At 32.6% G+C, this 59,385-nt stretch overlaps 2 protein-coding genes across 2 annotated transcripts; one reads left to right on the top strand and one right to left on the bottom strand.

Moving 5' to 3' along the window:
• Positions 1-919: 919 nt before the first annotated feature.
• LOC134693982 (uncharacterized) lies at positions 920-14,996 on the bottom strand. Its single transcript, XM_063554966.1, has 6 exons — positions 14,913-14,996; positions 6,703-7,171; positions 5,969-6,109; positions 4,358-4,536; positions 3,522-3,603; positions 920-1,275 (listed from the first exon to the last, which is right to left on the bottom strand). The coding sequence occupies exons 2-6, from the start codon at positions 7,136-7,138 to the stop codon at positions 1,085-1,087; spliced, it is 1,029 nt and encodes a 342-aa protein (XP_063411036.1). The 5' UTR covers positions 7,139-7,171; positions 14,913-14,996; the 3' UTR covers positions 920-1,084.
• Positions 14,997-18,596: 3,600 nt separating this feature from the next.
• LOC134694676 (transmembrane protein 41A-A-like) lies at positions 18,597-36,603 on the top strand. Its single transcript, XM_063555718.1, has 6 exons — positions 18,597-18,665; positions 22,243-22,360; positions 23,180-23,330; positions 24,254-24,415; positions 25,804-25,942; positions 36,387-36,603. The coding sequence occupies exons 2-6, from the start codon at positions 22,251-22,253 to the stop codon at positions 36,563-36,565; spliced, it is 741 nt and encodes a 246-aa protein (XP_063411788.1). The 5' UTR covers positions 18,597-18,665; positions 22,243-22,250; the 3' UTR covers positions 36,566-36,603.
• The last annotated feature ends 22,782 nt before the right edge of the window (positions 36,604-59,385 follow it).

Here is a 59,385-nt window from a genome sequence, read left to right as displayed (position 1 = left end):
TTGAAATTACTTCTGGTTTTCTTCCCTATGTTTCATGATAATTTTCATTTTAAATGATGATATTGACTTGAATATTTCAGGAAATTTTTTCAAGGATAATTTGTGAAATTATTTCCCATTATAATACATTTTTTTTTTTAACAATTTCGCTTTATTTCAAATATACTTATTATTTCATAGTATTTCTAAAGGATAAGTTTTTTCTTATAACTATTCAATAAGTTAACTACCCAGATAGAATTTCACGGCAAAGGAAAAAATATCCCAGGGAAATATTTTCCTCCAGATAAAAAAATAACAACAACTACTGTGACATTTTTTCCTCGGGATCAAATTTCACCCGGATATAATTTTGCTTTACAAAGGTACATGGCTAAAAAATCTCCATGGAAATGAGATGTGCCAATGCATACTAAATACCATTGACTTATCATACATGTAAGTGGTTCACTTTAATTAAGCATAAACACAAACTAATACATGTAAACTAAGCAAAATTTCAAATTAATAAAACATAACAAATAATCTCCATGGAAATGAGATGTGCCAATATTGCTCATGCAAATGCATACCAAATATCATTTACTTACACTAGTGGTTCCCCATAAACTGACCTAACCACAAACTTATACATGAAAACTAAGCAAAAGTTTCGAAAGTCAATAGACCATGACTGATGGAGAAGGGCCAAATAATCTCCATGTTAATGAGATGTGCCTCTACTAATACAACTGCATACAAAATATCTTTGACCAACCACTAGTGGTTCCCAATAAACTAGACATAATCACAAACTAATACAATGACGACGCTGCCGCCTGAAACAGCATACCTTTGTCTCGCTTTTTGACTCTGTCAAGCCAGACAAAAAATCGTGTTTACAAAATGCTTGATGTCAGATTAATGAATAAAATCAACAAAAAGGCTCAGTTTTTTCAAATTAATATTAAGATTTTCTCGAGGATATAAAATTTTGCAAATCCAAGTCTGTTTGGTAGATTAACATGATAAGTAAGTTTTCTGTCTGGTGTTAATTCTACATCTGAGTCCAGTTGCTTGAGCCAATCAAGGTCTGTATGTTGTATTAAGATGTTTTTCTGTCATGTGTCATTTCTACGTCCAGTTGCTTGAGCCAATCAAGGTCAGTTTGTTGTAGACCAAATTCATCTTCTATCTCCTGACATTTGTCATCATATTTCTCTCCCACCGTCCATAAACTCTCTAAATCATACAATTCTCGTGTCTCAGGGGTAAACAGATGCAGAATTATGTTACCTGTAAAACAATCATATTTGTTATTAAACTCATCATAGATACAATGACACAAATTTTGTATACAACACATGTGTGTTATTTACAAAAGACTTATCTGTGACACATCAGTTGCGGATCCAGAGGGGGGAGTTCAGAGGTTGGACCCCCCTTTTTTTATCAATGCATTTAAATGGGGACATATAAATGGAACTCACTATTCATCCTGGGTGTGGAACCCCCCTTTTAAAAATGGCTTGAATGGCTGCATATGAAAAAAAATATAGAAAAGGCTAAATAAAGTATGAAGATGAAGAACATTGAGGGTCAAAATTCTGAAATATTTTTCCAAATACAGCTAACTAGGTATTCTATTCCTGAATAAGTAAACACTAAAAGTCAATTCATAAAAGTTATCACTGAATATGAATACAATAAGATTAACAGTTTGCCTTTACAGAATATAAAAGCAGTCTGCACCAAAAACTTTTTCAACTACTAGTCTGAAGAGCAATATTCTGACATTTTTCTTATTGATCCAAACACAGTTTTGCAAAAACTTACTAGTCCGAATGAAATTTTACTAGTCTGGGGCAGCGGACTAGTGGCTAACCGTGCAGACTGTAAAAGACCATAAGTAATTTTACAGTTTGTACACCAAAGTGAAAACAATCTCATGTCATTGTTTGAATTTCTAAATGAAAGCAAGTTGTAAGCCAGCCTCCATATTTTTTAGTATCCTTGTAAAATTTTACCCAGAATGCATCTAATTCTGACGGCAAATTGAATGGGAACAGCGATCATTTTTATTTCAATACCACTTAATGATAATGTTTACATTAAAAAGCCTTAACTCTTGCAAGGCAAATACATGAAGTACAAAAAAAATATTGAAAGGGAGAATGCATAAAGGGAGATAATTCAAAAACAAATTCACTAACTGAAAAAAGTTGGAAAAAAACTTTTCCAAGAATACTTGAAATAGTATTCAACATGTGTCACTAATGCCTGAAAACATGTATATGAATATCTTAAGTATGTACTTAGATGACGTTTAAGAATTTGTTTTATATGTTTAGAATCCTTGGTTTTTTTTCCCTATGATACAGGGTTAAATAATTTTATCCAATAACACCCATTTGTCTTTTCATATAAGACTTCAATAGCTCATTTAAGGTCATTTACCAAAATTAAGCTTATTGTTGATTTCTTATCTTTCAATTTTAATAAGTCCCAAATAATATGAATGCAAATATAAGGTAAAAATCAGAGCATTAAAATTGAGAATGGAAATGGGGAATGTGTCAAAGAGACAACAACCCGACCGTAGAAAAAAACAACAGCAGAAGGTCACAAACAGGTCTTCAATGTAGCGCGAGATATTCCCACAACCAGAGGCGTCCTTCAGCTGGCCCCTAAACAAATATATACTAGTTCAGTGATAATGAACGCCATACTAATTTCCAAGTTGTACACAAGAAACTTTTCCCACCATTTTTCAAAACTCAAATATATTTAAAAGGAACTCCATAACCTATCAATATTTTTTGCATAATTTCCAATTTAAAATAAAAGTATTCATTTTAAAGTCTTATTTTTTTTGTTTATTTCACCAAAGTGCATCTTTAAGGCATATAAATATTGGGTCAAATATGACTGTTTTAAAAATGACCCATAACTCTAGATCTGTAACAACAGAAGTGAGTCTTCATTGATCCACCAATCATAATAAATGTGTAAATTTTGTAATAAATAGATCCAATAGATATAGGAAGATGTGGTGTGAGTGCCAATGAGACAACTCTCCATCCAAATAACAATTTAAAAATTAAACCGCATACTTAAGCCTTGTGGCGGGTATTACCATAATTTTTTAAGTTTTATACATGTGCATATAATGTATATGATGCTGAGTTCACACATAACTCAAATTCCATTCGCATTAACTAATTCCAAATAAGTTTAATTCTCATTCGAAACGTTTTACATCATAAGGTCATTTCTAATTCGAATTACGATGCGCGTCAAATTCGCTTTACTGTACAAACGACCTTAACTTTCAATTCGTATTCCCAAAAGGGTGTTTCTATTGCAATTGACATTTTATTTGAATTAAAAAAGAAGAGTGTGTGACGCAATTAGCAAATTCGATTCACATTCCATTGGAATTCAATTAGAATTAAATGTCCGTGTGAACGAGGCATAAGAACATTAAACTGACATGTACAGACAAGAAAATGGAATATCAACATTAACAGTCAAATACATACCTAAATCAAAAGCCAACCAGTTTTCGGAATCAAGACCTTCAACTTTCAAAATAGAATCTTTATTAGATTTTTTCCTCTTGTGCTAAAAAAAAGAAAAACAAAGGATAAAGTTAAATGTATTTGAAAAAGTGCAAATATCAGACAAGTATCAGTAATTTATTATTTGGAGTTCTGTGAATTCAGATATTATTGCATGCATTTATTATTGCCATTTTATTTCAGACTTATCCAACAAACTTCAAATAAAGTCCTTTTATCCATAATAATACATATGGAAACAAGAATGTTTTCTTAGTAAATGAATGCCCCATCCGCATTAATGATTATCAATTTCTATGTTCAGTGGACCGTGAAAATGGGGGAAAATCTCTAATTTGGCTTTAAAATTAGCACGGTCATATCAGAGGGAACATATATAGATATATAGGAAGATGTGGTGTGAGTGCCAATGAGACAACTCTGTCTATTAAGTGTCAAGTTGATTGGATTTCAACTTCATCAAGAACTACCTCGAACAAAAACTTTAATCAGTTACCTGAAGCAGGACAAACGGATGGACAAACAGATGAACGGATGAAGGAACAGATGAATGAACGAAACAGACCCACGCACAGATCAGTAAACATCATTCTCATAAATTGGGCATAAAAACAATTTCAAGATCTCAATAGCTGCCTTTTTTTTTTATCATCATAAAATAGCTTAAAAGCTTCTGTCCAAGAAACATTACCTATTCTATCTAACTGATATTTCTGTGGCTACAATTTATAATAAATTGGATATCTTTTGTCATTGATCGACAATGTCTAAATGATATTCCTATGGCTACAACTTACAATGAATTGTATATCTTTAGTCATTGACCGACAATGTCTAAATGATATTCCTGTGGCTATCACCATATAATCTGATAATTGTAGGGTGTCGGGCATCTTAATCACACAAATGTCTCGTGCATTCCCTGCCCTCAGCACTGTTACAATCTCCTCTAAATCAAACACACCCTGTCTTCCTCCTACAATGAAGAAAACATGATCTGTAAATTAATTTCATTTAAATGTTTTGAAATTTAGTATGGCGTCCATTATCACTGAACTTGTACTCGTTTGAATTGTTTTACATTGTCTTATCAGGGCCTTTTATAGCTGACTATGCGGTTAGGTATGGACTTTGCTCATTGTTGAAGGCCGTACGGTAACCTAAAGTTCTTAATGTCTGTGTCATTTTGGTCTTTTGTGGATAGTTGTCTCATTGGCAATCATACCACATCTTCTCTTTTATATTGTACACATTTTTTAGGGGCTAGCTGAAGCACACTTTTGGGTGAGGGATTTTCTCGCTCTGTTGAAGACCAATTGGTGGACTACAGCTGCTTTTTACCCTTTGGTCGCGTTGTTGTGTCTTCAACACATTCCACATCTCCATTCTTAATTTAATGTACATGTATTCATTGTATTTTGTTTGAGTGCAAATGTTTGATATGAAAAGTACAATCATGACAATTGTGGCTTTTTTTGTAAACTTCAAGACAAAAATAAATTTTGCAAAAAGTTAAACAGATGCTCAATTGTTACAAACTATAACCTTTTGTTATCTAGTCTAACCTTTTTAAATAGATTAAAATCAGGATAAGAAAAAAATATCCAGCTGGCTCCAGTATTTTTTGAAGCCCTATTCCCTTTACCAAACAAAAATAAAATTAAGAAAAATTCCCTTCATGTCCATGCTCTATTTTCATTTTAACATGGGTCAGCATTAAATTTGTCCATATTTTACACTGAGCATTAGCACATATAAGAATTAAGAAATAATTATTGGCAGAAGTAGATTTGATTTCTTTAACCATGAGTATAAACATGTTGGTTGTAACATGAAACAGCCGTTTTTGTGTATTACTGCGTTTGCGCTAAAGGTAGATATATTGTAATTATACTGGTTGACGATAATAGGTTGTCATATTAGAATCTAGATTAAAATAAAGGAATGGACTAATTAACACCTTCAACTAAGCCCTGATATAATAATTTTACAAGATTCCAGGCATGCAAGGTACATTCCTTTTTATCTTTAAAAATGTCCTGTACCAAGTCAGGAAAATGGCCATTTTTATATCATACTTCATTTCTGTGAGTGTAACATTTTAACGTTGTGTCGTTTGTTTTCTCTAATATTTGAGTGTGAATTCACATTACTATAAAACATGTCACGGTACTTATCTATCCCAAATTCAGGTATTTGGTTTTGATGTTATATTTGTTATTCTCATCGAATTTTGTCTAATGCTTGGTCCGTTTCTGTGTGTGTTATATTTTTATGTTGTGTCGTTGTTCTCCTCTTAAATTTAATTTGTTTCCCTCAGAGTCAGTTTGTTACCCCAATTTTGTTTTTTGTCCATAGATTTACGAGTTTTGAACAGCGGTATACTACTGTTGCCTTTTTTTACTTACTTTTCAATTCAACAGGAGGAACCCACTCTGGCTGGACATCGTCCACTTCCTCTAGAGATAAATCTTCCACTTCTACAGCCGCTATACTGGTCTGATTAAAAGACTTGGTCAATTCTTCTATCCTCTCGTCTGTCAGAGTTACTAGAAAATAAAAAATATATTTTACATGTTGTATAGCTTCTTTCAACATGTTCAATAGTACAACCATGTCAACTTGAGACAAAAATATAAGTCCAAGAGCTCTGCTTGAGTGACTTGAATGTATATTAGCTGTTTATGTGGTATGGTCTTTGCTCATTGTTGTGGAAATTTGTCTCATTGACAATATTATATCCTGGTATATATTAAATTTAATCCTGGTATCTATGATGAGTTTATATACCACATCTTTTAATGTTTATAATGAATCAGTTGATGGTTGATTATGCAATGTGTCTTATTGAAAATGAAATAAATGATGTTATAAAATATATTGTTTGGTGTCTGGAGGAGAGTTGTCTTGTGGGAAAGCATACTACATTTCCTTATTTATATATACAGTGAAACCTGGCTGAACCGAATCCTGCTTAAACCGAACACCTGTATAAACCAAAATTTTTTCTAAAGCACCGTCATATCAAATTATATACGTTGTGAACCTTATAAAACCAAACATCAGCCAAAACCGAACATAATATTAAGTCCCGAAGAGGTTTGGTTTAAACAGGTTTCACTGTATATGATTTGTTGTTCACCTGAAATACTGTAATCTTTTTCTTGTGACTCCTTCTCAGTTTTAGAATCAATAGTTGACAACTCATTTTTCATTTCAACATATAAAGTCCCAAGACCAGGATCAGAGTTAATGTTCCAATTCCAGTTTTCAAGAACTCTTTCATCCTCACTTGATGATGTTTTATCCATTTTCCTTCTTGAACTGTAGTGATTGCTCCCATGAAAATTGCACATTTGAACAGAAAATGAATTGTTTCTTCTACGACAATTTAACAGTTTTGAGGTCCATTCTCCATTTAGCGAACTATTTTTACACGACTGGGAAGAACTGTAAATATTTCTCTGACATGTCAAGGAAGACAGGAAGTATTTATTCTGTCTCAAAGGCTTTAATAGTTTCCTGAAATACATGTATCTACAGTAGCTGTTACAAGATGAAATCAGCACTTTATCCATTCTTCTTTACCATTTGTTTACATGAAAAGTTTCCTACAATGATAATAACACCATCAATCTGGATGACGTCATGTTGCATAAAAACACATAATACATACATAATACATATATATAAAGTTTATATGAACGTCTTTTTCAAATATCACACACCATATCAACTCTAAACCAATATGATCCTTCAGCAGAGCTCTTAGCATTATATTGTTGTCTCACATGTCTCAGGTTGATAGGAATGTGATATTGAATAAACAGCTGCAATGTGAGCACATGATACGTCTGTCTTGTTTTCAAAGAATAAAGTTTCATAACTTCAAATTCTCATTCTAATGCAACAACGTTCGTAACGTTCATTTTGATTGGATAACGTCAATCTCTTACATGGCATCAATTGACAATCGATGCTATGGGACGTACGCGCAAGCGCAGACGACATATGACAGATTTTAAAAACATGTTTTAACATTGTTTTCTGTCAGTTTCATAAGAATGGAAATAACAATATTGTATTTTAAGCTCCGAAGGCATCAATTTGGGATTTGATGGTCGCAAATACCCGTTTACTGTCTCCGCTAACGTGTCGCCAGTCAAACTTACTTTGCGACCATCAAATCCCCAATTGATGCCGTCAGAGCTTAAAATACAATACAGTTATATATATCCTAATCATTAGCTCATTTTCATATATCTGAAATATATGAAAAACATTGCTAGAGAGAGGTTATCTTGATAGATATAAATCAGGCACCATGGTCACCAAAGTTTAAAGAGACCAGAGTTTTCACAATAAAAATTAAATAGGAATTTGGAATTTCATGAACAATGATGAATGTATCAAAGTATGAAAGTGACAACAACCTAACCAAAGAGTAGGAGCCTCTTATATCTTTTTTAATTTTAGTTCATCACATGTTCATATATATGGGGCTCCGTCGCTAGAAATCAATATTATGCAAATGAATATCAATATGTCTGTTATAAATCCTATTTTGGCTTAAAATTAAATCTCAATCAAAAGTCTGGAACTGTTTGAAAATTGTGTTTTTATAAGAACCCTATAACACAGACCAAAATTCATCTTTTATTTTGTACTTGAACATGTTAAATTTTCCTAAAGCTTACCTTCAATTTATCATTGCAACATAGTATTTTGATTAATTATGCAAGATTTTATAAAAAAAAAAAATACACATAAAAAATATATATTTGTAATTTTGAACTAAAAATCATATCTTTTTTAAATATCAGATGGGTGGAATCAGAAAAAATGAAGATTTTAACATATTGGGGCATATTGTTTGCCCCATTATATTTAGGAAAGTAAATTAAATGTCAAACCAACAAGTTCAATACCAGCTAACTTGCAGCCGAATTTCATTTAGATATCTTGTACCAGCCAAAAGTTTTATTAAAAAAACATGTCAAATTTGTCAGGAGTGTGACGCTTTTTGTGTGACAGGATTTTTTTTTAATAATTTACATGTTGAGTAAAAATTATTATGATGAATGCATGTATATGAAGATGGTTTATAATCATTCTTCAATACTAGGTTTTGTAGATTATAGATTGGTGTTATCATTGCACAAATATTATGTAAATAAATATACATTGTGAAAAGGTATGTACCAAAAATTAATATTGGCAAAATTTGATAATTTCTAAATTAAAGTGTTATGGTTGTATTTTAAAGGAGTATTTGTGTGTAAAACTGGTAAGTATTTATTGTATACATGTATAAGCTATCCATAAAAGGCTATACAGACATCCTGAGGTGCATAATTCACATATTGGATTAACTTCTATACCAGCACCCAAAAATGTCAGGAGTGTGACAACTGTCTTTAAACATGTACCAAATTTATATAATGCTTTTCATCTTACATTGTTATTTATTTTTCAGAAGCACCTGTTCCATAGAGAAGAAAAACATTTATTGCAGCTGTGATAATCTATATGTTGAATCTACACACTTGATTTTTAGATGTCAGGAGTGTGACACTTTTTTTATACATTCAATGACATTGTTTAAATTTTAATTACATATTAAAAAAAATGATCCATTGTTACTTGGTGTCAAAATTTTGATAGAAGAAGGTTAGTAAATACAAAATTTAAACAATATATGTCATTGAATGTATAAAAAAAGTGTCACACTCCTGACATCTAAAAATCAAGTGTGTAGATTCAACATATAGATTATCACAGCTGCACTAAATGTTTTTCTTCTCTATGGAACAGGTGCTTCTGAAAAATAAATAACAATGTAAGATGAAAAGCATTATATAAATTTGACAGTTGTCACACTCCTGACATTTTTGGGTGCTTGTATAGAAGTTAATCCAATATGTGAATTATGCACCTCAGGATGTCTGTATAGCCTTTTATGGATAGCTTATACATGTATACAATAAATACTTACCAGTTTTACACACAAATACTCCTTTAAAATACAACCATAACACTTTAATTTAGAAATTATCAAATTTTGCCAATATTAATTTTTGGTACATACCTTTTCACAATGTATATTTATTTACATAATATTTGTGCAATGATAACACCAATCTATAATCTACAAAACCTAGTATTGAAGAATGATTATAAACCATCTTCATATACATGCATTCATCATAATAATTTTTACTCAACATGTAAATTATTAAAAAAAAATCCTGTCACACAAAAAGCGTCACACTCCTGACAAATTTGACATGTTTTTTTAATAAAACTTTTGGCTGGTACAAGATATCTAATTGAAATGTGGCTGCAAGTTAGCTGGTATTGAACTTGTTGGTTTGACATTTAATTTACTTTCCTAAATAAAATGGGGGAAACAATATGCCCCAATATGTTAAAATCTTCATTTTTTCTGATTCCACCCTTATGTTGATTAAAAAAAAAAGAGAACATATTCTATATATTCAATAATTTCATGAAATTTCGATAGAATTGCCTTCTGGTTTTTGATACTTTTCTTCCAACATGTGATAAATGCATTCATATTATATATTTTTTGATATAGATGATATGTGTCAAATATGTCAGGAGTGTGACAAAATCCCAGAAATGGATGCTTTTCTAAAAAGATGATTACTTTTAAAGTGTAGCCTATATTGGTATATTTTTTTTTGCTGATTGTTACCAAAAGTTGTGTCTTTAATGGAAAGGTGTTTTTGTTAATATTCTTAAGTAATTTTTTTCTGTATTTAAACTTTTATAACCAGGTCATTCATAATCTGCCATACATAAAGTGCTAAAACAGGATTTTTTTCAAATTGATGGCGATAATGTATAGAGAATTTGGTATCCAAATGTTCCTTAATCAACCTGGCATTAATAGGAAATATGTTTATGCTTTTAATGTATTCTTAATTGATGTAAATCATGTGTATATGTTTAGTTGTATTTGTTCAAATTACTGATTTTGTTAGTTATTGAAAGTTAAAATTATTCTTAATGTCTTAATGCTTTGTCTGGACACTTAAGTTTCATAAAATAAATGATATGGTGAAGGTGGTGAGACAAATCCTGAACCCCAAAAAATATGTTTATTTTTGACCATGCTCGTCACACTTTTGCCTCATTTTTTCTGATTCCACCCAGATGAACATAATGCCATAAGACATGCTATGTTATGAGAGTTAATCTGACCCTAACCTTAAAATGAAAAGGAAATTTATTGACAGCTTGCAATTGGCTTCTTTGATCTCAGCATGTGGTAATGTTGTTATTCTTTGTATTTATGGATTGATTGATGTTGATTGCTTTACACTGCATTAGCACATAAAGGCTATATTGCTGTATTTATGGAAGTTAAATGATAATGTTATCATGGTTATTGTGGTTTTTTTAAGTATTTCTATATACAGTCATTTGACAGTCAAGGGTCTAACTTAAATAAGTTATCAGAGAAAAATAAAATGCATGTGGTATTACAGACACTTTCATGAGTTGTCTACTGTAATCTGTAATAACATATGTATGTTATCAGTTAATTATATCATAAATATTTCATCTTAAGTGGGCACTTGGGAATTCTTAAAACTTTGCGCAGTAGCTCAATATAGAGTTGGGCGACAATATTTACCGGGGACACAATCTCACTGTTTTATGATTTTAAGGTGTAAAAACTTCAAAGGATGGCTGAAATGGAAGACATATATATTCGGGTAAATGATATTATATAACAAATATGACTATCTTTTAAAACTGAGACAAAATTGCGGCACCTACTGTAAACGACCAAAAAAACGGACAACAATTTTCTGCCAATTTCCTGAAGAAAAAACATGAATTCAAAGAAATTTTCTAAGTAATTCTTTGACAGAATGCCCTAAATTTCAGTTCTTAACACCTTAAAAATATCTGCTCTTCATCTATAATGAAATTGATTTGATCAATGTTGTTTAAAGCTGTGGTTATTTGGTTTTAAATACACTGTAGATGTGTAAAAACGGCGAATATTGACAAAAAATCCTGAAATTTCGAACCCCTTTTAATCTAACTTTTCAGATGATTATATTCAAACAAACACGTTTTCAAGCTTAAGAATATTTTGCATTTGAAGTTATCTTTTTATAGAAATATCAGTATACTTCAAAAACATTTAGATCTGAACATAAACTGTAGAAAACATGAAAAGATGTGGCGAAAATGAGCACCCTGGGCACTCTTTTACCTTAATAACTAATTTAGTCTTAGATAATAATGACGTCTTGAAAGGCTAATTACTTATTTATTTTGACGCCTTGCTGAGTACAAAGTTTGCCTTTTAAGATATCATTATTATTCTGATAGTTTAGTCTTAGATGCATGATTTCTTTATTAGTTGTTAGTGGCTTTGAACTAGCTGTCAAATATTTGCGAGTACTCTCAGATCTGTTCATTGTGTCTTTTTGTGTCGGGATGTATAAGTACCCGGCAACGTCAACTTGTATTTTTGTCCACCTGATGAGTTAAGCCTTTTTCAACTGATTTTTATAGTTCGTTCTTATGTTGTACTGTTAAACCGCTGTCCCAGGTTAGGGGGAGGGTTGGGATCCCATTAAGATGTTTAACCCCGCCACATTATTTATGTATGTGCCTGTCCCAAGTCAGGAGCCTGTAATTCAGTGGTTGTCGTTTGTTTATGTGTTACATATTTGTTTTTCGTTCATTTTTTTTACATAAATAAGGCCGTTAGTTTTCTCGTTTGAATTGTTTGGCTTTTTAACTTTTGTATTTGTTTGGCTTTTTAACTATTTTGATCTGAGCGTCACTGATGAGTCTTATGTAGACGAAACGCGCGTCTGGCGTATAAAATTATAATCCTGGTACTTTTGATAACTATTAACATTGTCTTATCGGGGCCTTTTATAGCTGACTATGCGGTATGGGTTTTACTCATTGTTGAAGGCTGTACGGTTACCTATAGTTGTTAAAATTTGTGTCATTTTTATATTTTCTGGATAGTTGTCTCATTGGCAATCATACCACATCTTCATTTTTATAGGGTCTGAGAAATGTGTGTCAAAGCAAAATAATTAAAATAGCCTTTCAAGATATCTGACAAAATGTCTGATATAAATATTTCAACTACATTTACTAAGTATTAAAATCAAAGGAGCAGGTACCAGCTGCTACTACATTGTACAAGGGAAAATACTAGAAGAAGGAAATTGAGGTATGATACTTAAACAAGTGATTTTTATGCCATTATCCTAGATTCAGTACAATATAAAAAAGAAGATGTAGTATGATTGCCAATGAGACAACTATCCACAAAAGATCAAAATAACACAGACATTAACAACTATAGGTCACCGTACGGACATGGTCATCACCTAAAATGACCTTGTCATCCTATCAACACAGATGTTGGTTCTGATAATTTTAGAAACATCATTAGTCCCAGGATCATTAGTATTCTATATTTAAAGCTACAATAAAATTACATCACTTCTTCTAGTGATTAATTTGTACTACTTAAATTGGTGATTATTAAAAAAAGACAACTCTAACTTCCAACCTTCGTGGAAATAATGTTACTTGAATCAGTGATTTAGAAAATCACTCATTTAATTTAGGTAAGTCCCCTGACTGATTATCAACCAAATTTTTCACAGAAAAGGGAGTTGGGCCAATTTGGGGACCTGGGTCCCCTCTAAATCCGCCTCTATGTATGTGCTAGTAGATTCCTCCATTATTCTGAGCACCCCTCGAGAGCTGCCAGGGTACAGCTGAATCTGTGTACACTCCCTTTCAGGATTAATGGAGATGTGTCAGTGACATATTTACAACAATATTTATAGGACAATCCCCACCCCAACACAAAGGGAATGCTAGGACACTGGAAAGTCTGTTATTATGGTGGAGGAACACGAAATACTAAGACAGAACCACTGAGACACTCAGCAGATACAGACAAACAACAGATATATCACTAGATTGATCTCTATATCATAGTAGTCCAAATAATTATGACGTCTTGGAAGGCTATTTTAAATTTTTAATTTGAAGCCTTCCTGCTGATGTATAAAGGCGTCACAAAGAAAATATATAATAGCCTTCCAATACACCTCATCGCTATTTAGTCCATTCCTGGAAAAACAGTCATTTATACAACTTCCTGTGTAGATCACCAACTGAAAAATGGAGGTCATCAGTAGTGAGCTGAGGGAGAAAAAAAAATATTTTTGTCTTAAGTATTTACCATGTTTACGGTAGTTTAAACAGGTCTCATTAAAAAGTATCATGCATGGTGAATTATTTAAACAGGGTCCCCGATAGCTTAAACTGGATTAAAAAGTTGTGTAATTTTATCCGGAATGGAATAAATAGCGATTAGGTGTATTAACGTCATACTGAGGACCCCTCTGAAAAGGGATTCCTTTATATCTTAATGCTGGGATAAAATCGATTATTATATTAGTTTAAACTTGGATTAAGCAAAAAATGACCAGATGGAGCCTTTGTTTTTAGCTTTGAACAACAGCTGAAGACCAAAATTGGTATCGGGAACGTTCGCCCTAATAACATGTTCGCCCTAGGTACGTTCGCCCTGAGTTCGTTCGCCCAGAGTACGTTCGCCCTACTAAAAAATATTTATTTTCAAGGCATTTGATTTGAATAAACTTATTCAGATATTTCTATAGTATATATATTCTTGAAATTTATGGAAACAGGGAAATATTTAAAAGTTTATGGCTTGTATATGATCTTTAATAGTCCAATGACAAAATAATTCAGATCACTGATTATTGTGATACTTGTCTTTTGGTGGATTATTAATAAAAATCAAACGTTTTGTTTTGATAAAATATTCACATGAAACGGATTTACAAGTTCATTTATTATTATACTCGGAGACTAGTCTCATACTGCATACATTGATGATTGACCGTATACAATTTGTTAACAAATATCAATAAAGAGAGTGTATACCAGTATTTTACTCGGTAAATCAAAGGGAAAATGACAAAATTATTACGGTAATATAAATATTTTGTCATTTTTTTTTACAAACTTTAACATATTTTGTTCAAATACTAAAATTTATGCGACTGGACAACAAATAGAAAAAAATAAAAAATATTGGCGAATGGACCCTGGGCGAACAGGTATCAGGGCGAACAGGTAGTATGGCGAACGCGAATCAGGGCGAACGGACTCGGATTCGCCAAAATTAGCAAAAGATTTGAAGGATATTTTTTAGAAGGACACAAATAGCAAGCTACAAATGTGCATCAATAAGAAGATGGTTATTTGCAGTAATAACACAATTTCAAGAAGACATACATGAAATCATGAAAATCCAGAAGCAGTGAAATTAGAAACCTCGTGAAGAAAGTTTATGTAGGGTATGTTATTGTCTAGGGGAACGTAATCAGTTAAATGTCTTCAAAGAATGTATGACAACTCGCCCCAATGTCGAATCGCCCCACACCAAAGAGTCATACTTTTTCACAACTCGCACCAGTTAAAAAAAATTTGTCTATTCTTGTTTAAGCCTTAGACATAGATAAAGCAAAAACGATTATTTAAAGTCTGTTATACATATAACAGTACAACATACGCTCTGTAGAGTTTTATCCGACATACATTTATATCTTATCTTATATTCTTATGTATGATAAACACAAGACATAAACACATACAACACATTATCATGGCTTGAAAGAATAAATAATGGTAGTCAAGCTGAGCACAGCAATTAATAAGCTAAACATAAAATGCAAATATCTAACATTCATGTAATGGCTATTATTGTATAGCAAACTCATTAACTGCCAAGAAAAGTAAGTGTTATAAAAACAGAAATAGACATCCATCTAAATACAAGAAACTAAAACAAACATTCCAAAAAGAACAAAGGAAGGCATACTGGAACTACATAGAACAAATTATTTGTGATTTACCAATCAATGAACCGGACCAACATCATTCCACAAACACAAAACCAAAAATAGCTATTTCAGAGTATCAAAAGCACTAGAAATGATAATATAGGAATTGCGCCTTTAGAAAAAAGAAGGTATACTTGTATCATTCAGACACTACTGAAAAAGCAGGCATTGTTAATCAACAATTTCAGTCAGTATTTACTAACGAACCGCCAACTGATATTCCTGATAAGGGTCCAAGCCCATACACAAAAATGCCAGAAATAAAAATCATAACACCAGGTGTCGAAAAATTGTTACATTAACTAAATACACAAAGCAAGTGGTCCAGATAACACCAGTGGACATGTATTAAAAGAACTAAAAGCACAAATTGCACCTATCCTTACACAGGCAAATTCCAATCACATCAATTTCACGTGAATTTAAATTCATGTGAATCTCACGTGAATTTCACCTTAAATGAGCTTATACGTGAAACTCACTTGAAATCAGTTTTTGTGAGATTCATATGTGAATCTAATGTGAAACTCATGTGAATTTCACATGAAAATCAGGTATAAAAAAAAATCCTGTGAAATTCACATGAATTTTTAAAATACAGTATTTTGAATAATAACTAAATTTTCAAATTTAATTAAAATCATGAAAAATATAAATTTTTGTTGTAAATTTCACGTGAAATTCATGTGACAAATTTCAAATCAGATTCACGTGAAACTCAATTCACATGAAAATGTTCACGTCAGTATCATGTATAAGCTCGATTGAGGTAAATCTCACATGAAATTGCTCATGTGAATTTTATGTGAGATTCATGTGAAATTCATGTGGGCAAATTTTGCCTGTGTACCACCATATTTAATCGGGAAAACACTAAAAGACTGGAAACATGCAATTGTTGCACCAGCATTTAAAAAGGGCGAACGATACAAGGCTGAAAACTATAGACCAATTTAACTCACTTGTATTTGTTGTAAATTGATGGAGTATATTTTGACAAGTAACATCATGGACTATATGGAGGCAAATAACAATCATACTCTACAACCTCCAACATGGTTTCCGAAAATCGAGATCAGTTGAATCACAACTAATTCAATTTATACAAGAACTTTATATTAAACAACAACAGTAAAAATATACTAACAGACCTCATCGTTGTGGATTTTGCCAAAGCCTTCGATAAAGCACCCCACAAACGTTTACTCTACAAACTAAAATACTATGGCATTCAAGATATAACACTCTAACATGGATTCAGGCTTTCTTATTGGACCGTACGCCAACCGTTAGTGGTTATAGATGGAATAACATCAAATACAGCGCCAGTAACTAACATCAGATGTCCCCCTGGGAACCGTCCTTGGGCCTATACTCTTTTAATTTACATTAATGATTTTCCAGAATATCTCGAACACAGCAACCTTTAATTAATTTACGACACTTTGCTGATGATAGCATTATATAGGCCTACCGAGAAATTACATGCCAGCACAAAACTACAAACAGATCTTATTGTAGCAGCTAAATAGGAGGCTGATTGTCTCATGGCCTTTCATTCTGGAAAATGCACAATTGTAACCCCCCCAAAAAATAAACCATTCAAACACGATCATTATACATCCTACATAACCATATTTAAGAACCAGTAACATGTCATCTGCAAAATATATCGGCGTAACCCTACAGTCTAACTTAAAATAGAACAATCACAACGACAACATCATATCAAAAACAATCAATTAATAATTATAATATAAAGTAAGTCTACCCATGGAAGTATTATATGTCTACCTAGCATTGTTAAATGTTTTCCAATACGTGTAAGTAGGTAAGTACATGTAACGTGACGGTACCCAAATTGCACCTATTTTGACTGTTTTTTCACCTACGTTTTTTTATGATCAAGAAAAAAATGTCAATACTGTGTTTATTTTGTAGCCCTATCCTTCTTGATTGTATAGGTACACCAATTTACATTTTAATCCATATTGAGTCATTGAAAAATGGGTTTGAATCAACCTCCAAACTATCCATGATTCTGTAATGAGGAGTACCCAAATTGCATCCATGCTTAGATTCACATCGTCAAAAGTCTAATAACCGGGCTTTTGTTTAATTTCTTCAAATATTTTGAACAATTGGTATTTTTCCATGCTTACTCTTCATGTTTTACGAAATGGATACTTATAATATATTGTATTTGCTAATTTTAAAAAGATGACGTTTTGATGACGTCGCATGGTGACGTTTTCGTACATTTTGCGTTTTCAGTAAACAGTCCATCTGTTGATAAAAACTATGAACGTTTTGTGTATATCTAAATATGTTTACCTATGTTGAAAGACGTGCATAGTATCAAATCATGAAAATACAAATTGTTTAGTCTCTAGGAACTCTTGTAAGGTTTTTGATGCTATTTTTTCTAAATAGATGCAATTTGGGTACTCGGTGCAATTTGGGTACCCTTACGTTAGGCAGCAACCATTTGATTTTCTGGGGGTGGGGGGGGGGGGGGCATGGGTTTTTTTTCTGTTCAAACTATTTTTTCGCCTTCGGCGAAGAACAATCTATTTTTTTAGCGACAGACTGAAAACAATTTTTTTCTTTCAATTTTAGCATTACATATAGTGGCAGCTGAGGGTGAAACAAACAATTTTTTTTTCTCAGGGTCCAAAACAAATTATTTTTTTCACCAAATCCTGGAAACAAACTTTTTTTTCCAAAAAAAACCATAGCCCCCCCCCCCCCCCCCCCCCAAACCCCCCCCCCCCCCCAGAAAATCAAATGGTTGCTGCCTTATCTGTCTTGATGCTTTTTTTTTTTTTAGAAATGTTGAAAATATGGGCATCAAACTTAAGCTAAGAGTCAATTTCACTTTTGATTCACAATTTATGATATTACCATCTAATTTAGGATTTCAGTATTAATGTTCTTCTTTTTTATTTTTATCAAAATAGGCCGAGAATACATGGGCCGAGTTGAGATCAGTTCAATATTGTCATATTGGTCAGAGTCCAATATGCGTTTTAAGTATACGGCCAACTATAAACAATTTTAGGTTAACAATTGATTCAGACAATAACAAATTCTAAATGAACTTTGTCAACCTTTGTCATCTGCATTTTGTCTAACGAAACATTAGGTATTTAACAGGGTTAATCATAACAAAGCGAAGTTCATATAGATAAAAGCAAGCACAAAACAAAATGGCTTTTATAGCTGACTATGCGGTATGGGCTTTGCTCATTGACATTGTTGAAGGCCGTACGCCGGTACGTTGATATAGTTGTTAATGTTTGTGTCATTTTGGTCTTTTGTGGATAGTTGTCTCATTGGCAATCAAACCACATCTTCTTTTTTATATATATTAGATAATCTGTTGGTTGTTTTTTTAACCAACAGATTTTCTTAATTTCTGTTGACAGACCAACATGTGCAGATGATATAGCACGTCTGTCTGTAGTCCTATAATATAAGACTCTGGAGGTTCATATCATTTACATTCAACGTTTTTTATCGGATATTTTTTTTTTACTATCAATGTTGAACCTGTCCGACGGATGTTTTGCCAGACAAGCTGGCCGTGGGACTTCAGAGCATGTCCTATATCAAAAAGTGGATATTTGCCCACCCAAAATAGATGCGCTGCTTTGACTTTCATTTTTCATTTATCTCTTCATGTATGTAAGTTTCACCTACCTGCCTGACTAGTCTGTCTGATGATATTGAAGAAAATTTTACAAATTATTCTAAACACTGTTATACGAAATGCCAAACAGGACAGTGTTACAATTCATCAAACAAAAACAAATGCGGTTATCATCAATAAAGGCAAAACTGTCAGAAAAACCTACAATGGAGTCTCGGCACCACTTGTATAACACTAGTCCAAATAATTATGACGTCTGGCAAGGCTATTTTATTTTTTTCTGGGACATTTGGACTGGTATAACACCAACCAAACTAAACATCTACATGTAGGTATAATCAGATATTGTTTGCCTTGAATTAGTGGAGAATTAAGGCTTTTTCCCCTGGAGAAGAATCCCAATTTGAAAAAAAATGGCTTAAAATTATTCCCCTAAACATGCTATAAAGACAACCTTTTTTCCCAAATAGTGCAGTCTCTCTAGTCAGTAGTAATTGTGCATGAATACAAACTGAAAAACACTCATTTATACATTGGTCATGCCTATAAAGACTATATGTGCAGATGATTTAGGGTCTATTTATGTATCATCACTGACAAAAAGGGGTCTTATTTCAAAGCAAGGTTTGACTCTTGAAAGGGGGTCTGTAAATTGAAGTTTCAGTCAAATTCATGGTTTATTCTAAATTTCCAAATTTGATGAAAATGACGCATATTTTCCCAATAAAAAAGGGTAGAGGTAGTTTTGAAAAAAGCCAATATCACTGAACTATAATAAGAGCTATAATTAAAGAAAATAACATAAGTGTAGTGGACTGACTGTCCCTAGCTCGCTGAACACTCTACTCCTTAATTAATAGCGGACTTCATGGATCAAATGGCTTAATTCCAATCACCTCTTACCAAATATATTGGAGCTATGTCATACCTAAACTTCTTTTTGGACTTGAAATACTACCACTAAAACAAAAATTGACCGCCTTAGAAAGTTCCACATAAACTGTCGTAACAAAATTCCAATCACTGTCTCAAAGAACAGCCGTCTGTCACGGTCTGTGCCGTCTATCTACTTATTCATGTTATTGGTGCACTACCCATAGAAGCAGAGCTCTACAAACGTCAACTGAGCTTTTTATATAGTATTTTAAACAACGAAAATGATACAACAACTTAATCAAAGACAGATCTCTATCAACATCAACAACCCAGGAAGTTTTTATAACATAGTATCCAAAACGTTGGAATCTAGAATTCTTACTGAATTTTATAATTTGTAACTTGTATATCGTAACTTCCTCCAATAAAGGAGCACCTCAATCATGAGTATTCCACCACCTTGTAAATGTACATGTTTATCTCTAAATGATTAAAATATAAAAGTCACACTGGTAGACATCTATCATCATTAAAAGGAATATTAAAAGTGGTTGTATATACATATGTATCGGCATAAAAACGTGAGGTAATTCAATGTCATGACATTTAAAATCTAAAATATATTTTCTCGATATTTACAGTTTATTTACATGTTGATCCACGGAAATCGGTCTTCTGTATATTTGCTGGTTTTATTTAAGATAGTTAGCTTTTATCTGTATACCACAGTGTAGTGTGGCCACGTACCCACGCTTACTGCTTCAAAGGATTTTATTGGGCTAAGTTGTAGTAAGTTTCAGTAAAGTGTGGCGAGATCCACGCTTACTCTGTTATAAACAATGACAAATATTTAGCATCTTCAATAAAGTGTGGCGAGATCCACGCTTTTGTTGTGTTGATGTATATGTGTTTGTATAAGAAGGCATTATTATAATCAAATGAACAAATTACAATGGAAACATCAATATAAGATAGCGATTTTAACTATTGGTCAAAAACCTATATTACATGTATTATAGACCAATCAGCCAATAAATCAACACTGAAACATCTCTGTGTACCGTAGATCAAGTGGAAATAGGAAAAACTGCATCAAGTTGTTCAACATTTTTTTACATTTTAAAACTATCCGATGTATATCATGTATATAGTTCTATAAAAATAAGCTTAAATAACACAAGTGAAAACAGCATTGTTTCTACTTGGTGTTCGTAATTGGAAGGAAATATGACGAAGAAGAAGAAGAAGAAAAAGAAGTTGACAATACTTGTAAAATTGTTATTGAATAATAAAAAAGAATTACAAATAAATCAACATGGCTGAAATCCTCAGTGGACAAAATGGTTGACTTCTTATTGGGGTCTATTGCTCTTTGTCTAATGTTGACCTGTTTTTGCAAGTTAAAATATCTGCCCTTACCCAAAACTACAACATTTTGTTTACAGTAACAGTCCAAATTTAAACATGTTAGATGGTTTCTGTTTTTTCATATTTTTTCAACAATGAAGTACCTTGACATTAAAGCAAGGCCAATTGGACATGCTCACCAAATATGGAAATTCACTTCAAATAACACCTTAGAGGTAAAAAAGCAGAAATAAAAGCAAAACTTATAACAAGGACTTATACACTCCAAGTAGATAGAGCCAAGTTTAGCAGAAATGTGGAGCAGGATATGTGCCAATTATGTAATTCAGCTACAGAAGATACAGAACATTTTATGCTGGAATGCAATGCATTGAAAACCGAAAGAGATAAACATTTAACAACACTTATATCATATGTGAAAAACAATATAGGCAACAAGATATTCGATAAAATTATGAATGAAGGACAAATGGTGCAGTTTATTCTGGACTCATCATCTAAAAAGATCAAGGAAATAGTTAAAATCAAACATCAAAATATCAGAGACATTGAGAATATCACACGAACATTATGCTATGGTCTACATACAAAACGAACAACCCTGTTGAACAAGAGTTAAATTTGACTAAATGAACAATATCAGTCTATCAAGTGAAAGTAGGAGTTTCTTGGTTTATGGTGTTACTGTACAGGTATAATTCTTTAAAAGTTTAAATGTACAACTGTAAATAATGTACATATTTAATTTACTAACCTAAATAAATCCCATTGGGAGTGAACCTACCAGACAGGGTAACAGGGCATATATCCTTTATTTATATTGTAGTATGCAGTATGGGGTCAGTGTTATGGATACCAACTGTCCTGGGACTATTTACAGCTTATTTATACATTCTGTCAACAAATGTTCCTGAACTAAAGGGGGTAAAAGATGAAAATGCCAGGTTAGTTTATATAAGTTCTTAATCAAAGGGCCAAAAATATGAAAAAAATGAAAGATATGTTTGTTCTGAACTGAAAGGAGAGCATAACAAATGGTCTGGTTCGGTATGCTTGACCAATTAAAAGAACATAAAAGAAGGACGAAAGATACAGTCAAACTCATAAATCGAAGAATAAACTGGCAACGCCACATACATGTGGCTAAAAATGAAAAAGACAAACAATAGTACACATGACACAACATATAAAACTAAAGAAAAAGCAACACTAACCCCACCAAAAACTAGGGGTGATCTCAGGTGCTCCAGATGGGTAAGATGCCAACAGAGTCTAAATGATGTATATTTTAGCAACAAAAGGTAATTGAACAATACATATCGTATTAAACGATGAGCAAAACTTTAACCATATCATGCATACATGTACATTTGATAAAGTATAAATCTTATAAAAGACATGAAAAATGTATGTATACAGTGAAACCTGTTTAAACCGAATCTCTTCAGGACTTAAGATTTTGTTCGGTTTCCACAGATAATCAGTTTTATTAGGTTCACATGTGTGACGCATACATGTACAATTTGAAATGAACATGTTTGGTTTATACAGGTATTTGGTTTATGCAGGATTGGGTTTAGTCAGGTTTCACTGTATAATGATTCCACCATTTTCCATTTTCGTCGATCAAGGCTTTGTGGGGCATGTGGCAAGGGCAATGCAACTAACCAGGGATCTGTACAAGGACTAATGGAAAACACATGAATAACACCTTAATAGTAACTAAACTAAATTGCAATGCATATAAAATTGATTTTTTCCAGATTAAATTTTCCGTCCAATTTAGAAGAGTTGACATCATTAGCATCCACACTTCAGCTGTATAAAACAGAACATTTACTGTACGTTCTGCTATTGTTCTGTAGTGCCTACATATATAAACAAACATTTGCTATCCCTGGATCTGTGTTCCTGGTAAGTATATATATAAAATTGAGAATGGAAATGGGGAATGTGTCTAAGTGACAACAACCTGACCATAGAGAAGACAACAGCCAAAGGCCAACAATGGGTCTTCAATGTAGCAAGAAACTCCCACAGCCGGAGGCATCCTTCAGCTGGCCCCTCAACAAACATGTATACTAGTTCAGTAATGATTAAAGATATACTAAATTCCAAATTATAAACAAAAAAATAAAATTAAAAATATACAAGACTAATAAATGCCAGAGGCTCCTGACTTGGGACAGGCGCAACATTGTGGTGAGGTTAAACATGTACATGTATATACATTGGCAATGAAAACTGTAAAATTGTCTTGAGTATAGAAATATTGTACCACACTAAATGATGTAGTAGAACTTTATCCTATGCAATGTTTAAATTTTAGTTGGCAATTAAATTTATTGAATATTTGTATAAAATGTAAAATTTAAACATTGTTTACCATGTTTACACAGGCACTTGTTTCAATCCATGGGAAGGTTGACTATCCATATATTTATACACCATGTGTGGCTGTTTAACTTAAATCTTTCATCATGTTGGTTTATGTTGGTGCTACCTAATCCTCACAATTAGTTATACCATTAAGTATATATGTTTAATCTGCTGATATTTTCCATAATTAGATGTTCTAGTTTGAAAACCTTATGAGGGGATACCTTGATGAATGCCTAATTTCCTACAGTTTGCCAAACAAACTATGCATGCCATGCTATGTAGGACAGACAGAGCAATTCAATAAACTACATTAAAAAAAAGTATTAAAAGACACATCTTTCCAAAAAAAACCACCACAACGATCTCTCAATTTATTGATTGCAGAAATTCCCCTAGAATAACTTTTTTTCGTATCAGCACTGTTAGTGTTACCTGAAAATTTCCTTTTGTTACAGAATTTATTAGGTGGAGCATTATTTGGAGTATGGACATCCTTTCCTCTGGTGTGTGTTCTATCAGCCACTGGGGCCTCATGTTGCTTTCTTTTGTCAAAATATTTTGGCAAGCAGCACATTGAAAGATTCTTTCCAGATAAGGTTCACTTTCTACAAGGAAAGGTTTGTATACATGATATTTGTTTATTGTCAACTATCATTGCAGTAAATCATTGAAAAAAAGTAAAATGATAATATATCACAATATATCATTGCAACTGTGTGGTATGATTGCAAATGAGACAACTATCCAGCAGAGTTAAATAAAGTTGGTGTAAGCAATATTTAATTATTGGCAAATATATGGCCTTCAACAATGGGAAAAACTCATCCCATATAATCTGCTTTAAAAGCCCTGGCATGAAAAATGTGAAACAATTTAAACAAAAAAACTAACGACCTAAAAGAGGGACGAAAGATACCAAAGGGACAGTCAAACTCATAAATCTAAAACAAACTGACAACGCCATGGCTAAAAATGAAAAAGACAAACAGAAAAACAATAGTACACATGACACAACATAGAAAACTAAAGAATAAACAACACGAACCCCACCAAAAACTAGGGGTGATCTAAACTATGACAAAAAACAAATTAAAAAAAAGAAAAATATGACCGAGACTAAACAATTACAATCACTGAATTGCCTCCCCAAGTCTATTTATATATTTTTTATTTTTTTTATCCATATTTACTCAATAATTAATGATTGATAAAATTGATATTATTATATAGTTGTACTGTTTGCATTTTGTTGGTTTATATATAAGCTTAAGGATGTAATTAGGTGAGGTTTTAGAATAAGTTTCAAATGTTTGGAATCCTTGGTGTTTTTCCATACCATGCAAGGTAAAATATTTTGCCCCATAACACCTATTTATGTTTTAACTTAAGACTAAATAGCTCATAAAACATTGTAAAAGGTCAATTGACAAAATTTAAGCAGATTTTAAGTTTTCTTTCTTTCGAATTGAGACCCAAATAATAATACCAATGCAAATACAAGCTTAAGGTAAAAGACCGTGTCAGCCTTTTCCCGCCATATTTTATAAATCAAATATCTTGAAAAGGAGCTCCATGACCTATTATTATTTTTAGTTTATTGTTATCCTTAACTACTACTCTTCCAGCTTAAAGAGTCAATTTTGATTTCCTAATTTATTAAATTTTACTTTAGATCACCTAAGTACATCCTTAAAGAGATTATGTTATTGTTTTGTGACATGCCAACTTTAAATGAAACTTTTGATTTGATTTGGGTTGATGAAATATACGAGCAATGTTATTTAAGTAGTAAATTTATTCATCTGTGATTTTATAAATAAAATGCAAACTGAAATATATGTATAGTGAATTACAAAGAGTAGCTTATAAAATGGTGCTAAAATAAATGTCCACAAAAAACATTTTTATTGGTGAAGGGATATTGAAGTTGTAAAATTAACAGTCTTTGAACTTATTTTTTCTCCATTTTTATGTCAATTTATTTTGTTATAAATTTTTATTCCAGGTAGAAGAAAACAAAGACAGTTTATTGTTTTTCTTGTTATTTTTACGATTTTTTCCAATGACACCGAATTGGTTTCTAAATATGGCATCACCTATAGTGAATGTACCGATTCATTTGTTCTTCTTGTCAGTATTAATAGGTAAGTGTGTTAAAAGATAAAATATATTTCTGTTTATTAAGTTAAGAGTAGGGGGCGCTACAGTGGAATCAGCCTCTGAAGTCATTTGGTATTTTACAGAACTATGTCATTTGTCTAACAATTGAGATAAATGTTAATGCATCAGACTTGTATGATTGCCAATGAAACAACACAAAATGATATGGCAGCAACTACAAGTAGCAAAATTCAACAAGCTATAAAACATGTAAAAGACCCCAAAATGACAATTTAAGTAAAACAATTTAAGAGAAAATCCAAAAACAGCAGGAACAGAGCCAAAAAAATAATAACACCAAATAATATGTTCGGTTTGACTTTTTTATTGTATAAATTTCAAGATTTAGTAAAAGTTTAATCTAACGAGACTTAAAGATGATTCATTTCACATCAGAATCTGACTAACGAAGGATATCTGTTATCCCAAATATTTATAAATAATTACATTTATAGTTACCTTTTTTTGTTTTTGGAGTTGTTGTGTACACTTTTTTAGGCGTTTATATACATGTATATACGGTATATATATATCTTAAACCACTTTTTATGCTTGATCTGTTAACATATTGGAAGGGGGCATTAAGGGGTACCTGTGTTAGCTAGAACATACATTCATACACAATTCCTGCAATTCAATTTAGTCCCAAAATATTAGTTTGCTTCAACCAAATATTATGAAACTTAAACTTAATGGTTAAAACCACCTACCAAAGATCAAGTTTGAATTTTGATGGCTTCACTTTCACCAAGCTTGAGTTATGTCCCTTTATATATGAAGAAATGCAAAATCAGTAGTACATTTACACTTGCATATTTACAAGCAGGGACATCTTCTTTTATCTAAATACTGGAAGAAACTCTGATGGATATTATTCTTTTATTTGTAGGATTAATGCCATTTAACTTAATATGTGTACTCTTATATGTTTACTCCTGGGAAGTTTTCCATATTTCAAATCTTTTACTTTTCTTTGTAGGGTTGATGCCATTTAACTTTATATGTGTACAGACTGGAGGGATGTTATCAGAGATCAAATCTTTTACTTTTCTTTGTAGGGTTGATGTCATTTAACTTTATATGTGTACAGACTGGTGGGATGTTGTCAGAGATCAAATCTTTTACTTTTCTTTGTAGGGTTGATGCCATTTAACTTTATATGTGTACAAACTGGAGGGATGTTGTCAGAGATCAAATCTTTTACTTTTCTTTGTAGGGTTGATGCCATTTAACTTTATATGTGTACAAACTGGTGGGATGTTATCAGAGATCAAATCTTTTACTTTTCTTTGTAGGGTTGATGTCATTTAACTTTATATGTGTACAGACTGGAGGGATGTTATCAGAGATCAAATCTTACTTTTCTTTGTAGGGTTGATGCCATTTAACTTTATATGTGTACAGACTGGTGGGATGTTATCAGAGATCTAATCTTTTACTTTTCTTTGTAGGGTTGATGCCATTTAACTTTATATGTGTACAAACTGGAGGGATGTTGTCAGAGATCAAATCTTTTACTTTTCTTTGTAGGGTTGATGCCATTTAACTTTATATGTGTACAAACTGGTGGGATGTTATCAGAGATCTAATCTTTTACTTTTCTTTGTAGGGTTGATGTCATTTAACTTTATATGTGTACAGACTGGAGGGATGTTGTCAGAGATCAAATCTTTTACTTTTCTTTGTAGGGTTGATGCCATTTAACTTTATATGTGTACAGACTGGAGGGATGTTGTCAGAGATCAAATCTTTTACTTTTCTTTGTAGGGTTGATGCCATTTAACTTTATATGTGTACAAACTGGAGGGATGTTGTCAGAGATCAAATCTTTTACTTTTCTTTGTAGGGTTGATGTCATTTAACTTTATATGTGTACAGACTGGTGGGATGTTGTCAGAGATCAAATCTTTTACTTTTCTTAGTAGGGTTGATGCCATTTAACTTTATATGTGTAGAGACTGGAGGGATGTTGTCAGAGATCTAATCTTTTACTTTTATTTGTAGGTTTGATGCCATTTAACTTTATATGTGTACAGACTGGTGGGATGTTGTCAGAGATCAAATCTTTTACTTTCTTTGTAGGGTTGATGCCATTTAACTTTATATGTGTACAAACTGGAGGGATGTTGTCAGAGATCAAATCTTTTACTTTTATTTGTAGGGTTGATGCCATTTAACTTTATATGTGTACAGACTGGTGGGATGTTGTCAGAGATCAAATCTTTTACTTTCTTTGTAGGGTTGATGCCATTTAACTTTATATGTGTACAAACTGGAGGGATGTTATCAGAGATCTAATCTTTTACTTTTCTTTGTAGGGTTGATGCCATTTAACTTTATATGTGTACAAACTGGAGGGATGTTATCAGAGATCTAATCTTTTACTTTTCTTTGTAGGGTTGATGCCATTTAACTTTATATGTGTACAGACTGGTGGGATGTTATCAGAGATCTAATCTTTTACTTTTCTTTGTAGGGTTGATGCCATTTAACTTTATATGTGTACAGACTGGAGGGATGTTGTCAGAGATCAAATCTTTTACTTTTCTTTGTAGGGTTGATGTCATTTAACTTTATATGTGTACAGACTGGAGGGATGTTGTCAGAGATCTAATCTTTTACTTTTCTTTGTAGGGTTGATGCCATTTAACTTTATATGTGTACAGACTGGTGGGATGTTGTCAGAGATCAAATCTTTACTTTTCTTTGTAGGGTTGATGCCATTTAACTTTATATGTGTACAGACTGGAGGGATGTTGTCAGAGATCTAATCTTTTACTTTTCTTTGTAGGGTTGATGCCATTTAACTTTATATGTGTACAGACTGGAGGGATGTTGTCAGAGATCTAATCTTTTACTTTTCTTTGTAGGGTTGATGCCATTTAACTTTATATGTGTACAGACTGGAGGGATGTTGTCAGAGATCTAATCTTTTACTTTTCTTTGTAGGGTTGATGCCATTTAACTTTATATGTGTACAGACTGGAGGGATGTTGTCAGAGATCTAATCTTTTACTTTTCTTTGTAGGGTTGATGCCATTTAACTTTATATGTGTACAAACTGGAGGGATGTTGTCAGAGATCTAATCTTTTACTTTTCTTTGTAGGGTTGATGCCATTTAACTTTATATGTGTACAGACTGGAGGGATGTTGTCAGAGATCTAATCTTTTACTTTTCTTTGTAGGGTTGATGCCATTTAACTTTATATGTGTACAGACTGGAGGGATGTTATCAGAGATCAAATCTTTTACTTTTCTTTGTAGGGTTGATGCCATTTAACTTTATATGTGTACAGACTGGTGGGATGTTGTCAGAGATCTAATCTTTTACTTTTCTTTGTAGGGTTGATGCCATTTAACTTTATATGTGTACAAACTGGAGGGATGTTGTCAGAGATCAAATCTTTTACTTTTCTTTGTAGGGTTGATGTCATTTAACTTTATATGTGTACAGACTGGTGGGATGTTGTCAGAGATCAAATCTTTTACTTTTCTTTGTAGGTTTGATGCCATTTAACTTTATATGTGTACAGACTGGAGGGATGTTGTCAGAGATCAAATCTGTTTACTTTTCTTTGTAGGGTTGATGTCATTTAACTTTATATGTGTACAGACTGGAGGGATGTTGTCAGAGATCAAATCTTTTACTTTTCTTTGTAGGGTTGATGTCATTTAACTTTATATGTGTACAGACTGGAGGGATGTTGTCAGAGATCAAATCTGTTTACTTTTCTTTGTAGGGTTGATGCCATTTAACTTTATATGTGTACAGACTGGAGGGATGTTGTCAGAGATCAAATCTGTTTACTTTTCTTTGTAGGGTTGATGCCATTTAACTTTATATGTGTACAGACTGGAGGGATGTTGTCAGAGATCTAATCTTTTACTTTTCTTTGTAGGGTTGATGCCATTTAACTTTATATGTGTACAGACTGGTGGGATGTTATCAGAGATCAAATCTTTTACTTTTCTTTGTAGGATTGATGCCATTTAACTTTATATGTGTACAGACTGGTGGGATGTTGTCAGAGATCAAATCTTTACTTTTCTTTGTAGGGTTGATGCCATTTAACTTTATATGTGTACAGACTGGAGGGATGTTGTCAGAGATCTAATCTTTTACTTTTCTTTGTAGGGTTGATGCCATTTAACTTTATATGTGTACAGACTGGTGGGATGTTGTCAGAGATCTAATCTTTTACTTTTCTTTGTAGGGTTGATGCCATTTAACTTTATATGTGTACAGACTGGAGGGATGTTGTCAGAGATCTAATCTTTTACTTTTCTTTGTAGGGTTGATGCCATTTAACTTTATATGTGTACAGACTGGAGGGATGTTGTCAGAGATCTAATCTTTTACTTTTCTTTGTAGGGTTGATGCCATTTAACTTTATATGTGTACAGACTGGAGGGATGTTGTCAGAGATCAAATCTTTACTTTTCTTTGTAGGGTTGATGCCATTTAACTTTATATGTGTACAGACTGGAGGGATGTTGTCAGAGATCTAATCTTTTACTTTTCTTTGTAGGGTTGATGCCATTTAACTTTATATGTGTACAGACTGGAGGGATGTTATCAGAGATCAAATCTTTTACTTTTCTTTGTAGGGTTGATGCCATTTAACTTTATATGTGTACAGACTGGAGGGATGTTGTCAGAGATCTAATCTTTACTTTTCTTTGTAGGGTTGATGCCATTCAACTTTATATGTGTACAGACTGGTGGGATGTTATCAGAGATCAAATCTTTTACTTTTCTTTGTAGGGTTGATGCCATTTAACTTTATATGTGTACAGACTGGTGGGATGTTGTCAGAGATCAAATCTTTTACTTTTCTTTGTAGGGTTGATGCCATTTAACTTTATATGTGTACAGACTGGAGGGATGTTATCAGAGATCTAATCTTTTACTTTTATTTGTAGGGTTGATGCCATTTAACTTTATATGTGTACAGACTGGTGGGATGTTGTCAGAGATCAAATCTTTTACTTTTCTTTGTAGGGTTGATGCCATTTAACTTTATATGTGTACAGACTGGAGGGATGTTGTCAGAGATCTAATCTTTTACTTTTATTTGTAGGTTTGATGCCATTTAACTTTATATGTGTACAGACTGGAGGGATGTTGTCAGAGATCAAATCTTTTACTTTTCTTTGTAGGGTTGATGCCATTTAACTTTATATGTGTACAGACTGGAGGGATGTTGTCAGAGATCTAATCTTTTACTTTTCTTTGTAGGGTTGATGTCATTTAACTTTATATGTGTACAGACTGGAGGGATGTTGTCAGAGATCAAATCTTTTACTTTTCTTTGTAGGGTTGATGCCATTTAACTTTATATGTGTACAGACTGGAGGGATGTTGTCAGAGATCTAATCTTTTACTTTTCTTTGTAGGGTTGATGTCATTTAACTTTATATGTGTACAGACTGGAGGGATGTTGTCAGAGATCAAATCTTTTACTTTTCTTTGTAGGGTTGATGCCATTTAACTTTATATGTGTACAAACTGGAGGGATGTTGTCAGAGATCAAATCTTTTACTTTTCTTTGTAGGGTTGATGTCATTTAACTTTATATGTGTACAGACTGGAGGGATGTTGTCAGAGATCTAATCTTTTACTTTTCTTTGTAGGATTGATGCCATTTAACTTTATATGTGTACAGACTGGATGGATGTTATCAGAGATCTAATCTTTTACTTTCTTTGTAGGGTTGATGTCATTTAACTTTATATGTGTACAGACTGGTGGGATGTTATCAGAGATCTAATCTGTTTACTTTTCTTTGTAGGGTTGATGCCATTTAACTTTATATGTGTACAGACTGGTGGGATGTTATCAGAGATCAAATCTTTTACTTTCTTTGTAGGGTTGATGCCATTTAACTTTATATGTGTACAGACTGGAGGGATGTTGTCAGAGATCTAATCTGTTTACTTTTCTTTGTAGGGTTGATGCCATTTAACTTTATATGTGTACAGACTGGATGGATGTTATCAGAGATCTAATCTTTTACTTTCTTTGTAGGGTTGATGCCATTTAACTTTATATGTGTACAGACTGGTGGGATGTTATCAGAGATCAAATCTTTTACTTTTCTTTGTAGGATTGATGCCATTTAACTTTATATGTGTACAGACTGGTGGGATGTTGTCAGAGATCAAATCTTTACTTTTCTTTGTAGGGTTGATGCCATTTAACTTTATATGTGTACAGACTGGAGGGATGTTGTCAGAGATCTAATCTTTTACTTTTCTTTGTAGGGTTGATGCCATTTAACTTTATATGTGTACAGACTGGTGGGATGTTGTCAGAGATCTAATCTTTTACTTTTCTTTGTAGGGTTGATGCCATTTAACTTTATATGTGTACAGACTGGAGGGATGTTGTCAGAGATCTAATCTTTTACTTTTCTTTGTAGGGTTGATGCCATTTAACTTTATATGTGTACAGACTGGAGGGATGTTGTCAGAGATCTAATCTTTTACTTTTCTTTGTAGGGTTGATGCCATTTAACTTTATATGTGTACAGACTGGAGGGATGTTGTCAGAGATCAAATCTTTACTTTTCTTTGTAGGGTTGATGCCATTTAACTTTATATGTGTACAGACTGGAGGGATGTTATCAGAGATCAAATCTTTACTTTTCTTTGTAGGGTTGATGCCATTCAACTTTATATGTGTACAGACTGGAGGGATGTTATCAGAGATCAAATCTTTACTTTTCTTTGTAGGGTTGATGCCATTTAACTTTATATGTGTACAGACTGGAGGGATGTTGTCAGAGATCTAATCTTTTACTTTTCTTTGTAGGGTTGATGCCATTTAACTTTATATGTGTACAGACTGGAGGGATGTTATCAGAGATCAAATCTTTTACTTTTCTTTGTAGGGTTGATGCCATTTAACTTTATATGTGTACAGACTGGAGGGATGTTGTCAGAGATCTAATCTTTACTTTTCTTTGTAGGGTTGATGCCATTCAACTTTATATGTGTACAGACTGGAGGGATGTTGTCAGAGATCTAATCTTTTACTTTTCTTTGTAGGGTTGATGCCATTTAACTTTATATGTGTACAGACTGGAGGGATGTTGTCAGAGATCAAATCTTTACTTTTCTTTGTAGGGTTGATGCCATTTAACTTTATATGTGTACAGACTGGAGGGATGTTGTCAGAGATCAAATCTTTACTTTTCTTTGTAGGGTTGATGCCATTTAACTTTATATGTGTACAGACTGGAGGGATGTTGTCAGAGATCAAATCTTACTTTTCTTTGTAGGGTTGATGCCATTTAACTTTATATGTGTACAGACTGGAGGGATGTTATCAGAGATCTAATGTTTTACTTTTCTTTGTAGGGTTGATGCCATTTAACTTTATATGTGTACAGACTGGAGGGATGTTATCAGAGATCTAATGTTTTACTTTTCTTTGTAGGGTTGATGTCATTTAACTTTATATGTGTACAGACTGGTGGGATGTTGTCAGAGATCTAATCTTTTACTTTTCTTTGTAGGGTTGATGTCATTTAACTTTATATGTGTACAGACTGGAGGGATGTTGTCAGAGATCTAATGTTTTACTTTTCTTTGTAGGGTTGATGTCATTTAACTTTATATGTGTACAGACTGGAGGGATGTTGTCAGAGATCAAATCTTTTACTTTCCTTTGTAGGGTTGATGCCATTTAACTTTATATGTGTACAGACTGGAGGGATGTTGTCAGAGATCTAATCTTTTACTTTTCTTTGTAGGGTTGATGCCATTTAACTTTATATGTGTACAGACTGGAGGGATGTTGTCAGAGATCTAATCTTTTACTTTTCTTTGTAGGGTTGATGTCATTTAACTTTATATGTGTACAGACTGGAGGGATGTTGTCAGAGATCAAATCTTTTACTTTCCTTTGTAGGGTTGATGCCATTTAACTTTATATGTGTACAGACTGGAGGGATGTTGTCAGAGATCTAATCTTTTACTTTTCTTTGTAGGGTTGATGCCATTTAACTTTATATGTGTACAGACTGGAGGGATGTTATCAGAGATCTAATCTTTTACTTTTCTTTGTAGGGTTGATGCCATTTAACTTTATATGTGTACAGACTGGTGGGATGTTGTCAGAGATCTAATCTTTTACTTTTCTTTGTAGGGTTGATGCCATTTAACTTTATATGTGTACAGACTGGTGGGATGTTGTCAGAGATCTAATCTTTTACTTTCTTTGTAGGGTTGATGCCATTTAACTTTATATGTGTACAGACTGGTGGGATGTTGTCAGAGATCTAATCTTTTACTTTCTTTGTAGGGTTGATGCCATTTAACTTTATATGTGTACAGACTGGTGGGATGTTATCAGAGATCTAATCTTTTACTTTTCTTTGTAGGGTTGATGCCATTTAACTTTATATGTGTACAGACTGGTGGGATGTTGTCAGAGATCTAATCTTTTACTTTTCTTTGTAGGGTTGATGCCATTTAACTTTATATGTGTACAGACTGGTGGGATGTTATCAGAGATCAAATCTTTTACTTTTCTTTGTAGGGTTGATGCCATTTAACTTTATATGTGTACAGACTGGAGGGATGTTATCAGAGATCAAATCTTAGTTTTCTTTGTAGGGTTGATGCCATTTAACTTTATATGTGTACAAACTGGAGGGATGTTATCAGAGATCAAATCTTACTTTTCTTTGTAGGGTTGATGCCATTTAACTTTATATGTGTACAGACTGGTGGGATGTTGTCAGAGATCAAATCTTACTTTTCTTTGTAGGGTTGATGCCATTTAACTTTATATGTGTACAAACTGGTGGGATGTTGTCAGAGATCAAATCTTACTTTTCTTTGTAGGGTTGATGCCATTTAACTTTATATGTGTACAAACTGGAGGGATGTTATCAGAGATCAAATCTTACTTTTCTTTGTAGGGTTGATGCCATTTAACTTTATATGTGTACAAACTGGAGGGATGTTATCAGAGATCAAATCTTACTTTTCTTTGTAGGGTTGATGCCATTTAACTTTATATGTGTACAAACTGGTGGGATGTTATCAGAGATCTAATCTTTTACTTTTCTTTGTAGGGTTGATGCCATTTAACTTTATATGTGTACAGACTGGTGGGATGTTATCAGAGATCTAATCTTTTACTTTTCTTTGTAGGGTTGATGCCATTTAACTTTATATGTGTACAGACTGGAGGGATGTTATCAGAGATCAAATCTTTTACTTTTCTTTGTAGGGTTGATGCCATTTAACTTTATATGTGTACAGACTGGAGGGATGTTATCAGAGATCAAATCTTTTACTTTTCTTTGTAGGGTTGATGCCATTTAACTTTATATGTGTACAGACTGGAGGGATGTTATCAGAGATCAAATCTTTTACTTTTCTTTGTAGGGTTGATGCCATTTAACTTTATATGTGTACAGACTGGAGGGATGTTGTCAGAGATCAAATCTTTTACCTTTCTTTGTAGGGTTGATGCCATTTAACTTTATATGTGTACAAACTGGAGGGATGTTATCAGAGATCAAATCTTACTTTTCTTTGTAGGGTTGATGCCATTTAACTTTATATGTGTACAGACTGGTGGGATGTTATCAGAGATCTAATCTTTTACTTTTCTTTGTAGGGTTGATGCCATTTAACTTTATATGTGTACAGACTGGAGGGATGTTATCAGAGATCAAATCTTTTACTTTTCTTTGTAGGGTTGATGCCATTTAACTTTATATGTGTACAGACTGGAGGGATGTTATCAGAGATCAAATCTTTTACTTCTCTTTGTAGGGTTGATGCCATTTAACTTTATATGTGTACAGACTGGTGGGATGTTGTCAGAGATCTAATCTTTTACTTTTCTTTGTAGGGTTGATGCCATTTAACTTTATATGTGTACAGACTGGAGGGATGTTATCAGAGATCAAATCTTTTACTTTTCTTTGTAGGGTTGATGCCATTTAACTTTATATGTGTACAGACTGGAGGGATGTTGTCAGAGATCTAATCTTTTACTTTTCTTTGTAGGGTTGATGCCATTTAACTTTATATGTGTACAGACTGGAGGGATGTTGTCAGAGATCTAATCTTTTACTTTTCTTTGTAGGGTTGATGCCATTTAACTTTATATGTGTACAGACTGGAGGGATGTTATCAGAGATCTAATCTTTTACTTTTCTTTGTAGGGTTGATGCCATTTAACTTTATATGTGTACAGACTGGAGGGATGTTGTCAGAGATCTAATCTTTTACTTTTCTTTGTAGGGTTGATGTCATTTAACTTTATATGTGTACAGACTGGAGGGATGTTATCAGAGATCTAATCTTTTACTTTTCTTTGTAGGGTTGATGCCATTTAACTTTATATGTGTACAGACTGGAGGGATGTTATCAGAGATCAAATCTTTTACTTCTCTTTGTAGGGTTGATGCCATTTAACTTTATATGTGTACAGACTGGTGGGATGTTGTCAGAGATCAAATCTACAGATGATATTTTTACCTCAGGGACGTTACTAAAATTAGGTGCTATAGCTGTTGTGGCGTTAGTACCAGGGATGATAGTGAAAAAACTGAAGGACAGAAAAACCAAATCTGAATAATAAATGGAAATTTTATATTGTCTTGCCTTGACGCAGTCAAAAAGTGAGACAAAGGTACATGTATGCTGTTTCTGGTGTTTGTGGTAGCAGCCTCATCAATTGTATCAGTTTGTGATTAGGTCTAGTTTATTGTGAACCCCGTGCGGTAGTTCAATGATATTTGGTATGCAGTTGTATTAACATTGGCACATCTCATTTCAATGGAGACTGTTAAGCACTGTACCGTCAGTCATGGTTGATTGACTTTGAATATTTGCATTACTTACATGTTAAGGTGTATAGCATTCTCAATTTCAACATTTGTTTAATCAAAATTACAATAAGGCGAGACATATCTCTGTGTTAACAGTTTATTTTTATTCTAAATTGTTATTTGATCATGCATGTCAGCATTTGTTTTAAGCTTTTATTAATGATTAAATTGATTTTGGGGATTCTAAATAACTGAGTTAATATTTTTAAACATAATTATTAACTGGGTTGCGTCTCATTTTCCACATGATCTCATGAAATTAAAACCTGAAGAAATGGAAATTGTTTTGGAATTTCAACAGCTGCACCACCAGGGTAATGCATTAAAAAAGTAATAAATTACCTTGAAACATTTTTTACAACAAATATTTACAAAGAGAAGGATTTTTATACAGTAACCAATAATGATAATTGAAAAGTTTATAGGTATAGTATTTTTCAGGTATCAATATAAAGGGTAAATTCAGAAATGTTTTGTGCATTCCATACTAGAAATTATTGCAATGTTTTTATTATTGCAAAAAAAATACGACAGTGTTGTAATTATGGTAATTGCAAGAATTTGAACTTGCATTTTGAAACTTTTTATATGAATTTAGACAGGAATTTTATCAATATCGCAAAAATTTAAACCACAGTCAAAAATAACAAAATCGCAATAATAAATACATGCAATCATTTCTGCAATTACAGTATTATCATAATTTTTTAACCAATTGGGCATGAATGATAGGTTAATTATTGTGTATTCAGGAATAGCTGCATTTAATTATTTCCATCAAACATTAATAAGATACAAGTTTTTATTTTGCTAAATGTATTGTTATAGTGCTTTGCATCAAAAGAAACATGGACATTTATGTTATCCTTGTTGTCTTTTTTAACAGAGTTTTTTGTTGATGGTAATTTTAGTTATTGACAAGCTATGATCAATATTTTCATTAATGTGCAATATGTAAGATTGAGTTATTTATTGTTTGTTTGCCTGTTTTGTTTTTTTTTTTTACTTTTTTAATGTCATTGATCTAGTTCAGACTTGATTACTTCAGCAGAAATTAAAATAACAAAAACAAAAAAACGCTGTTGAATATATATTTAAAACAGAAGGTTAAAAGAATGAAAAAAATAATTGAATAATTGCTGAGTTTTAAGTTTCAAATCCTCATACTTATTGAATATACATGTAATTTAAACATTTTGTACAAATTTATGGAAGTGAATATAACTAACTTTTATTTAATTTCTTTAAGTATTAATTTTGTGTTGCTACCATTATCACAAGTATGGTCAAACTTCAAATTGTAGAAACTTAATTATATGTTACATATATAGTTGAATTTAGATTTAAAATAAATTTTATTTACCATAGACACTTTTTAGTCAAACAATGTAACAGTCACAAATTGTATTGAGTTTTGTTTGTGCCAATTTTTGTGGTTTGAAGAAAACTTGCATATTAATGGATATTTAATTTTGTGGTTTTGGTAAAGTTCAATATTTAAATTTGTTGTTCCTCTGTATCCATGAAAGCCATAAAAATTGAAATGAATAAATATAGATTCCTCAACTGCAACAAGTATGTTACGATATTGCTCCACGCGGGACCGTTAAATTTTAATATTTAAAGCCTGAAGCTTTGCAGAATTTTTTAAATAGTTAAAATTTAACTGTCAAGAGTTGAGAAATATCATAATACACAAGTTATATTGGTGGAATCTGTTTCTCTAATGATTTTTATCCTTCTTTTTCAAAGATTTGAAGAAAGTTGTGTACTTTTTATGTGACGTCATTAGACATGGTCCCCTTCATGACGTCACACTAGAAAAATTCAGAAGAAACAAGAAAATTTAGCGTCACAATAAAATTTCGACCAATCATTTGCTGAGAACAAATTTTTCAGTAGAGATAGAAATACTTTTCTCACACTGGTCAGGAAATGTGAAAATTATAGCATGAAAATTAGAGAATAATGAATCCACAGTATGTATGTGTGGTTTTATCCAAATAGATAAAATTATTACTCTTGGAACAACATTGTGATACTTTCAAAAATTCAGTTTCTCTCCTTCTATCTAGTAAGGGAAAACCAACTGTTTTGCAAGCTCTAATTTTGGGCAAAATTGTCAAATTTTAAGATTATAAATTTAACCCCTTTTCTGTGTGCATAAAAAGAAACTGTAAAATATAATATAGGATGATAGTTCTTGTAACATGATTTCAGATTATAAAAAAAATAAATCTATGTCAAAGATCATGTTTTCTTGCTTTTAAAAAAAGGTTTATCACCCTTGCTATGGTTTAAATGGAAGCAATTATAATTGACCGAAAGACTTGGGATAAAAATGTTATGGGAATAAAATGTTATAAGATAAAACACATACATTTCTTCATGCAGATGAAAAGTCTTGCACATGGATTTCGATTATTCCTCTCCCAAAATGCTTAATTCATATAACAGATTTAATTTATGCTGTTTTACATTTTATGAAAATATATCCAACACTCAAATAAGTTTCAACTCGGGTTTAAAAGACCTTTTGAAAGTTTTGACAACACTCAGTTATAATTATTGCATGTACATTTGTTTGTGAAAAGACGTCAAACTGTAAAACATCACATATTTTGTAAAGCTACCCGGTATGTACAAGTACTATATATATTGTTAGGTTGTTATCTGTTTCAAAAATATTTATTTCCTTTTAAATAAAATGTACCATGATCTATTGCCATTATTATATAGTGTTCCACTCAAATGATTCACCATCTACATTCAGGTTTCATTGACAGTTTCACTTATTCCTAATAATAGAATTGAGAATGGAAATGGGGAATATGTTAAAGAGACATCCGACCAAAGAGCAGATAACAGCTGAAGGCCACAAATGGGTCTTCAATGCAGCGGGAAAAACCTGCACCCTGAGCTGGGCCTCAGCAGGCCCCTAAATTAAAATGTGAACTGGTTCAGTGAAAATAGACGTCATACTTAACTCCAAAACATATAAATGAACTTAAATTAAAAAAAATACAAGATTAACAAAGACCAGAGGCTCCTGACTTGGAAAGGCACCAAAATAGGGCGGGTTATCCATGTATTGTGAGATCTTAACCTTCCCCTATACCTCTAGCCAAAGTTAAATAGACAAAAGCACAGTATACACACAGTAAAACTCAGTTTAAAAGAAGTTCAATCCTATGTCAGAATAGGTAACAAAATAAACCCAAGTATCAATAGAAGTTATTCTTCTTGTTTCTATTTTGTATCAAAGAATTTTGCAATTTCCATTAGAATTAAATTCAAGCCTATTTCAGACTTTTGTCTAAATAATTTTAAATTTTGCTTCTGTAACTTTTAAAACTTGGTAGGAAGATTTTTATATAATTTGTGTAAAGGAGTGGTTTTTTTTAAGCACAGTCTGCCATGTTGAAAATTAGTGTATTTAATATAAAAAAAAATATATAATATATATTCCCACAACTGTTTTTATTTCCAAAGTGACATTTTAGCTTGATAATTAACAAACTGCACCAATGCATTATATACAGCGATATTACACCCCCACAGTAGTCTGTGCTGAAAAAGAAAAAAAAGTAGTTATTTTCTTTTCTTTAACTCTATATTACATTCTCATAATTATTTACTCCACATCTTTTACTGAGAGAGTTATTTAATTTAATCATCTAACTTTCAGATTCTCCCAACACCACTTTGTATATATAGTTATCATTTGATCCAATATTATGTAGAAACTTCATGACAAATTAAAGCATTTAATATTTTCTGTCTTACTTGCTTAAAAATGGTTTTCTGTAAAATTATAAAGAATGTTAAGGTAATTGTACCTTTTAGGACCACAGTAGCTTGGGGAATTTCTCCTTATTTTGTAAATGTTTTATTTAAAGTAAATAATCTTTCATATCTTAACTAATTTTCACTTATTTATTAACTTTAAATTATACCAATGACCTCAAGGTAAACAAAAATATTTAAATGTCTTAAATAGTCAGCCAGTGTAAACGGGGTATAAAAGTCTGAGTGTATCGAAAAAATTGGGAATGACTGCCTGATTAAAATGCAAGAAAAAGTTGACATTTTGACCAAGCAGTCGGATAATTGACAAGTGATAATGGTGTGTTATAACAATAGAATAAAAAATACTCGATAATCATATGTCTAATGTCTCACGCCAAGGAAGAGTAAAGTTAAATACCGGCTTTGATTAAAAAAAAAAATGCATTGTTTTTGTCTAAACATCGATTGGAAGGTTTTTATGCCAAAAATCATTTCAAACTTTTAATTCTGTTTTTTAAATACATTCCAATGTGGATATAAGGCCCGTCACTTGTTCAGCATGCTCAAGTGGATCAAACTTCTTCTTCAGTCTTCTTCCAATAATTTACATCATACCACATCTGGTGTATTATCGCAAATTCGTATCATATAGCATCTGTATTAAAAGCAACCGAGTCAGCATCTACTTCTTAGGGAGCTACCATTTGATTTTTATGGGGGGGGGGGGGGCTAGGATGAAATTTGAAAACAAAAGGCAGGACAGGAGTTTTGAGTAAAACAAAAAAGCAGGATGAGACATTTGCCCCAAAAAAAAGTCATGACGACAATTAAGGTTAAAAAAAGTCAGGATAAACTAAAAAAAAAAGCAGGATCGAACAGAGTGAAAAATAAAAAGGCAGGACAGAGATTAAAGCTAAAAAAAAAAGGCAGGATCGAACAGAGTGAAAACTAAAAAGGCAGGACAGAGATTAAAGCTAAAAAAAATGCAGGCCAAATTTTTCATCCTAGCCCCCCCTCCCCCCCCCCCCCCCCCCCCCCCCCCATTAAAATCAAATGGTAGCTCCCTTAGAATATCAAAGCTCAGGGTATGAAGACAAGTGCTGTAGAAATGTTTACAGTTCACGATGTGTACCCTTTGGCTAAAATGGCTGCATTTTCACCTCAAAATTTAGATAGATTACAGACAAACATGTGCAAAAAGTTTAAAGGCATAGCATGGCACGCCATATAAAAATGGATCTCAATTTCTTTGTCATCCAAACAAAGAGGCAATGATTACTGTAATATATCAAATTAATGGTTTACAATAAAAATTCTATGAATCTAGTGTATATAAACTGTTTAATCATGTGGTCATACTGCTGTTGTTATGCTCCCATTGTATTGAGTTTTATCCTGTTCTCTTACTTTAGTTTGCCATAACCAAATTGTATGAAACTTATACGCACTGCTTATAAGGCAGCAACCATTTGATTTTCGGGAGGGGGGGTATGGTTTGTTTCCAGGTTTTTGTGAAAAAAATAATTTGTTTTGGACCCTGAGAAAAAAACATTGTTTGTTTCACCCTCAGCTGCCACTATATGTAATGCTAAAATTGAAAGAAAAAAAATGTTTTCGGTTTGTCGCGAAAAAAATAGATTGTTCTTCGCTAAAGGCGAACAAAAAAGTTTGCACAGAAAAATAAACCATAGCCCCCCCCAAAAAAAAAAAAAAATCAAATGGTTGCTGCCTAACCACAATTCACAAGTCAAGTTTGAATTAAGTCACTTTTACCATTCTGATGTTTTATTCTACTTAACAAATATAAAAGTTGCTGGAAATTTTAGTTTCTGTTCTCTAACTTTAGTTTGTCTTTGTAATAACAAAATGTTATGAAACTTATACACAATTCTCATTACCACAAACACTGATCAAGTTTGAATTTTTGTGGCGATAGTTATACCATTTAAGAGTTATGCCCCTATACATACATTGTATGTAAAAATTAGTGAATATTTTCGTTTCAGTTATCTAAATTCAGTTCGCTCAACCAATTGTTATGAAACTTATACACAATACTTTTAACCATAAAACCAAGATCAAGTTTGAATTATGGTGAAGTAATTTTTACTGCTCTAGGGTTGTGCCTTGTTACAAATGGAACCAGATGGTCCGCAGGGCACAGCTTTATACGACCGCAGAGGTCAAACCCTGAACAGTTGGGACAAGTAATGACACAACATTCAAGCTTGATACAGCTCTGAATTTGGATTGCGATCAATTATTTTTTACATAACATATAGGTTTCTGACACAAAACAAATGTCAAGATCTTACAAATCTATTGCGCAATACTGTGTAATTAGAATGAATGCACAATGCTTAATACCTCATAATTCAGATCAAGTAAAAAGTTTGGTAGTTTTGAAGTTGACATAGCATGGGTACTTAAAGAAATTAACAAAGCTTTCTGCATGTATATATTTCATTATTTTAGATCTACAGTTTAAGATTGCAATAGAAAATATCAAAACTTTTTATGATAAACATAAAAAAGTGATTTTTTATAATTACTGGCGAGACAATGGTTTCGTTTAAAACATTAAAGCTGTGATGAAATACATATTTGAAATAATACACGTCTATAACCTTTTTGGAATAATACACAACTACAGTTGCAAACTTTCCAGAGGTGCTATCCAGCACTTTGATTTAGCGGAAACTACCGAATCCATAATTGGTAAATTAATGCCCAGCAAACAAATTTAAACAGTTATTGTTATTTGTTATCATTAAGGCAGTATACAATATTTAAAACTGATTGAAATAAGTAAATTAAGAAGTATGATCAATTTAACACAAATTTATTTCACACCAGGGCATTTTAAACTTATTTTGAGGATCAGTGTCATCATATTCACAACTTAATATGTATTATATATGTTTACTAGAACACACCCGTGAAATCGCGAGTCTGTGACTGAATTATAGAATATAACTATGCGTAAGCCTTATTTTAGTATTGGTATTCAAAAAGTTGTCATCTGATATAGTCATGCTTGCCGATCATAAGATGCACAGTTTTCTCTGCTTTCAACATCTTTCTGTTTGAACCCGTCGACCTGGAACTTATCAATCGAAAGGCCCTGGAAAGGTGTATTTTTTAATCAACAGCATTGTCCTTTATGAGTTATAAATAAAGTTGAATTCTTTGATTCGCTGTTTTACGTCATTCCGGCTAACAAATTGAAAATTGTACATGCTGTACCTATACGCCTTATTCTAAGTCCAGATTTTTATTATTCGTATTGTCATCTTAGAAAGTCATACTGATTAAAATACTACAATCGGGAACAATGTGACAATGGTTGAATTTAGTAGTGTCAACCCTGTGATTACGACCTATGTATATAGCAAAATCCTAAATACAGCGTTTGGTGGTGATACGCCTGTCAGATGCGGAACGTACAGCTAATGTAATAGTTAAACTATTGGTATCGGTATCGGAACTTCGAATTCGAATTCCTAATTATTGGCAATATTAATTAATCTGTGGAAAACAAAAGGGGGCTGGAGTGGTGTAATTTTTAATCAACCAGGGCCGCAACTAGCCTCTTTTAATAGTGAGGCGAAATATTTCTGGCGAGTGTTCTGGGGCCGCTCAATGCCCCCAGAAGCTCTAAGAAAAATAACGCAAAATCGTGCATTCTGAGCGTTTTCCGGACTCTTCCTTATGTTGAAACGCAATTCATTTAGCCATTTTTTTTTTACAATATTCTGGTCTCAAAGCAAAAACATAGATTCGTTGTAATTTAAGACTTTTAGATATTAGGGACAACATTAATAGACCGATATGTAGGATAAAGCAAAATCATAATTCTCATAATCATTAAGACCGGATCTGTCTGTCTGTTCTTGTCTTGTATTGTGCTTAGACTTTGGTGATTTTATTTATGACTAGATTTAAAAATAGCGACAGTGCAGTATTATATTTTTAAAAGTACTAGTATTGCTTAAGTCGACACTATACAGTTGACCTTGTTTTACGGTATTAATGATTCTTTTATTGTTGAAGACCCTCCAGCAACTATCAAGATGATGAACAGGAATAAAAACTTTGACCATTGCTCATTTGTATATTTCTATGCATTGACTTTGTGTGTGATTAGGTTCTGTGCATGTTTACCCCATATTCCTTTATTTTCTGTTTTTAAAAAGTGTCTGAACACGACTTAATGCAAGTTTAACCCTTCAATGTAAAAGGTCATATCGGGCGATACATTGGTGTTTTTTTCAAATGATTTGATACCGGGAAATTGGTGGTCTTACGTTAATTCAAACCATGTCAGCTATCTAGTTTTATTTACAAAAAAAGAGCCAGTTTTGTATTCTTTGGTATCAAGTTCAATTGAAATATAAGTGAGGTAAGTGTTCCTGAGACAATATTCCTCAAGTTAAATGAAACCAATTTTCAGACATTTCAAGTATATTTAAATTATATTTTTACTTTTATTATTAGAATATTTGGGAAGTGTTTCCCGATTTTTTTGGGGAAAAAGATTAATTTATGAAGAATCTGGTGCCATCTCATACTTCGATTAGACCTGCTGAGTTATTTATTTTCAATACATTGCAAGTCAGGTAATTTATTTTCAACTGGCACAGAACAAACCATTTATTTTTGTAATTATCAAGGCTGGGTTATTTTTCAAAATCCTCCTCCCCACCCCCACCCCCACCCCCCCAGAATATCAAATGGTCGTCCCCTTAGTTTTGTTAAAATATACTTTTTTTTACTGTTTTGGTCATTTGTAAATTTGTTGTATGTGTTGTATTTAGACCCTTCTACAACGAAATTTGTTTTATATGCACACGTATAAAAATTGCGGTTTTTACAATGTATCCAACGCTTTAAAAAATATACCACAATTGTAAATCACTGCACGAATTCGAACTACTTTCATTTATCCCATTCGGTGCCAAAATATTTAATGTTCTTATTCAAAATCTTTCCCGAGTGAGTCTTTCCTCCCTATACCAAGCACTGTTGTGGTCAATGATTGTACTGTTCAGTCCATAGCAATCTGCCTAAGTGTGGCCAGGAGATCTCAAATGTCGACTGAGAGGGAGGTCTGGCTTGCAGACAGGTAGTCGATAAGATGACCGTTCATTCGTTTGTGAAACGGCTGTTCTGACTCGCCAACATACTGTTTACCACATTTACGCTGTAAGAGATACACAACATTTGAAGTCTTGCAATTAATATTGCAAAATATGGTGTATTCTGTACCAGTTGAGTGACTGTTATAAGTCTGGGTATACAGTTTTTGTTTGCAATTCACACATCGTCTTTTTCCGCAACCCTTGCAAGAGCCTACTTGAGAGGATAAATCAGATCTCACAAGCAAGTCTTTAAGGCTTTTTGGCCTATGGAAAGCCAGTACAGGTGGCTCGGGTTATGTAATATACAACTCGTCTAAACATCAACCCAACAATGTTGGATCTGTAAAAAGAAAATTTTGGTTCTTCCCTCGCCGGGATTCGAACCCATGCTACTGAGATATCGTCAAACAAATCATAAATCTATGGCAGCTTTGTTTTTGTCAGTTTCTCCAAATCTATATGGCAGATTTCGATAATACGTAATTTTAAATAACGTCATGTTACGTCCAAGCCATCGCTAACAGTTACGGTTTCGTTATATAATTAAATATTTTTTCAGAATTCGAAATTACGTTTACTGAAATCAATGCAGATGAAAGAATATATATACGTAGCAGCAAAATCGCGGGTGCAGGCAATTTCACAACAAATGTACATGTATTTGGTGTTTTCGCTATTTTTGTTTCGTGTTTATAAATTGATTCTTGTTTCAGCTCCTTGTTTTGACTTGTTCTCGTGTTTCCTGTGGTGTCCTCACCACATTAATAGTACAATTTTGCACTGTGCATTTTTAAATCTGGAATTTTATGGGGAAAAAATCACTTATTAGTTCTTTGTTTTTTAAAACTCCTTAAGTTTCGGGGATACTCAACCGTAAAGAAATATACCCGGGGCATATTTACGTTGCTTAGAGCCGCAATTTGATTGGTTAATGAAATGATTTTGTCACGCATGTCAAATTTAACTCTTTCCCTTAATTCGAGAAATACTGAGTAAGTGAGACGTGTTTATAAATTTGAAGTTTAAAAGATAGAATATATGGCAAATACAAACATTGAATTGACAATGAAATAGTTAAACAGTTCATAAAAAGATCCATCATTTAAATTTAGTAAATTAGTACAAGAGTGGGTAAAAATATCATAATCTAGAGTACAATGCCTGAGATTAAAGAGTATAATTATGTATTTCAACTTTTCCTGTGAATTTTATACTGCTGTCGATGTCAATCTCTGTATATGCTATAAGAAATCACCCCTAGACATTAATACATAATTGAGTGATAAATGATCCAATAAACGTAAACATCCAAATGACAGAAAATATAAAATGGCCGACTCTATTACAAGGATCTTATATTTAATTGTTGATACGAATTAAACGTGCTTAAGTTACCAAAGGTGGCATTTAAATTTTACTACTAAAAAGCCTTGATTCACAGCTAATTTCAATGTATGTGGAGATCAGTCAAATAAAATAAACTGACATGAAAGATGATTTGGGTGTGCTTGAGTCTTTTTCTTTATGCAGGGTACCCAACTTGACTAAAATGGATTTGGCTCATTTAATTTCCTTAAAATTTTGATAAACATGTTTATTTTGACCTGTTGACAAATATAAAATTTGGTTTAATATAAAATGAAGCAACCCCCCCCCCCCTTTTATGAAAATTCATGAATCAGCCACTGCTAGGTCTAACCCACTGGAAGCTCAGTGGCAAATATTTTGTGTATATTCAGAACTTAATATTGAATTAAGGGGCAATGGTACTACTTGCTAAGTTGAGTAAAATCTGATATGTATTTTATTGTTTGATATTGACACTGAATATTGTGATTCTTTTATCCTATGGCTAGGTTTAAGTAAATGTCATGTTAGCTAAATTTCCATTATATTCCATCTAATTAACCCCCCCTCCCCCCCAAAAAAAAAGAAGTTTACTTTGAATTTAATGTTTTTGACTCGTCAATCCTCTTCCTGTCATCACAACTTCTTTAAAACTACTAACAGAATTTCAGGCAACTTTGATTCAACTTTTTTCTTGGGGTTATGTCCCTTGGAACTAAGAATTTTTGCATAAATTTCCTTAATACTTCTGCAGCTGTTTGTCATTGTAACTCTTTGGAATCTGAACTACAGAATTTCATGAATATTGTGTAAAAATGTGTCTTGACACCCTGCCTGCTAACCAACATGGTTGCCATGGTGTCTTCCTCGAATGCCAACATTTTATATGTTACCTATTCCTTGAATGCCAACAAAAATATTTCAATAGATGTTTATATAAGAACAATAGGTATTTAAATGAGAACTCAAGATAAAATTGCAACATTTTATCACTTTTTTATAAGGAAATAAAGTAGATTTTGGGGTTAAAATTATCATGAATTCTAAAGAAATAAAGAAAACAGAACTACTTTATTAATTTTTATGAAAAAAAATATTTTGAGAATGGAAATGTTTCTAAACAAAAGACATATATATATTTTTTTTAAAAGACTTTCTAGTTTAATACAACTATTTCAAACTTAAAAAAAGGGTATTAGAAATTTATTTAAATTCATATCATATTGAATATTTTATTAATAAATATAAACTATATTAACTTTTTAATTGAACAATTGATTAAATTTTACACTTGTAATAAAATTGAGAAAGGAAATGGTGAATATGTCAAAGCGACAACCACCCGACCATAGAGCAAACAATAGACTGTTATATGAAAATTGCTTGATCTTTTAACAGAAACTTTTTACAAAAAAGATATAAAATGTATGTTCATGAAACACCAGCACAGACTCTAGCTCATACTTGTTTTAACCTTGAAAACTTAAAATGATAAATGGGTTTAAAGTAGTTAAAATGAAAAGAAAGAATCAAATTTGAGTATGTGAGAATGCAGACATATAGGTTCTTTAATTGTAAACAGAATAAAAATATTTGAAACAACATGCATCATGTTCATTTTAAATAATTTGAAATTTCTGACATAATGAAAAATTGAATTCAAGTACCCTCTTTATCAGTACAAATTATGGCTTTGCAAGTATCAATGTTGTTTCTTTTAAATTACATGTATTTATCATCACTTTAACAATCATGTTGAGTTAAATTATGTTTTTTAATTCACCTTTTACATAGCATTCCGGATTTTAATACCACTTCTAAAGAAAAGAGATTCTACACACAATGACTTTAACAAAATATCTAGAGTAGCTCTTTAAGTATATCTTTTTGTGGAAGTTGTTGAAAAAACCACATTTTTAATGTCAATTTTTGGTATATATATTAACTCGGATAGAATTTTCTGATACATAGCCAGAAATTAGTAGTGCTTTTGCTCATTAATATTTGTAATATGTAAATGAGAATTGTGCCACGTGCCACATGATTATAGTTTGAACTAGACTGGCTTGATATCATTAAAATCTTTAAAACACGGATATTATAAGTTGCCCGTCACAGAGTCCTTGTTTATAATCACTCTCATATTTTCATAAAGTTGTCAGGCGGTCAAAATCAAAACAATGAACGCGAATTAAGTGAATTTTTCGTGTTCCCGTGAGTTTATTCTTCTTAAAATATTGGCATTTTAACTTTACGTGGGAACCTAGAGTTAAACGACTACACATACAAGGTTTGGACTGGCTTATTCTTTGGACATCCAAGTTTCAAGTTTCACCCCAGCAACTTGTTTTTCTAATGACCTTGTTAGCCAATTTTCAACATGAAGTTTGCAAATTTGAAGTTTCAGCCATTTTAGCCTGTATTTTATACTGCAATGTTAAAAGCCTCTCGCTTCAATTTTCAAAATAGCTCAGAACCTTGATTTTTGCAATGACAGTCATTATGTTTCGTTTAAATGGTGTATATTGTTGTGTATATTTATTTTCTGCCCGGCAACCTGTCTATCACCTAAATTAAAGTTAAAATAGACATTTTTTAAAAAATCCATATCATTTCAATATAATTTCAATATAATTTCCGTGACCCGTATCGGATTTCATTTGTATAATATTCAAATGAGCAAAGAAGCGTTGATTTCTGGATATGACATTGCCAGAAGATTACTAAGATTTGCTGGCGGCTTTTTTTTTTGAAAGTTTTTTTAATAAAATTCAAAACTGCCTAAATTTGCGTAGATTGTTAAAGAACCACTTTTTAGCTCACCTGGTCCGAAGGGCAAAGTGAGCTTTTTCCATCACTTTGCGTCCAGCGTCTGTTGTCGTTAACTTTTACAAAAATCTTCTCCTCTGAAACAACTGGGCTAAATTTAACCAAACTTGGCCACAATCATCATTGAGGTATCTAGTTTTAAAAATGTGTCCGATGACCCGGTCAACTAACAAAGATGGCCGCCACAGCTAAAAATAGAACATAGGGGTAAAATGCAGTTTTTGGCTTATAACTAAAAAACCAAAGCATTTATAGCAAATCTGACATGGGATAGTATTGTTTATCAGGTCAAGATCTATCTGCCCTGACATTTTCAGATGAATCAGACAACCTGTTGATGGGTTGCTGCCCTGAATTGGTAATTTTAAGGAAATTTTACTTTTTTTGGTTATTATCTTGAATATTATTATAGATAGAGATAAACTGTAAACAGCAATAATGTTCAGCAAAGTAAGATTTACAAATAAGTCAACATGACCGAAATGGTCAGTTGACCCCTTTAGGAGTTGTTGCCCTTTATAGTCAATGTTTACCCATTTCTCGTAAACTTTAGTTAGCTTTTACAAAAATCTTCTCCTCTGAAACAACTAGGCCAAATTAAACCAAACTTGGCCATAATCATCATTGGAATATCAAGTTTAAAAAATGTGTCCAATGACCTGGTAAACAAACCAAGATGGCCACCACGGCTAAAAATAGAACATGGGGTAAAATGCAGTTTTTGGCTTATAACTCAAAAACCAAAGCATTTAGAGCAATCTGACATGGGGTAATTTTGTTTGTCAGGTCAAGATCTATCTGCCCTGAAATTTTCAGATGAATCAGACAACCCGTTGTTGGGTTGCTGCCCCTGAATTGGTAATTTTAAGGAAATTTTGCTGTTTTTGGTTATTATCTTGAATATTATTATAGAGATAAACTGTACACAGCAATAATGTTTAGCAAAGTAAGATTTACAAATAAGTCTGCATGACTGAAATGGTCAGTTGACCCCTTTAGGAGTAATTGCCCTTTATAGTCAATTTTTACCCATTTTTCGTAAATTTTAGTTGGCTTTTTCAAAAATCTTCTCTGAAACAACTAGGCCTAGGCCAAATTAAACCAAACTTGGCCATAATCATCATTGGGATATCAAGTTAAAAATTGTGTCCGATGACCTGGTCAACCAACCAAGATGGCTGCCACGGCTAAAAATAGAACATAGGAGTAAAATGCAGTTTTTGGCTTATAACTCAAAAACCAAAGCATTTAGAGCAATCTGACATGGGGTATTATTGTTTATCAGGTCAAGATCTATCTGCCCTGAAATTTTCAGATGAATCAGACAACCTGTTGTTGGGTTGCTGCCCCTGAATTGGTAATTTTAAGGAAATTTTGCTGTTTTTGGTTATTATCTTGAATATTATTATAGAGATAAACTGTACACAGCAATAATGTTTAGCAAAGTAAGATTTACAAATAAGTCTGCATGACCGAAATGGTCAGTTGACCCCTTTAGGAGTTATTGCCCTTTATAGTCAATTTTTACCCATTTTTCGTAAATTTTAGTTGGCTTTTACAAAAATCTTCTCCTCTGAAACAACTAGGCCAAATTAAACCAAACTTGGCCATAATCATCATTGGGGTATTTAATTTTAAAAATGTGTGGCGTGACCCCGCCAACCAACCAAGATGGTCGCCACAGCTAAAAATAGAACTTAGGGGTAATATGCAGTTTATGGCTTATAACTTAAAAACCAAAGCATTTCGAGCAAATCTGACATGAATTAAATTGATTATCAGGTTGAGATCTATCTGCCCTGAAATTTTCAGATTAATCAGACAACCCGTTGTTGGGTTGCTGCCCCTGAATTGGTAATTTTAAGAAATTTTGCTGTTTTTGGTTATTATCTTAGATATTATTATAGATAAGAGATAAATTATAAACAGCAATATTGTTCAGCAAAGTAAGATTAACAAAGAAGTCAATATGACTGAAATGGTCAGTTGACCTCTTTAGGAGTTATTGCCCTTTATAGTCAATTTTTAACAATTTTTCCTAAATCATTATAAGTAATCTTTTACAAAAATCTTCACCTCTGAAACTACTGGCCCAAGTTAATTATAGAGATAATTGTAAGCAGCAAAAATGTTCAGTAAATTAAGATGTTCAAACGCATCACCATCACCAAAACACAATTTTGTCATGAATCCATCTGCGTCCTTTGTTTAATATTCACATAGACAAAGGTGAGCGACACAGCCTCTTTAGAGCCTTTAGTTTGTGAATAAAATAAATTTTTTGAGATAGAATTTTGAAATAAAATATGAGAAGGTACTAAGGTAATGGCGGAATGTTGTTTTCTGCTCTATGGTTCAATTTTCCTCAGTGTTTGAAAACCCAATTCATTCGAAGGGGAACCCAATAATTTATAAAACTATTGCCTTTTAAACCTAATATTAGCGGTGTCAAGTGCGTTATTTACCCTAAATAATAAATAATTTTTGCTTAATTTATTTATTTATTGTTATATTTGTAATTTTAAGAAAGATACTTTCATCATTAAAAGTGAGCAATCAAAAAGCAACAGTAACTACATGTACTTGGACATTCTTGGTCACTTACATTAACGTTAAAATGTAACCAAAACAATATGGGTCAAGAAATTAAAAATGGCAGAACTGTCAAGTCCGAAAATAAATATAAATCTTTAAATCATTTGTAACGATAAGAAATCTGCAACAGTTCATAAAATTTTCTTTTAATTTACGCAGAATAGAAAATCACCTCTGGAGCCAAAGAGATAGTTATATAAATTGTCTCAAAACTGTTACTTATTCTGAGGAATATAGAAATTTCACCCATATTATTGATTCATTCATGGAGAAAGAAATAACTCCGTGTGCAATGGCACTGGTCATTAAATAACCATCCATTATTATGATCATATATTTATAGGGACTGTTATGATGTTTACATGGACAATCATTTGGTTTATGTCACTAAAATTGGGTGATTAAAATAACTTTCCATGAACGATGTTAAATTGTTTTAACACATTCACAGAGCTATAATACTGTCCCATCATACACATGACAATGAATCAACTTTACCCAAACAGAGTAAATATATCTCAATTTGAAAACCACGATAAAATAAAATACATACAGGGATATGTTAGAGGGGTGAACTTGAACAGATAATGCAAAAGGAAGAAATATTTCACTCAATTACATTAAAAATTATGAGTAAAAACTCTTAATTGTTAATTTTTTTACTGGAGCTCTGCATGAAATCCACTTACCCAGTGTTCATGTAGAAATACAATGGGAGATAACTCTATCTAATTGAAATGATATTAGAATTATTTCCCCTGTATATTGTCTAGATCAAATTATACTATCAACTGCTTTGAATATTTAATCAAAAACCAATTGCTTCAGTTTAATATAAAGATACTAAACTTTTTCGAGTTTTTGCTTAAATTTAATTCAAAGGAGTCAATTCAAAGATTAATGTCCTGGATTGATTTTGATGAAATGGGTTTATATATTTAGTTTTTTAGCTCACTTGGCCCGAGGCTTATGCCATTACTTGGCGTCCGTCGTCTGTCGTCGTAAACTTTTTCAAGAATCTTCTCCTCTGAAACTACTAGGCCAAATACTTCCAAATTTTAACTGAATGTTCCTTAGGGTATCTTGTTTATAAATTGTATCCGAAGTTTTGATCTATCAACAAACATGGCCGCCATTGCTAAAAATAGAACATAGGAGTCAAATGCAGTTTTTGGCTTATATCTCAAAAACAAAAGCATTTAGAGCAAATCTGACAAGGGGTAAAAATGTTCATTAGGTAAAAATCTATCAGCCCTTAAATTTTCAGATGAATCAAACAACTAATTGTTGGGTTGCTGCCACTTAATTGGTAATTTTAAGGAAATTTTGCAGTTTTTGGTCATAATATCTTGAATATTATTATACTTAAAGATAAACTGTAAACAGCAAAAATGATCAGCAAAGTATTACTGTAAGATCTACAAATAAGTTAATATGACCAAAATTATCAATTGACCCCTTAAGGTGGTACCTAACACATTCACTAAAACTAATTTGGCTCGTTTAATTTTCATAAAATTTTGACAAAGTATTTACTTTGACCCTTTAACAAAAATATAAAAATTTCTAAAATTTTGAACCAACCATTTTATCAGAAAAATTACACTGGTTATATAGCTGTTTGACAAACACCAATTTTGATCACTGAGAAGCTTAATATTTCCGTTACAACACAACGTAATTTAAACGTCTAGCTGACTTTACAGGGTTATCTCCCTGTAGTGTTAGGTACCACCTTAAGGGGTTATTGTCCTTTAATGACATTTTTCACAATTTTTTCATCATATTTGCTAACTTTAAAAAATCTTCTCCTCTAAAACTACTCAACCAAATTCAACCAAACTTCAACTAAATGATCAGTAGGGTCTATAAAATAAAGTTTGTGTTTTATTTTCTATTTCGTCGTAAAACATGGCCGTCATGGCTAAAAATAGAACACAGGGTAAAATGCAGTTTTTGGCTTAAATCTCAAAAACTCCAGCATTTAGAGCAAATAAAACAGAAGTTAAAGTATTTATTAGGTCAAGGTCTACCTGTCTTGAAATTTTCAGCCGAATTTGGTAACTGGTTTTTCAGGTATAATGCCCCTGAATTGATGATTTTAAAGAAATTTTGCAGTTTTTGGTTATTATCTTGAATATTATTATAGATACAGATAAACTGTTAATAGCAAAAATGTTAAGCAAAGTAAGATCTACAAATAAGTCAATTTGACCAAAATTGTCAATTGACCACTTAAGGAGTAATTGCCCTTTAAAGACTTTTTTTACAATTTGTTCATCATGTTGACTTACTTTAAAAAATCTTCTCCTTTGAAACTGCTGTATCAATTTCAGCCAAACTTAGGCTAAATGAGTTTCAGAGTATCTAGTATAAATTTTATATTTTATTTCCTTGTATGTCAAGAAACATAGCTCCTATGGCTAAATTAAACATAGGAGAAAATGATTTTTTTTTTGCTTTTGAAGAAAATAGGAGGATTCAAAGAACATTTAAATAAATTGAAAAACCAAAATAATCATTGATGAGAGATTTAACCAAAAAAATTAAGGTGAGCGATTCAGGCTCTTGAGAGCCTCTTGTTAGTAATCATTCTTGTTTTGAGAAAATATGAGACATCTCTTATCATCAACCTACGTTTCAAATTTTATTTATTACACTATTTAGTTATTACTTTATAATATGGTACAAAAATCACCCATACAAATTGATTTGGTTTGGCCACAGATGACTTTAAAAATGTTTATATCATTGAAAAAGCTCCAAATTATCTCCCTTTGGTGCAAAAATGTAATTTTTTGACGTTTAAATGGAAATATTTATTAACTCATAGATGACCTATATTTTTTATAATTGTTTTCAAACAAGCTGTACATAAAGTAAATAGTTGTAAAATTTAAGCGATTTCTGTAATTTAGTTCTTTTTATACCCCCGCTTTAAAAAAGGGGGGGGTATACTGTTTTACCTCTGTCTGTCAGTCCGTCCCATGAAACTTTCGTCACATTTTTCTCAGGAACTACACATCCACCCTTTCTGTAATTTGGAATCAACATTTATATATGTCAGCCATACCGTGTGATGTCTTTTCAGATTCATCATTTATTGACCTCCTGTTTACCGAACACTTGTATGATTTTAAACATGATAGCCAAGTTGAAAATTTTCGTCACATTTTTCTCGGGAACTACAATACAAGGATTTCTGAAATTTGGTTTCAGGATTTATATAAGTCAGCTATACAGTGTGATGCGTTTTCAGATTCATCACTCGACAACTTCCTGTTTACCGAACACTTGCATATTTTTACACTATTAATATTATCCACTTGCGGCGGGGGTATCATAGTTTCACTTGTTTATTTCGATATTACCAATATGTATCTCCTATTAGTTCAACAGAAAAAAAAGGCAGTAAAAAAAATGTATGCTTCTTTCTGAGGAAGATTGTGAGCGTATATGAACGGTGACCCCATATTTTTATTATACCCCCACTTTAAAAAGGGGGGGGGGGGTAAACTGTTTTACCTCTGTCTGTCCTTCTGTCAGTCTGTCAGTCCATCCGTCCCATGAATATATTTCGTCGCATTTTTCTCAGGAACTACAATACAAGGTCGTTGAAGGATTTCTGAAATTTGGTTTCAGGGTTTATCTCAGTCAGCTGTCCAGTGTGATGTGTTTTCAGATTGATCACTTGACAACTTCCTGTTTACTGAACACTTGTATGATTTTTGTCGAGCCTTCGACTTTAGTCGAAAAAGCGAGACGAAGCGATCCTACATTCCGTCGGCGTCGTCGGCGGCGTCAACAAATATTCACTCTGTGGTTAAAGGTTTTGAAATTTTAATAACTTTCTTAAACTATACTGGATTTCTACCAAACTTTGACAGAAGCTTGTTTATGATCATTAGATAGTATCCAGAAGTAAATTTTGTAAAAATAAAATTCTGTTTTTTCCGTATTTTATTATAAATGGACTTAGTTTTTTCTGCGGGGAAACAAAACATTCACTCTGTGGTTAAAGTTTTTAGAATTTTAATAACTTTCTTTAAACTATCCTGGGTTTGTACCAAACTTGGACAGAAGCTTGTTTATGATCATAAGATAGTATCCAGAAGTAAATTTTGTAAATAAATAAATCCATTTTTTCCATATTTTACTTTTAAATGGACTTAGTTTTTCTGCGGGGAACCATTACATTCACTCTGTGGTTAAAGTTTTTAAAATTTTAATAACTTTCTTAAACTATCCTGGGTTTGTACCAAACATGGACAGAAGCTTATTTATGATCATAAGATTGTATCCAGAAGTAAAGTTTGTAAAAAAATAACTCATTTTTTTCTGTAATTTACTTTTAAATGGACTTAGATTTTCTAACAATCATAAAATAGTAACAAGAGGAATATTTTTATTGATTTTTTTCCTCATTGTTGTTGAACCTGCGATTTACAGCAAAAATAGGCGAGACACTGGGTTCCGCGGAATCCTTACAAATTTTTAATATACACATGATAGCCAAGTTGAAAATTTTTGTCACATTTTTCTCAGGAACTACAATGCAAGGATTTCTGAAATTTGGTTTCAGGATTTATATAAGTCAGCTATACTGTGTGATGCGTTTTCAGAATCATCACTCGACATCTTCCTGTTTACCGAACACTTGCATATTTTTACACTATTAATATTATCCACTAGCGGGGGGGGGTATCATCAGTGAGCGGTAGCTCACAGTTTCACTTCTTTTATATTTCTATTAGGTATATAAGATAAAGTTAAATCATAGAAAAAAATAGCAAAATCCTATATTAGGAAAAAAAGTTGATTTAGATCCGCGAGCCCCCTTAACTGAGACAAAAACTTTCATGCTGGAAATGGAAAGTTTTTTGCAAGGACAAAACAGTTTTTATTCCTATACTATAGTTAAGAATCTACAATAGAAATAGAAATGAAATCTTTAAAATTGATTTGAACAATTTCAATATTAAATTATTAAATTGTCATCTGCTTGACCAGAATAAAAAAAAAAATCATCAAATCGAGGATAATAATATCTTTTTAGAGGAATAGAAAACATCCCCCCCCCCATAAAATTCTATTTTTGTATATTAAACTCATTAACATTAGTCCCTGGACCTTACGTGAATTCAACACACAATCAATAACTGATCTTCCCCAGTTTTGGGGAATGAAAGAACATTTTGATTATTACCTTCATTATTGGTATTTATAGGGATATGTTTCTTTTTTATGAAACGTCCTTTGAAACTACAAGTCTTACCCCCCTCCCCCCTTTCTCTCACAACCACAACCCCTTTTTCAAAATTTTTTGTCCAACTTGCAAACTGTTCAGGGTTCGACTACTGCAGATGTATCAGACTGGGCTCTGCGAACTTATTGTTGTCTATAAAATTAACAAACATCACTAAGATCATTTTACTTTTCTGTATTTTCAGACAAAACGACAAGAAAAGCAAGAAAATGATTGGTATACTATGTATAGTGAGAGAGTTTGTAGACTTAGTAGGTCTGTGTCCGTTTGGTCCTTCGGTTAGACCATGTAGTGAGCCAGAGAGGTCACCCCAGGTTCAAGGTTTGTGTTGTGATGTTCCTTCCCCTGTGGTAGAGTCTCCTGAGCTACCAAGGGCTGCTGACCCGGAGCAGTGTTTGGTGGAAGCACCCCGTGTTGCATTGTTTTCAGCAATGCCATTTGAGGTAGAAGTCATTTCTACTTTGGATGACACTGTTGAAAACGATACAGCGGTGTTTGAGGAGGAAGAGGAACATGAGTTGGTTTTCGACACAGATGATGCTGACCTTTTCTCAACCTGGGATCAGGAGCAGCAGCAGGCTGATGAGTGGTGGGAGGATCTGGAAAGAAGGGTTATTGATGTTTCAGAGGAGGTCGCGGCCCTATCCGAGGATTATAGTGAGGTAAAACAAAGGTTGGAGAGTGATGATGAGACTCTGCAGATGTTTGGCGCAAACTTGGAAAGTGAGGGTCGAAATCTGCAGATGCAGTATGTAATCTCCAGGGTTTTACCTTGCTGTGGTCCTTTGGATTTAGAAGAATGTGTAAGTGATGTGGAAGAGCTGTCTCTAGAGGATGACGAGGTCTTTACTGATGAGCAGGATAGAGTTGTGATTTGGGATGAGGAGGGCAGAGCAGCTATGAGGAGAGTTTGGTTCAGAAGGCATTTCATGAAGAGTCATTGTCTGAATGGTTTTTGGAGGACCTTTAGAGGGTACAGTTTGAGGTGTAGGATGTTTCAGCTTAGTATTGTGTGTCGTTGAGAAGAGTAGGTTCACATTTGTATTTTTGTTAGTTTTGTCCCTTATGACCAGTTGCCCCCAGATTACTTGACAAGTAATGAATGACTGATGGTATTGATTGATCGGTTGGTTGATGTTTTAGTGATGATTGTATCTTGAACACTTCATTGACGTTTGGTCTTTTAATAGGTCATAACAGGTTAGGAATTCTCTGGCAAAAAAGAAAACTATAAAAAGATAGAGGTAAACCTGCCCTTAGTCTTACTCCCTGAGTCCCCCTCTACCCAAGTACTCTACCCTTACTTTTTTTGTAAATATATGTATATATGTGTAAATAAAAGCATGATTGTTTTATACATTTTTTAGTTAAGTCAGACATTGTATATGTTACCAAAGGTAGATGTATAATGTTGTTGTAGCATGTTATCATCATTAGGATATCAGAGACCTTCATATGTACAGTAATCATAGAAATAGAGTATTAATTTTGTACAGCAAAAACATTCACAATCACTAGTGAATTTGGTGAGAATTCGGGATTTCGCCGAGGTAAAACTTGTAATTATCACATAACATCCTCATTGAACTCAACACACCTG

Source organism: Mytilus trossulus, chromosome 13 (assembly GCF_036588685.1).
Source record: "Mytilus trossulus isolate FHL-02 chromosome 13, PNRI_Mtr1.1.1.hap1, whole genome shotgun sequence".
NCBI classification, from domain to species: domain Eukaryota; kingdom Metazoa; phylum Mollusca; class Bivalvia; order Mytilida; family Mytilidae; genus Mytilus; species Mytilus trossulus.
The sequence above is the reverse complement of the archived record's forward strand: the minus strand, read 5'-3'. Positions and strand labels throughout refer to the sequence as shown.

Excerpts from the sequence above, each read along its gene's own strand:
- LOC134693982 (XM_063554966.1), bottom strand. The coding sequence starts at position 7,138 with ATGGATAAAGTGCTGATTTCATCTTGTAACAGCTACTGTAGATACATG. Across the intron at positions 6,110-6,702 it reads AAAAGATTACAGTATTTCAG|TAACTCTGACAGACGAGAGG; the intron begins GTGAACAACAAA and ends TTTATTTTCTAG. Across the intron at positions 3,604-4,357 it reads CTAAAGATATACAATTCATT|CACAAGAGGAAAAAATCTAA; the intron begins GTAAGTTGTAGC and ends TCTTTTTTTTAG.
- LOC134694676 (XM_063555718.1), top strand. The coding sequence starts at position 22,251 with ATGGGGTCAGTGTTATGGATACCAACTGTCCTGGGACTATTTACAGCT. Across the intron at positions 22,361-23,179 it reads GTAAAAGATGAAAATGCCAG|ATTAAATTTTCCGTCCAATT; the intron begins GTTAGTTTATAT and ends GATTTTTTCCAG. Across the intron at positions 23,331-24,253 it reads TCCCTGGATCTGTGTTCCTG|AATTTATTAGGTGGAGCATT; the intron begins GTAAGTATATAT and ends CTTTTGTTACAG.